Source organism: Macadamia integrifolia, chromosome 3 (genome assembly GCF_013358625.1).
Source record: "Macadamia integrifolia cultivar HAES 741 chromosome 3, SCU_Mint_v3, whole genome shotgun sequence".
NCBI classification, from domain to species: domain Eukaryota; kingdom Viridiplantae; phylum Streptophyta; class Magnoliopsida; order Proteales; family Proteaceae; genus Macadamia; species Macadamia integrifolia.
Genome location: NC_056559.1, coordinates 34,666,250 through 34,737,142, shown reverse-complemented (window position 1 = coordinate 34,737,142; position 70,893 = coordinate 34,666,250). Strand labels below are relative to the sequence as shown.

Genomic DNA, 70,893 nt, shown 5'->3' with positions numbered 1-70,893 from the left:
ATACATATATGTATAACCCACATATTATTAGTAAGGGCCCGTTTGATAACGTTTCTGCCGTTTCTGTTTCAAGAAACGGCAGAAACATAAATTTCCGTTTCTAGAAATAGAAACGGAATTGAAGGTGTTTGATAAGTCATGTTTTTAGAAATCGATAGTAACCAATGAAAGAATGGTCACAAGTCGTTTCTAGAAACAGCGAAACAAGTTCAACTTGTTTCGCCTGGGTCGCTTCTTGAAGCATAAATAAGTAAAAATTTCTATTTCTATTTCTGAAAATAAGTGAAACGAAACAGTTTTATCAAACGCTTTTTACTCCGTTTCTGCTGTTTCTGGAAACAGAAACAGCAGAAACGCGTTTCTTGAAACGTTATCAAACGGACCCTAAAATTATTCTCAATAGGATAATCGATGCACTGTGGTCTAGACATGCTTCTCATCATCACCACGATGGCACTTGGGTCCCTCATTATAGAGCTTTCCATCTTGCTTCTTACCATCATCCCCACCATGATCATGTCCATATCCAGAACCATGTTCATCATCATCATCATCGTTGACACCCTTGTAAGCACATGATCATGGTCACGATCATCCTGATTATCATGCTTACCATGATCGCCCTTTCCATCACCATCTCCCTGACCACATTCATAACCTCCACAGCCACCGTCGTCACCGTTAAGTCCACCGGCCGGAGAGTACCCATTCTGACCTTCATAAGTGAGTTGTTGTGGTTGGTTCTCGTCTTTTGGGCCTAGAATTTTGCGTGGAACGGCACCTTTAGGGTGCCCAAGAGCGGAGCCCTCGCCTGCAGCGTAGCAAGAAGCAAAGGCCACAGCAGAAGCAATGAAGAAGAAGGCTACACGGTTGCTCATGTCGCTCTCTCTCTCTCTCTCTCTCTCTCTCTCTCTCTCTATTTGTGATAAGCAAGTGGTAAGAGACAAAGGTTTATACAGAGTTGCATAGGCTTAGGGGTGTCAAATTCCGGCCTAAAATGGTCAGACCGATCAGAAAACCCAATCGAACCGAATTCCTATCGGTTGGCTCCGGTTTAGACTTTTAGAAAATCGGTAGAAACAAAAACTGAACCGGGTCAACCAAATCTGAAAAAATGATTTTCATTAGTTTTTTATGTAAATATAAATGAACCAGTAACAATCAGATCAGAGCCTGTTAAACCATTAGGCAGTGTTCGGTGACCAAGAGAAGAAAAGAAAAAAAAAAGAATCTAGAAAAGAGAAGAAAAGAAATGAAATTGTAAGAAAATTAATAAATAAAATAAAAAAAAATGTATGCTCGGCTATCATCGAAAGAAAAGAAAAGAAAAGAAATTTTTTTATATTTTCTTGTATTTTGGGTAAGATTTTTTCTTCTTTTTTTTTTCAGCAGAAGAAAACTTCATCATTTCCAAGATAAATTTTGAAATTAGAAAAAAAATATTCTCTTATTTTAGGACATGCAAGCACAACGAGCATTTTTTAATCCAAGAAAAAAGTACATTTTTCTTTATTGACTACTGAACACAACCTCGATGCGATAAAGTAGATTTCAGATTAATAGTTTGTTTGGTCCAATATAAACCCAAAATAGGTTCAATCCGATCAATTGACACCCCTACATGGACTCATGCATACCTCAAATCATTTTAACATCTTTGTCCAATAAGGATGGATTCTTCCAATAAAGTAGATTTTAGGCTTGGTTTGGTAGATAAACACGCCAAACTTACCAATTGTTACTCAAGCCCAAAAAGCAAATTATGGATGATTTTTTTTTTTTTTTGGTAAGGAATTATGGATGCTTAAGAGAGCCTATTTTGCTTGGAAGCTTGTATGAGAAGGATATGGCCATTTAAATGTGCCATTGTTGTTTAACTAGCTCTAGTAAATTGTCTAACCTTGCATTGAAAGGCATGAATAGTTCAGGATAAGGGCCATTACATTAAAGTATATATCATTGGTTGCCTGATTAAACCAGTTGGTCTGGAATGAGACATTGATGGAGTCTAATTCAGCATTTGTCAATTGCTTTAAGCAAAATCAAGTGAGCGCTCCTGAAACATTGCTAGCTCCTCCGATCAATTTCAGTTCTAGCCTATTCTTCAGCAACCAGATCGACCTTAGAAGGAAACCCCAGAGAGAGAGAGAGAGAGAGAGAGAGAGTCATAAGTATGTACCAACAAGCTTGAAAATGAGATAAATCTATGTTGAGATGTTGGATGTTTCAAAGGAATAGTCTCACGTGGGTTATCCAGAGGTTGATTCCTTCAGTTAATTCATGTTTGGATCTACTCACATTAATGCCAAGATTGATTCCCTTCATGCAATGCAAACCTTAAGAACAATTCATTCCTAGCTACCTAGGGAGATCAAATCTATTAGGAAAACATTATATATTTACATATTGTCAGAAAACTAGAGTGGATCAAGCCCTCATACAAGAACCATTCTCGTATAGAATTGATCCACACAAATGGAATCCACCCAAAGAAAAACCCTACCTTGTGATGAATTCCATCTATGTGGATCGATCAGATCATACTATAACCTAATCCACATTATTGGAAAACTAGGGTTTTTTTTTTTTTCTCAACTTGCCCTTTTCTAAACCTAGTGAGCTACTTTTTTCTTCTTTTTATTTATTTATTTATTTATTTTATAACTTCCTTCTTCAACTTCTCCAAGTGAAGAGGGACTGAGGTTATGTTTGCTACATAGGTGAGGGAAAGAAAAGGTTGAATATTGAAGATAACAATAAAAAATGGTGAGTTTAGATGTAGACCAAACTTATAGTCTATGGTCCAATAGAGAAAACCAAATATGGTGAGTTTCACACGACTCGAGCAGAAACACCAAGTTAGTAAAAACTCGGATTGACTTAGACTTGGTCTGATCATTTCTAACACCTAGACGAGACTTCTTGAACAATTCAATTTTCACTTGTGCCAAAGAGCATATAGAACTTCCTCAAATCTTTAACTTTTGACTCAATCGATCCTTTAAATTTTGTTATTGCGCTTACTTTCATGTATGAAAAAAAAATATTTTGAAATGAACCAAAAAATGAATCAAATTGAATTCTTATCGATTTGGTTTCTGTTCGGGCTTTGATAAATTAGTACAAATCAAAACTAAGACGGATTGATCGAAATTGGAAACAAATTGAACCCAAAAAAAAAAGTTGATAAAAATTAGGGGAAATAACTATTAAAACCATTTCTAATCGAAACTGAACCGATAACAGACAGAGTTCATTTAGCCAACCCAACAAAATACCTTTCCGAACTCTTATCATTCTTTTACTTTTATCAAACCGATAAAAATCAAAACTGAAATGAATCGAAAAGAAAAATGAACCAAACCAAAAAATGAAGTGAACCTGAGAGAAAAAATAAAATAAAGGGAAAATTCCCCCCCCCCTCCTGTAGTTTACTGAAATTACAAGTGGATACAAGAGTTTGAACAAATTACATCCCTCTCCCTAATTTTTTTTTTTTGTAGGTATATGAAAATTTGAAACCAAACCGATGACACCCAGATGACAGATTACTAAGAACTTGTCAAGTTCACTCTATAAAAGGCTGAACTGAATTACTAAACCTGACCTAAACCAACAAAATCAAACTTCAGCTTGATGGTTTGGTTTCAGTACGACCCAATAGCAATCCAATTGAAATCAGACCGAACCGATGGATTGACATCCCTACCAGACTCATAATTATTCTTAAACCAACTTACACCTTTATCCAATTAGGCTATAAAGATGGATTATTCCATGGAACTTGTGATTTGGGTTTCTTATCATTATGCATGAAAGAAGATCCAAAAATGTCTGAGTCTGGGTTTTGAGGCTTGTTTTGATAGATAAACAAGGCAAACTTACCAACTGTTTGTTAAATGTGCCATTGCTATTTAACTAGCTATGGTAAATGGTCTAATCTTGCATGGAAAGGCATAAATAGTTTAGGATCAATGCATTACATTGAACTATTTGTCATTGCTTGCCTGATTAATGAGTTGGTTTTGGTGAAAACAGAAACAAGTTGACCTGGAATGAGACACTGATAATGAAGAATAATTTTAACGCATTGGAAACTACTTTGATCAAATTCAGTTGTAGCCTATGCTTCAACAACTGGATAGAACTTAGAAGGAATCATGAGGGATAGTTAGAGAGAGCTATAATCATAATCATGTATCAAAAAGCTTGAAAATGAGATATATGTTGAGATGTTATAAATGTATAATCCCACATTGTTTATCTAGAGGTTGATTCCATTCATCTAATGCCTGTTTGGAGCTACTCACACTTATGCCGAGTTGATTTCCTTCATGCAGTGCATAGCTTAAGATCAATTCACTCCTAACTACCAATTTGGGAGACATTAGATATTTAAACATGGTTGGGAAACCTTTTTTTTTTTTTTAAACCTATGTCGACCTTTTCAAAACCTGGTGAATCAGGCAAGTCAAACCTCTAATTAGAGAAAGTCATGTTTTTTTCTTATTAAAACTACTTAATATCGTCCTTCTTCTCCTTCTCCAAGTGAGGAGGGATTAAGGTTATGTTTGCTTCATAGGCGATAAGAAAAAAAAAAATTATAATATTGAAGACAAAAAACATAAATTTTAGGGTTTGTTTGGTTGTAGACCAAACTTACAGTTTATGAAAGTATGTGGTATTATAAAAGATAATAATAATAAAAACTTGGATTGACTTGGACCTGATCTAGTCAGTTCTTACACCTAGGAGAGTCTTCTTGGTTTCTAGCTAGATTTCATGTTTTTCTTTTCCTCGACTCAGGTGAATCGCTCAAGTCAAAACCTAGTTTTCCAACTATGCAATTGAATTCATGGCACTTGGACCTTGAGCTTAATAAAGACCCTTTTTGCAGTAGTAATAAAGGAAAAAAGAACGCTACCTAGTATTCTCATACACACTCTCATGGATGCCTATGCACATTGTCCCATTGGTTGGGCCATTAATGCAAGCTACAACCTACCAGACAAAGATCCTTAGCCCGTAAGAACAAATAGAAGAAAAGTTTTAGCTTAATACAAGCAAGCATCGAAGGGCATAGTTTAAAATTATGAATTTGCTATAGATTAGTACCATTAACTATTTTGACTTATGTTACATGCTCATATCAAGTTAAATTTGATTAGTTGTAAGGGTATAGAATCATCAATCACAAGGATCCACTCATGTTAGTTGTTGTGGTATCAAAGACACTAATGACAAATCACTAAATTTCACAATTTTTTTTTTTTTTGATAGAAACACAATAATTATCATAATGTAAAAGACAAACATGTATTTATACATTTTTTTCTTTCTTTCTGATTTTAATATTAAACACGTTAATAAACAACACACTTGAATTTGGCGTTATGTATAGTACTTAGTATGTGCATATTTTCACAGTTTGGTTCCACTTCCATGTGTCTAGATGTGTGCAACATTATCAGGTAGCTTTCTTTTTCCCATTCATTATTTAAGAGAAAAATTATAGGGGCCTATTTATGTTTAGTGAAATATAATAATTGCACACCCCCCTCTCAAAAAATATATATATATATATATATATATTCACTAGTTATCACATAGTATGATAGTGATGAAAATTATAAAAGATGTCATTTGTTTTTAAATTTAAGAGAAAGTTTTCTTTCACAAGTGGGACATCCAATGGTAGTATAGGATAAATGAAATTTGGAATCTGATTCACATCCATTCAGGGGTATTCGTATCTAGTCAAAAGGCAACTGAATATGAATTTGGATCATCCAAAACATAATCTATTCAATTTGAATAGATATTAACAGATAAATAACTAATTGAAGATTCGACAGGTCCTAGAGAATGAGAAAAAGAGCCAAGACAATTGAGAGACATGGATTGAGAGTGAATCGTATCCATCGAATGGAGAAAGGTCCGGTTTACATATGGCCTAAGCAAGTGTGCTCTCATGTGTCCATCTCCCCCCTCCACATATAAAAAGACATCTATGCCCCTTTGCCGGTAGGAGGAAAGAGATAGATATAGGTAGGCATTGGTATAGGTCTCTCTCCCAAAGAGAGAATCACTTACCTTAAAGTATGGAAGAAAGAACGCTAGCTACCCACTGGCACAACTACATGCCTAGAGACGGCAGGTGTGGAAAAGACTGTGCTTATCCGCACTGAATATGCTCCCATGCATCTTCCCGTTGGCCCATTGTGCTGGCATGTTCCTGTGCCGGCAGAGTTGCATTCTCTTGCCCTTAAAATATCTATGGGTCAGACCACTGTTAGTTAAAATGCGTTTTAAACGCGGTTGCTTTTTTTTGCCGTTTAAAATGTGTTTTCCCGTATGCTATTATACAATACGAAAAAAAAGGAAACGGCAAAAGATTCTGTTTTAAATGAGTTTTAAACGCATATCCATTTTTTAAGGGTAAAATATGAATTTTATTATAATTAATTAATTTATTAAAAAAAAAACCTATTAGTAAAAGTGAAGAGTAAAGACAATATGGTACTTGGTTTTTTGTTTTTAACTTCCATACTATCTATAGGAAAAAAATCTCGTCTTCTTATAGCCCATTGAATAAGGAGAAGTTAAAGCTGGCAATATCTCATTTTCTTGTAGCCCATTGGGCTATTTTATCTTGGAACTCCCTGAGCTTTTGGAACATTAGATGCATGTATCCAGGTAATAATCTCTCAAATTGCATGAGTATACTATCATTTTTATGGTTTCGTTTTTTTGAAAACTACACGTTTAATACTCATACCATTCGTTTTCGTCAATTTACCGTTCTCTTTTTTTTTTACTTTTTTTGACCGTACCGTTCATTTTTTTATCTGTTTAAAACTCGTACCGTACGTTTCTGTTTTTTGCCGTTCCCATTTTAACTAACAGTGGGTCAGACCAGTGGTCAACCATGATCCAACCGACCCACCCAATTGCATAAACCATGGGGGGCAAAATGGGGAGAAAGAGAAGGATTAGAGGCTTCTTGGCTGTATAAAACCTCGACTAGGGTTTTGAACAGAGGTCGCCGCAGGAGGGCTTACCCCATTTGTTCTGAGGTGAGTCTCTCTCGCTCTCTTTCGATCCTTCTGAGTATCCAGCCGATATACTTCGGTACTCCTTGTTTGTTTGAAGTTATCATCTCCTTCTGGTGTTTCCATTTTCTAGCTTCGTTTTTATTGATCTGCATCTGCCTATCTACCGATTCTGAGACTTCTGATTATTGAAGACTAGGATTAAGGATTTGATTATTGCGTTTACTGTACTTGTGCATGTTAGTCTGAGTAGCTACTCGCTTCGTTTCAATTCCTCAAAAGGATAATTCCTCTCGCTGAACATTTTTTTTTATACACATGATTTGCATTATTGTTGAACATCTAATCTGTTTTTTTTCCTCCAACCCAAATTTTAAATACTCTGGAGCATAACTATATCTCTGGTCGAGCTCTCATCTTTGCTTTGTTATAATTGCATTTGTTTGGATCTCCATTTATCTATAATGGGTACCCACCGATTAGGATTTAGTTCGCTAACCAAATTTATTTGTCGATTTTTTTTTTTTCATTCTTTTAATTGTGGTGGCGATAGAAAGGCTTAATCGTTCTAAATGTTGATTCATCTTTTTATGTAGTTTGCCTCTCAATGCTAGTCTTCTATTCCTTTCTGAAAAGCTTGTGTTGTGTTTAGTTGAATATTGCTTCTCAGTACCGTGAGTTTTATATTTTTTAATTTGTTCCAGGGTGACGGAGCAGGATGTCTCACAGGAAGTTTGAGCACCCTAGGCATGGTTCCCTTGGGTTTCTCCCGAGGAAGCGGGCTTCTCGTCATAGAGGAAAAGGTATTTTTTATTGGTATTATTTTGCAGCTTAAGTGAATATCTCATGTCACAAAATCTGGCAATCTAACATCTAAAACTTCCAGTAACTGCCCTTTCGATATTTTGTCTTGTGATTGTTTATTGTATCACATTTCTCAGTTCTGGACACTCTAGGATTTTGGTTTCCAAAAGGCATAAAAGATGGAAAAGAATAGTAGTCCTTTGTATCAGTCAGTCGATGAATAGTGGACAACAATGAATAGTGGAATAGAATAGTCCCAGTAGTAGTGGAATAGTCCGATTGCCTAGCCCTCAAATGAGAGGAATTTAAATGGTTATAGATGGAAAGCAATCAACGCCCAACACTAGGATATATACACACACACACACACACACACATACATATGTGTGTGTTTGTGTTTGTGTGTTTGAATTTCATATTGGTTTGCGTGATGTTAGAATTTCATGCATGCAACTAAAATCGCCAAACTTCATCTTATAATTTACAGCATGCTATTGTTTGCAATTTTTTCCCCCACTGGTTTTACCAATAGAAGCTGACATTAAAAAAGCCTCATAGAGTTAACGTAATTTAAATTTTTTTATTTGGCCGTGGTAACATACCATGTAATGGATTTTCTTTCTTTGAAGTAATTTTTCCCCCTAAAGTAAACCTTCCATTGTTACTGTAATGTCCTTTGCCACATGCCCTTGAGGCATCAGGATTCTGTACTGTAACAAAGTCAATCTGGGAGAAATAGAATATCAATTTGCAATCATGCATTTACCAACTCCTACTTATCCAAGTTATGGTTGTCACTGTATCGGTTTCTGCTTATTATTTGCTTTTCCCTATGCAATTATGTTTTCACTTCTCTTGTATGTCTATTCGTGTAGGAGGGTCACATATTCTGTTCAATTTTTTTCTTCTTCCAACAGTTGGGAGAAGCTTATCCATCTTCTAGTCTAATCGGGTCATGTGATATCTCATGATTTTTATCCTATTTTTTTTTTCAAGGGTATTATATTATGAGATCTGCATATGCCTTATACATTCTAATATCTTTATTCTGTGTCGTGGACTTCTGCAGTGAAGGCTTTCCCCAAAGATGACCCAAACAAGCCTTGCAAGCTTACTGCTTTCTTGGGTTATAAGGCTGGGATGACGCACATTGTCAGAGAGGTTGAAAAACCTGGGTCAAGTAAGAAACTATTTTATGAATTTCTTCCTCCTGTTTCCTTTGGAGATTTTCCTTTTATTTTTTCCCCGTGGTATAAACCTGTATGTGCTATTTTGCTTATTATTTCTTTCATTTTTACCTAGTTGCTTTGATGAATGTTATTATTGGTAGTATCTCATTTTGCCATTTTTCTTGTAGAGCTTCACAAAAAGGAGACATGTGAGGCTGTGACAGTTATTGAAACACCTCCAATGATTGTTGTTGGGGTAGTTGCTTATGTCAAGACTCCCCGTGGCCTTCGCTCTCTGAATACTGTTTGGGCTCAGCATTTGAGTGAGGAAGTGAAAAGGAGATTTTACAAGAACTGGTGCAAGTCCAAGAAGAAGGCCTTTACAAAGTATTCGAAGAAGTATGAAACTGATGAAGGAAAGAAAGATATTCAGGCACAGCTTGAGAAAATGAAGAAATATGGGTCTGTAATCCGTGTTTTGGCTCACACCCAGGTTCTAATTTTCCTCCTCAGAATTAATGGCAAATTATGTTTTGAAATTTAATCTTTTTGGTTGTTTAGAGTCTCAAGATACTATTGGACTTCACTTTTCCAATCTAGACTTTTCCCCCTTAATAGTAGGCTGATGACTTTTGGACCCCCTGTCAATTTCTTGTGCACATATAGTTCTACACCAATAGTTTCCTATTTATGTATCAAATACTGTACCGATTCTACTGCATGGTATATTTGGATCAGATACAAATTTCTGTCTTTCCACATAATGACTCCTAATGAAGCATGATATGGTGAAAATATATAACTAGATATATGATAAAAAAACATTATATAATCAACACAGTTTCTAGTGTGAGAATATGATAATTTTTTTAGTATTATCTACGTTTAACACACTTGTTGCTTATCTTTTATAATTCAATATCATTTGCTTTTATCCACAAATGGATATTTACATTCACATGCAGGAAAGTATGGAGTTGGCACTAGGTATGATGCTGCTTTCAATTATGTTGTCTGATAGTTTGTCTATGGAAATCACCAAGCAACTTTTAAGTGTTTTCGTTGTCTGGTCTTTTGTGTTTGAGGTAGCAAGTTTAGTTGTCCACGTGAAACTAATAAAACAAATATGATCTTAGTGTGAGTGAGCCTAATTTAATTGAAACTTGTTGAATTTTACTAATTCAGTGGAATATCTAATGTAATTCTGTCTTTTCACTACTCCTTTCCAGGAAACCACTATCTGGTGTTTGCCTACACATTCTTTTTGGCAAAAAAAATACATATGCGCTTGTGCGCATTCATATTATTGATTTTCTTGCACATGCATGCCATTCGATACTTTTGGTACCCTGGTTTTATTCAAATTCATTTTAATCTTAACGTATGGATGTCTTGTAGATAAGGAAGATGAAAGGGTTGAAACAGAAGAAAGCACATCTGATGGAGATCCAGGTGAATGGTGGAACAATTGCACAGAAGGTGGACTATGCATATGGTTTCTTTGAGAAGCAGATTCCTGTGGATGCTGTTTTCCAGAAAGATGAGATGATTGACATAATTGGTGTGACTAAAGGTAAGGGTTATGAAGGTGTTGTCACACGTTGGGGTGTCACCCGCCTGCCTCGTAAGACCCACAGGGGATTGCGTAAAGTGGCTTGTATTGGTGCATGGCACCCTGCCAGGGTCTCCTTCACTGTTGCAAGGGCTGGTCAGAACGGTTACCACCACCGTACTGAAATGAACAAGAAAATCTACAAGCTTGGAAAGACTGGGGATGAGGGTCACAATGCGATGACTGAGTATGACAGGTTTGTAACTGTTCCTTTTAGGCTTGACTTAATTTATAGCAAAATGTTGATTGTTTCTTCGTGTAACAAAATGAAGACTGACTGGTAGTTCTTCCTGATTTTGTTCACAATTATGAAACAGGACTGAGAAGGATATAACACCCATGGGTGGCTTCCCTCACTATGGTATTGTGAAGGATGATTACCTCTTGATCAAGGGTTGCTGTGTTGGGCCCAAGAAGAGGGTTGTCACACTCCGCCAGTCCCTTTTGAAGCAGACATCTCGTTTGGCCCTCGAGGAGATCAAACTCAAGTTCATTGATACATCCTCGAAGTTTGGACATGGTCGCTTCCAAACCACACAGGAGAAGCAGAAATTTTTCGGGAGGCTGAAGGCCTAGGTATGAGAGATTTGATTGGAAATTTTGGCTACTCCAGTTAATGTGCCAAAGGGAAAGTTTTCTCATTTTTGTTTTGGACAGTGCTTTACATTTTTGAGCCAAGTTAATGTGTTTGAAAGTATTGAGAAAACCTGGTGTTATAGTTTTGTTTTCTTGGATAAGAATTTAGGACAGCTCAGTTTGGCTATATCTAGTTAATCTATGTTAATCATTGCACAATGGTTGAAGGTTTTCATTTAAATCTCTGGTTTTCATGTGTTTTGTGAAAGTAGGTTTACATTTGGCTCTATGAAAAGTAGGGGATTTTTTTTTATTATTATTAAAACCTATAAGGGTATGGATTTAGTTCATGGGATTATATTGGCTGAGTTGGCTCGCTGATCTCCCCTCATTGATTGGGTGATTATTGACCAATATTGGCGAGTTAACCCAATATTTGTTCCTAATACTTCTTGATGAATTTTTTTTTATTTTTTGGTGTGTGAGAATTTGAGAAGAGGTTTGGATAGTCAAGGGATGCTAAATAAAAAGTTTTTTGAATTTTAAATGTCGTTTACTTATTATATCGTAGCCTAGTTGCAGAACTACTCTTTTGATTGTCTCTCTCCCCAAACGACCCTTCCTGATCACAAATGAAAAACTAGTGTACTACTGGTGGATTAAGTTTGCCTTTATTCTTGAGAAGAGAGAAATCTCTTTGATGCCATGATCGGACTCTTGGTTAGATTTGGTGGATGAAAGGAGATTCTCTTTTCACCAATGGGTGGAGTGAAACTGTGTCCTCTGTTACATCATCAGTTGAAACCAAATTTCCTTGCATGTAGAGACCAAAAGTGTTGCAAGTGAAAGCCATCGTAGCAACTATCCACATGGTGTGATCCATAAGTCCCTCTCTCTCTCTCTCTCTCTCTCTCTCTCTCTTTCTCATGGCGATGAAAAAAGTTTGAATCGTTTGTTTCTACTGTTCTTATTGTAGTGCTCTGCAAAGCAAGAAAAAGTAGAATAATCCACAACTCTGTCTTCACTTTGCCTGCAAAATGGAGGTCAATGCAGCATTGTGTTCAGTGGGTCATCTATTTTTTATTTTTGCCGGTAGTTTTAATCCTTTTGATTGACCTCTGTTATTCTTCCTAGGTCGGTTACTTTCTGTTGGAATGGTAGCAAAACTGAAGTGGTGTGATAAGCTTATCTCACGAGAATTTTTGGGAGATTAATTTCGTTATTTGGTTATAACTTCTCAAATAAACTTTATCCATAACATTTTGTTATATAACTACACCTATCATAATATGACACTGACATCGAATAATCACTTGTAACCCCATATAACATAGAGGGCCTTTTATAAGGGGACTCAATGCAGCAAGTCAGTTGGGATGCCAAGTAGCATAAGCTTCGACTGACTTAGTTAATTCTTACAAAAAGGGGTAGTGCTTGGTCATGGAACTTTTTTCATATAAAGAGAATGCAGGGTACCCAATGCAAGATGCCTTTGCTTATCACACTTCACAAAGAGGCTGTTTCCTAACTTGCAAACCAATAATCAATAGGTTGAAAGGGAGGAATCTTACTATTGTGTTGAGCTTGCGTTCGAGGGTTTTTCCATTTTGTGTTTGATATTTTCCTGTTTAGTTTCTAAATGTGAGAAGTTAGCATTTATTAAGTTTGAGGATTTTATTGGAAGGATGATTATATGGATGGCTGGTAGACCCAAGTCTGATATGGGAACAGCTCCTCGTCCTCAATTCCCTGACGGTGCTATCTCACTCTTCTTTTTCGTCAAGTACAATAAGAAACAAAAAAATCACAACTGATGTAGAAAGTTCCATGCGATTTGACACCAATATAAAATTAAATACTTTCTATAGAGAGCGCGTGGGGACGGCATAGCTTCTGAAGACGGTCTTAGGCAGAGACCGATCCTAACAATCATTGTGTTCATTGTGGAGCCTCTCCTGGCCACTAACGTATTTTACTTCATTGCCCTTCTGCGGTGGCAGCCTGGTTCGGCGGTCAGATATCCTAAGTTCCCAGCACAGATTTTAGCCTCTCACATAGGATTTCAGCATGGAATACATTTGATGTTCTGGGAAAGAAACAGAAAAGAGAAGTGGAGAGTCTCTGCACCAAACAGCACAACAGGCCTCCATAGAGTTCTCATCAGCCCACAAACCTCCTGAAATGAAGCAAATGTACGGCTACTCGACCCCTGGTTTCTTTTTTACTGAGATGGACCCCCCAACTTCCCCATTTGGTAAGGTCAATTGTGATGCCTCGTGGAGTACCAATCACAACAAATGTTGTCGTAGTGGGATAATGAGGCTTTATCCTTAGGGGTGGACTCGTTCTGGTGGAATCAGATTCAATAGAGGTCATCAAACATTTAAAGCTTCACCATATCCATCCCTCTTGCCATTCAACCTATCATTTCAGACACTTAGCTTCTTCCTTCACGGATTGTAAGTTTTCTTTCTTCACGGATTGTAAGTTCAACTCCATTCTAGAGACTCCAATGGTGTTGCAGACTCCTTAGCTCAGAAAGCCATGTCCCAATCGTGTAAGACAGTTGGCAATGATTAATGGAGAATTGTAATTCCCCAACCATGTGTTCCACACAAAATACTACCTCAAACGATGCATTGTATTGATCGTAGACTACCTTACTACAATGAACTTGAACAGGATTCTGATTCCTGAGGATCTTTGTTCTTTATCTTCTATTTATTCCAATTTTTTTTTTTTTATTTCAAACGGGATAACTAGAATTTGTCGGTTTTGACAGAGCTGGTTGACTCTGTTACTACTACTGCTATATTTATACATCTTAGATTCTCAAACGTCTTCCGCTACGGTTTTGTATATACCATACCGAACCAAGAAAAAATACCATTAGTCTCACCAAAACCCACAGTTGAGCCCTGAAAAACTCAACTTTGAATCTATAATCTGTGCCTCTGAGGAATTTAAAGCTTTTAGTAAGATAACATGGTTTGCGGATTCAGAATCCAATCATAGTGCAACGATGCAACCAATGTATCTTGAGCATACTTTTATGGTCGAAATAAACCTACCATGCCGGTAAAGGACAAATGGCCAGGAGGTCTTGAGATGGAGTCCATTCCTTCACCTTCCCCTGTCTCATCAACACCCCTCACCCAACTAGTCTCCCCCAGTGAATGTAATGAAGTCAATTTCATAAAAGACAATTCAGAAATCAGGTAATGGAGATACTGCAGCGACAACATCAGAGGATCCCTACCAAGTAGAACAGTAATTATACCCATGCAAGTTTCACCCTGTAGAGAACTAGGAATTAAGAATGAAAGAATGTACTGCTCTATTATTCCTAAAAAAAAGAAAAAATAACATTGGAGAAATTGTACAATATTCCCCGGTATATAAAACACCATAATTTCTTGTCAACAACAAATGAGAAAATATTACCCTACCAACCTACCTACAAAAACACAGCTGCCACAAACGAAAAACGCAGTGGCTCACTACTAACAACAACCGGTTGACATCGCCTAAGAAATATATCAGTGAAGTCCATTCTTTTATAAATAACACGATGAGCAGAGCAGGCATCCAGAGTTTTCTTTTTCCACTAACCAAATGTCTTACCTCAACACACAGTCTCGTTTAATTTAAGCTGCTGCCTGGACTGGCCCATCTGATCTATAATCACCACGACCACGACCACGACCCCTTCCCCTGCCACGCCCACGCCCTGCAAGACTCCACATGGCATTAATTACCAAAGTCTGAACAACGCCGATTAATATAAGAATAGTCCTATTATGTAAATTGTGCATGTATGAATTTAGGAATGTACCACGGCCTTGAGGAGGTCCTGCATCAGCACCACTGTAGTCATTGTAACCCCCGGATTCATGTTGCATATCACCACCATAGCCTCCTCTTCCACGCCCACGGAAACCACGACCCCTTCCACGTCCTCTGCCTCTACCACCATACCCACGCACACCATCCCAACCTCCATCTACATTATATTCACCCGGCCCATTGTTAATTCCTGCCATGCAACAGAGCAAGATAAATTGGTTGCTGGATTATTAATAAGCTAGACTCGAATAGAATAACAAAATAAAATAGAACTAAAAGAACATTCCCAGCAAATGAACATGTTCACAGATACAATAGACTTTGACTGGCACAGATATATAAAGAACCCAGAAAAAGGTTTCTTCCACTAATGGAAGTTTCTGCCATATGGAGGCTGACTTCTTATTCTGAACATCAGACAGAAAGAGATCATCTAGATTTCCGTACGACAAATTTAGCAGCCCATGTCAGCCTGTGGCCTACCATAAACTTGACTATTCCCTTGAAAAAAATTCTTATAACTCCATCTTGACATAATCAAAGCCTAATTGAGTTGAAACTTGACACAATTAAAGGTATCGTCAACAACATGTGAACAAATTGAAGAGCAACACCACCAAGTGGCAAAGATAAAAGGCCCACTATACTCTACCACTCTCATAGAAGACACTCAAGGAAATATTCACAAAATAAAAACAAATATATGTCAATGATAAAAGCAAAAACACGATGGGAGAAGTTATGGAACTCCATCTCCCTTAAGAAAAAATATACACTTTTTTTTGAAAAATTTCTACAACAAGCAAATGACACTTCTAAAGCATGATGTCTTTTGAAATCCTGTGTAATCTGAATAAATAGTTTTGCCTAGAAGATATAAAAGCTACTTTAGACCTTCAGCTTTTTGTTTTCTTTTCATTGGGGGGATGGGGGAAAAACTTGTAGGATTCCTGCCACGATAATTAAAATTCTTCAAATGTTCTCCATTTTTCATCATCAATTGATAGCCTTTTTATCAGTGAAGAAAATGAAAGCTACAAGAATTTCAACAACTTTGACAAACTTCAAAATTTCAGAAGTCCACAAGAGTATGGATGTTAGGACTATTATAAAAAAAATAGACAGTACCTCTTCCTCTCCCCCTTCCTCGACCACCACGACCTCTGCCTCGCATGCCAGGAGAGCCCTCTGAATTCCGCAAGACAAGGTAGAAAATTTCATTAGTCCAATCATTAAAATATTACAAATTTTTTTTTGTGCAGGAGGGAAGCGGGAAACTATTCATATTACCTCCATCATACTCGAATTCAGTCCACGGCTTTACTTGATCAGCTGGAATAGGTGATTGGTAACTGCATTGACAGGAAACAGAAAAAATGCAACGCTTACAACCACAATAACAAGGACTGATCATCAAAGATAAAGTGAATGAAACTGAAAAGGAACAGTTACACCATTTCATGTCTCCAAATTCTAGATTTCCAAAATATTAAGGCATACATGGGATAAATGGAAGGATGTCTTCTGAATTCTGAAACATCCAAAAACATACCATAATATCCACATCACGGATCTTAGATGCAAGCAGGCCAAATTATTAAAAAATAATAAGATCTGAGATAAGGAAGCAACTATAGTTAAGGGAAGAAATCTCAATGGGAGGGGAGGGAAAAGAGAGTAGATCAACCTGCTAGGGAGGAAGAAGCGACCAAAAGAGAAGAGAAGAAATCAGGAACAGCATACCGATCCCATGTAATGACTTTACCTCCACATCATGGAAGAGAACAACAGCACCCTTTTTTTTAATACCCAATAAAGTAAATAAACTTAAAATAGAACTTAGAGTATCCTAATCTAACTCAAACACCTACTAATACTGTGTAATAACTTTACTACCACCATATGGGCTTATAAATTAGGCCCATTACACCAATAAACCAAAAAGCACCAATAAACCAAAAAGTTAATAATCCCAAGGCCCATAAAACCACGGGTAAAATAAAATCTTATGAGGCCCAATTGAACACCCTTAACTGCATCCGCAACAACCATGCCCATGTGGCACCCTGAGGATGCCAGGACACAACATGGTTGTGCCAGACACAAGTTCCTCTTCATACAGCAACACAGTGCAGTGCCATCAAATTATCCTGCAAGATAAGTTGCACCACGGCTTTGATCTGCTGCTATAAGTTATCCGCTGCATCGGTAACCCAGCATAATGCCAGGGTGTCCATCACTATAAAGACGCAGTTTGCAGAATTTAACATTGCCAATTATAACCATCATATACGACAGATCAAGATTTAAGTTTTTATCCAGGCAGAAGGGCTCACAAAGCCATTTCTTGATCAGCTCATGCAGTGCATGCAACCGTATACTCCTGCTTGAGAGAGTAATCCAAAGCAATTTTACTGAGAAAAAAGACCGGTGTCATGTGATGTCAAGGAGTTGAGTTATGTAGAGGATTGGCACTGGAACTTTAAAGCGGTTTCCAGCACTTTCTGCCCCTCAAAATTTCTCTCCCTACATGAATATCAGTTTAGAATATCACATCTGCAACTTTACCAGCATTTTTTTTTTTTTTTTGTAAAAATAAATAAGGGGTGCAAAATGAGAACTTCCCAAGAGGTTACCCATCCTACTACTACACCCACTGAAGCATTCAATCTCAATACAGTCCAGAACTTGTCATTTGTCAGAAACATAATTCCTTTTTCAATGTGATAACCCGTAAGCCTCCATTCCTTGAAAGGTGTATGACTTGTGCAGAAATATCTTCATAGTTCACAATGTGAATAGCATTTACCCTCTGTGATACACTAAGTCTGATTATTCTCTAGTGTGATAGAGATACCTCAATCACCAAAATTTTATAGTAAATCTGCTAATTTTTCCTTTTTTATGTGCAAAGAGATATTTGCAGTACTACTTGGGAGAAATTCTCAAGTGGCTATCTTGTGAGATTCCAGTAGCAATGTAGATGGATTTACAGCCTTCTATCCCTTCTTCTACCTTTTTTTCCCATTAATTCCAAGTAATTTCCACCTCTTTTTCTATCCTGCAACACCCGTATATTCAGCGCAATTTCCCGCTTGCTACTCTTATTCATATCTTTCTTGACACTGTTCAGAATTCTTCAAATAGTTGATTGCCTTGAACTTAATACCCTATTCTAGTGATTACTGAGTTGAACCTGAGTTCTATTGGCTAGAATATCAGTTCTATTGTCACTGCTTTGTTTTCCTAATTACAATAGGGAGTAACCTGCTCACCTTTATTTAGTTTCTGGTTTTTAATATCAACAGCTAGTGCAAAACTGCAAATGCACACATTTTCATGAGCAGTTGAGCACAGAGGCACACATGAGGAATGCCAATCAAGGTAAAATCATTACCTAAGAACATAAATTACACCAACAATTATAGAAAAAATAAATTAATTAAAAAACAACGAAACAAGTAGAATCAACAACATTAGCAAGTCATGAGAGATTGACCAAGAAATTTTTAGCATGCTATAATTATCTTGGCCCACGAGTTTTTATAAACAGAATGGTTAAACTACGAAAACCAATTCAATATATGTGGACGTTCAGCACATAAAGGAGAATGACAACTATATATGAAACAATAAGTTCTAACACCCAATCTAACACCATAAATCACCAGAGTATTTTACTCCACAGACCAAATTCATTAAACAGAATTATGGTTAAAGGACCCAAGCATAGAAACTCACACACCTTGTGAATCAGTTCAAGCCAGAGAAATCTGAGGGACCCATGCATTAAAACTCACAACTTGTGAATCAGTTCAAGCCAGAGGAATTTGACTAAGTTCTCGTTGAGGTGGAAAGTGAACAACATATATCCACATTCTGTTGGTTCGCATGATAGCCAGTGAACTTAAATACATAAGAATATCGTAGCGATGCATCTCAAAATGTAGGGGTAATGAGAGAAAGCCAACGTAAATGGATAAACTTCTAAGACCATTGAATCAATAACTTGACGTTAACAAGTTCCCATATATCATCATAGAGTACCAATAGCCAAGAAGTCTACTACAGTGACCATCAAACTTGAAGGAAATAGCATCATTCTTCTAATTTTCAATTCTTGCCCCTTACCCAGTGGAGGATGTATCCAACTCTTTCTTGGACAAGGTGATTGTAATCATTGAAACATGGCGCGTTGTTTCTAGGCTGCAATGGGTGAATATATATTAGTCGACAAGTCAACCAAACCAACAGCATGACTAATGCATAACTTTGGGGAGAACAGAGCTTCCTGTCCTTACGGAAGTAAGCCTTCTTCCAGCGGCTCCCACATGTCTGTAATGTCGGTAGATCCAATCAATGTGTTCTGATGGAGACCAACAATTCTTCTCTGAAAGACAAATTATTTTTCTTATAAGAAAAGGAAGTACTCTTCTGGTTCTATCATTGCATGTCGTATTGAAAATTCAACATAAACAGGATCACCAGTTGTTTCACATCTAACCCACCTTAATTAGTTCAGCAATCATCACAGTCTTGTTGATAGCTCTCCCCATTGCTTTAAGGACAATTTCATTAGAACCCTTCTCCTAGAGAGAAACAAAAACACAAATGATAAAGGACAACTAGAAAGAACACCCTCCATCATGAAGAATACTAGAGCAAGTGGTTCAAATAAATAATGCTTAAAAACAGAAGAAAACTAGGATAGAGATAGGGGAGGGGTGCCATTTCCTCTACCAATCCCGTCTTGTTATGAAGTTTAACTTTCCTTTTCTCAATTTTCCCTTCTCAGTAACCTTTTAGCCCTGTTGAGAACCAATAGAGAAGGCAGGCAAATCTCATTATTACCTTCTTTATTTTTATTTATAGTTTAGCAGACCTCTGCACAACAGTAAGGTTGCTCCATTACGACCAAGTGCATGCGGGTTCAAGTCAAGAAACAGCCTCTCTGCCAAGCAGAGATAAGGCTGCGTACACTATGACCATCCCAAACCCCGCAGTGGTGGGAGCCTCGTTCACTGGGTGTACGCCCTTTTTTTTTTTTTGCTCGAAAATACATACTACGGTAAATGAGAAGTTAAAAAGATGAACCATGGTCACTTGTAGAGAACCACTCACATCAATTATCAATATTCAATTGCATGATAATTGGGTCAAGTAGCATACTTTTAAGCCAATAGGTTCCACATGGAGAAACTGCCATATAAATTTGATAAATGTTACAGTTTGTCAATGTGTCACATCACCGAGATATCATAACTAATGTAACAAACATCGATGAATCCACCTTACAACAGCAGAAAGATGGGAATTTCACGTAATTTCTTGAGATGTTGCTCTGTGAATAAAAGAGCCACCGATGCAGTCAAACCAAATCGTTTAATATATTATGCAGACCAACCCCCACCCCAACAAAAAAAATTATAAAAAATAAAATAAAATAAAGCAGGAAAAGGAGCCGAGAGGTCCAAAGGAAAACATTCAAAGAAAGTACGACCTGGAGAAGAAATAGCAGAAATATCATAGTTCCTCCACACATTCCTCAACAGAAATTATGGTCTCGTAAAAAACAAAATGATATAAATTATCTATGTGCAATAGCCAACAAAAGTAAATATTTTCCTCAAAGTTTAAAGACATGGAAGCACGCATGCAAATCTTAGGCAACATCTTTCAAACCAAAGATTAGAGATTAACTGAGAATGCAAAGCAAAGTAATGAATAAAACAAAAACAGAACAACAGAATACCTGGAGCAGACTTGTAGCATAAGTAATGTAGTTCCTCATCCTCCCCTGAGTGGTTATCCGGATTTCATTTTCGTTAATCGGCGTATCAGGCCTCGGCTTCTCCACCCTCTGGTACCGATCCATCTAATGCACCAAATCAAAATCAAAATAAAATCAAATTAAAACACAAAAACAATTACAAACGGAGAAGGAGAAATTCTAAACAAATCGAAACAAATACACCGAATAAATAGAAAAAAAATTAATAATAACATCGCCAACTCAAAAACTGAAAACCTTAATAATAAAAATAAGAACAGCGAAGTTAAATAACCAGATCTGTTACCAAAAAAAAAAAAAAAAGAGAGAGAGAATCGTTGAAAAGAAGGAAAACGAAGAGAAATTTTGAAGAGATTAGGGTTAAGTGAAGAACACCTCAGTGAATAGTGTGAGGCGAAAAAGATATAACTCTGTAAACCTGCTCGCTCTGTCTTCCTCTTCCTCTTCTCAGAGAGCACCCTACTGCGTTTTTTACCTTCTCAATCCTCTGCTCCAAAGGGCATCGGGTGGCTCCTCTCTATCATTTTATAGTCCCGAAGAGATCGCGCCGAGCGGTTAGTCGGGTAGGGTTACGGTCATGGTCGCGGTCTTGTCGCCCAAGAGACCGGGTAGCTTCTTTCGCTGCTTACTCGGACTGAGTGGTGTGTACTGCACCAACTTCTGTAGGGCCCACTACATTTGATGATAACCATAAGATTCCGATTTCGTGGCTTTTGTATGATTCAAATCGCTAATAATTTTTTGCCAACTGTCCTTACACGTGTCCTTAGCCGGTACTGTACTTTAACCTCCAAAGTAATTAATTATTAATCTATTAATTAAAGGATGATTAGGGTTTTTAAGGGTTTGGTTGTTGACTTTTTTAGGCTTTAAGCTGAGATTGATCGTTTCAACGGCTCTAACTTGGGTGTGACAGTTGTACGGTTTACCTCTCCATTCCTTTAGATATTTTAATGTCACTGTGGTGGTGATATTTGAACATGTCACCGCATGTTTTATGCCTTATATGGGAGGGTGTGAGTGGTCCATGTGATTACAGAATAATATCTTCCTTTTGTCCCATTGTTAAAATTTAAATTTAAACCCTAATGTGGTTGAAAATGAGTTAAAATTTCACAATATTATGAGATTAATATTTAATTGTAATTAAGTTTGTGTTTATTATAATGTGAAAAAAATTACCCCAGGTGCAATTTCAATCTCACATGATTTTTTATTATTTTTCCCTCTTGTTTTGGATTTATGGACTTTATGTGAATAATACCCATTGAAGGACAACTATTAGTATGGCCTCATTGCGTTGTGAGAAACCCTCTCCCTCATTATAAATATCATCTATGTTTGAGATGGAGCCGCTACTTAAAGTAAAATGTGTAATAAATATCATCTTAGTGTGGCACGTCAATGGTGTTGTTACTGTTGTCAACAAAATAAACCTTCTTTTTTTCTTCTTTTTTTTTTTGTCTAAACTATAGTTGAAAGCCATATTTTGACTCATACAAGTTTTATGAGTCAATTCAAAAAAAACACAAAACATGATCAAAGGCTCAAGAGTGATGGAGACTCGCCTAGGTGTAATAGATGACCATATCAAGTTCAAGTCTTTATTGAATTGGTTTTTTTTTTTTTTTTTTTTTTTTGTACTATATATTATTCAAAGACCTTAAGTTTGTTTTGTAGCTAAACAAATCCTTGGACATTTTTGTTTGTTGTCTTAGATATTAGTCCCTTGAGTTTTTTCTTCTTGTAGTGAAGTAATCATAGCCTCAGTCTTTTCTCACTTGGAGAAAGGAGAAAAATGAAGATATGAAAAAAAAAAAAGACTCGCTCATACCAAGTTTTGAATAGGGCAACTTGAACTTCTTACCAAAAAAAATAATGAAAAAAACTTGGTTTTTCAACTATGTTTTGAACATTGAGTTGGCCCCACTAGAGCCAAACAAGGACCCACAATGGTGCAACAAGGGGGCCCATGGGTCACACCCTTATATTACTACCACTAAGAAATGGTTGAGGGTAGGAGGGTCGAAACTCTAGACCGGCTCTAGACTTACTTTACATCCAATTGTCTAGCCACCTCCCACCAAGATAGAAGCTCATCCTATGAATGATTAAATCTAAAAATGCATTATAATATAATATAAATAATATGACTAAAAATCTACTCTTCATGGATCATGCCATGGTAACGCCTTTAATTGTGTTTCTTTCTTTCTTTCTTTCTTTCTTCTGTTATAGTCTTACTTTTAGGTGATTGATCCATTTTCACAATGACCACATCCCATTCTAGGGTGACGCACATTCTATTTTGATTGGCATGTAACTCACCATCATATCTACTCAAAATTAGCTATATCATGGATCAATACATGTCCTTTTCTTTTTAATATCAATACATGTTGATGCCAATGATTTCTTGCATACATTTACCATAATTTGTCAATGTTCATATCAAACGATGGATTTAGGTATCAGTATCGTATTAATCGTATTTGTATTGATGGTGATAAATACTGATCAGTTTGATACAGATCTACAAACAATACAATCAGTCAATATTGTATCGATATCGATATCGAAACAACATTAACCATTAACTAAAACCTTATTTTAAACCATGCCATGGAAGTGTCGTGAATTTGTTATATATCAATCTTGTCTATATACATCTCATATTTGTACAAACTTTACTAGCTAGGTCTAGTAGGGAACTAAATTCATTGAGTCATAGACATCTATAAGTACATCCACTCTTGTGGTTGGGGGGGTGGTGGGAAATGGCATATGGGTGCCAATTTGTTGGGCTTGTTAAACTTTCCTAAGTTTACGTATGTGTGATACATAAATGAAAGTTAGCTTAGTTGGATAGTCTCCTCTAATAAGATAAGGTGCCATGAGTTCAAGCCACTTTTAAAGTAGATGTTTTTTCCAACCCCACCCCCCTCGCCTTGCCTCACAAAAAAACAAAAAAATCTATCGAAGATAATACAACCTGTGCATGGCAGCATATTTATATCAAATATGAGTGGCTACTTGTTCGCCATGTTGAGCCTTCCTAAGTTTACCTATGTGTTTAAACATAAATGAAGCTTAATTTAGTTTAATAGTGTACTCTAATTAGAATAAGATCTCGTGGATTATGAACGTGTTTAGAACTGAAATTTTTTTATTTTATTTTTAGAATAATATTATACATGCATGCAATAGTATGTTACATACATGCTAAATCTGCAATATTTCTTCATGCATAGATACGATATCCATATATAGATTATACATATGCAAATATATACATATATCAAAACATGGGTTATCCAGGGCTCAAGATTCTTTCAAATTGGTCAAAACTCTTTACCCTGTCACATAAATATGATAGTATTTACTTCCCTAATAAAATCTCATTATCAAGTTAGGAGTACTGAGTCGAGGTAGGTAAAGTTGCCTCCATTGTCGCCCCTATCGGGGAATTATACATTGAGGCATGCTCCGGTGGTTTTATCTCATATTGATTTCGGATCTAAGTTGTATCTCTATAGGAGAAACATGATCCCACATGTCTAGGAGGTGCGCTTGTGAGGGTGTATGCTATTTGGAATCTTTTACCTGTGTCTCTTTAGGAATGCATATTTATTTAACTATCTCTGCACAATTATAGCCATCCAAGCCATAGTTAAAACACTTTTTTTTTTTTTTATTGAATTGATCTCAATTATATGGGAAAAACACCCCAAAAAATAAAAAGATGGAAACATTTTTTAAAACGTGGTTGTTCATTTTTCTAGTGAGAAGATTGCACTATTTTCACTTACAAAAAAATAAAGTTAACATTGTATAAACTTATAATCAGTACATGAAATATCAATAGTTATTTAATAAGACATAAGTTTGTCCCACAAATTATTATTATTATTATTATTATTATTTGTTAAATGTTGGCATTCCAATTTGTTCATTTATAGTGTCATTTAAATTTTGAGCCATTTAAACAATAATTTTTTTTTTTTGGTTCGGTAGGAAGCCATTTAAACAATAAATTTGCCGTTCATGTTTTAACTAATTACAATCCATATTGGTAAGCCAAAACGAACACCTTTCTTCTATAAATAAAGGGAAATCTAGGCCATTCCACATACCTTAGTTTTTTTGCAGTTCATACTTTTTTGATCAAATATAAATACGATGTTTCCTAAAGAGGTTTATAATTAAGTGTATGTTATTGGATTGATGTGTGAGACTATTTTATCTTGAAAATCGATCCACATACAATTATCTTAAGGAGAATAGCTCATGACACAACTCAATGTCTCAACCCCACCACTTTTCATATACAAAGAACTCTCTCTCTCTCTCTCTCTCCACTATTATATTCTACAAAATGGAGCAACATAACAGGTATTAAGAGACAACAATGGTCTAATTTTTTTTTTTAATGAAATAAAATAAAACTCTATTAAGGGATAGATAGAGTTTCCAATGTACAGCCATCCGGATTATCTACATACAATTTTGTTTGGGTATTCATGATTTGGTACATATTGGCAAAACAACAACTATCATTGAAAAGTTTAGAACAAAAAATTAGGTGCTACATTTGTTTATGCACATTTTAAAATAAAGAGGCAACACTTAGAGGCCAAGAGGTGGAAGTTAATTCAAAAGTTAGATTTTCAAAAAATCCGAATTATTCCATACTTCTTTCACTGTCCATTCCGGTTGAATTGCCTCTTTTGTCCTTGATAGTAACACCCTCACACTTTATTCATAAATGTCTCATGTCATTAGGTAGTCAGTCATTAGTAAAAGACATTTGCTATTGATTTAATTATCTTGACATACACTAGATAGCTATTTCGGAATGGGCTCACCTCAAAGTATAAAATGCAATAAAACCTTGGCTGAGAATAAGGTTGTCATATTGATATCAATATCGATACCAAAATACCATACTGAAATTGTATTGAAGAAGATTTGATATGGTTTTGGTATGACAAATCGAGATATCTTTCGATTTAATAGGGTATTAGTTTTAAATCAAAACCGTGTATCAAATCATACCGAAATATCAAAACCATATTGATTGACACCCTTACTAAATACTGAATTACCAAGTCACCAACTACAATATATATATATATATATATATGATATATCTCATGAAAGACAAAAACCGACAAAAGTATCGAATATAAATCATATTCATTTAAAATACTATATTTATATCGAATAAAAATCATTTCAAAACTGTACTTAATCAATATAGTTTTGATATCAAAATATAAAGATTTTCTTGATATGGTACGATTTTAATATCTATTCCTGATTTGTTGTTCAAAATGCTCAAAAATGTAGATTATTTGGTTCACTAAAGAGGGCTTTCTTAGGTGTCCAACATGTTAGCGGTTTTATTAGCCTGAAAGATTCTGACTGGTTAAACAGTTTGGCCAAATTCTAATTCATGGTTGTTTTTTAAAGAAAATAAAAAAATACTTATATAGGCTGGGAGGGACTCATAAGTCATCACCCATACCCCTATGTCCTCAGCACAATTTTCAATATTTAATAGTTTCATTGTTAGATGACGTGGAACCGGCACTACCCTATTCATGCCCTAAAGAGAATAATTGATACTCTTTCTCCAGGGAAACAAAATAAATCCATATAGAGAGAGCCTCGCAGTTTTCCGTCTTCCCCTTCCCCTTCTCCATTTTCTCTTCGAGTTCTTCAGTAAACCTCATCAGTAGACGATTTGTGAAACCTAGGACACGAAGCGGTAACATGCGTAACAGTTTGTAGCTGCTACTTCTCTGATTCGAACTCTTAGATCCGACATTGGCGACTTGCTAATCCCGAAGCTTCCATCCAGGTTTCGAGCTGCTTGTTTAATTCTTCGTAGTTTTTTACACTGGTTTTAGATTTCCTCCGTGCATGAATGATGCTTAATTTTATGACAGTGAAGGTTTTCTTCGTTTTATCTTAGGATTTGAGTCTTTAATTTAACCCTTTGAATATATTTAGGGTTTGAAGATGGTGTCAATGGTAGCAATTCAGAGTTACAAAAAGGAAAATTAGTTTATTCTTCTTTTGTTTCCCTCCTTGCCCTTCTTGAAATTATATACAGATTGGGGTTTTAGTTATTTTTAGGGTTTTATTGGTTGATGGACGTTGAAGTTGCATGCTTGCAGCTATAGCTATATTTGCTTATTATTGGATTAAAGGTTGTATCTTTCTTTCTCCATCTTACTGTCGTCGATGTTATTTCTGTCTAGTACTTTCACGCCATGTTGAAACTTGTCATACTCGAATAAACTGCGAGGGAAAATGCCATTTTACTAATTGGGTCAGCACTCTAAGCATTTATATGGTATTCGTTACCATTTACCCCACTTCCCCAGTAGAGAAAAGATAATGAGAACGAGGACGGGATTTTTTACTTTTTTTGTTTTCCCCTTAAATTCTCTAGCCCTGATGCTTAATCAAAAAAAAAATTTTTTTGGTCATTTTATTTATCTGGGAACTGTTTTGGCATTTCTGTATCCCATAAAATTATTCACCAGTTGCTACTATTGCGCCAGGTGTCTACTAAAATGACAGAGCCTTCAAAAGTCATCCACATCCGCAATGTGGGACACGAAATTTCTGAGGTATTTTAAATTTCCTTGAATCATCCTCTGTCTATATCTCTATTGCTTTCTCTATATGTGCATTGGACTTTTGTTTTGCCTTCTATATTTTCAGAACGATCTCCTTCAGTTGGTCCAGCCTTTTGGTGTTGTCGCTAAGCTAGTCATGTTGCGTGCTAAAAATCAGGTTTAATTCTGTCTTTGTTGGGGAGCCTTTTGTAGTTCTTTCTTGGTTGTTGACTTCATAGCTCATTTTTTCTGGATGGCCTACAAATTGTTCTGTATCTGCATTTGTGCAGGCCCTGCTCCAGATGCAGGATGTAGCCTCAGCTGTGAGTGCATTGCAATACTACACAAATGTGCAGCCGAGCGTCAGGTATTATGATATTGGAGTCTTATTCTAGTGTAACCATGTTGATGGGGACATCGTTTCATTATAAATTCCTGTGCTGGATATATGGATCATGTGACCGATATTTCAATAAAACTTTAATGCTTTTTTTTTTTTTTTTTTTTTTTTCAAAATTTTGGCCTTTCTATAATAGGGGGAGAAATGTGTACATTCAATTCTCATCACATCAAGAACTCACTACAATGGATCAAAATGTTCAAGGACGCAAAGGGGACCAGGTTGGTAATCTGATACTTTGGGTGAGGATTGTACAAATGTTGCTCTTAGGTAGCAGGTTTGAAGCAAACTTTGTAATGTTTTATAAGGACAACTCTTTAGAAGTGCACTTTGTAATGCTTTATACACTACACCCATTGTGTACTTGTTCTTATGGGTGTGGAAGCATCAACTTATCTATGTTGTGGACGATGTGCATTTGCTGGGGACAAATACTCAGAACATATTCAATGGCAAGGCTGAAACATATTCTGTTTAATTTTGAAGTATTCAGCTGGTCTTTTGTTTTTTTCAGACTTAACCCTGTAGGTGACCCCTTTAAGTTAGGATAAGGCTTAGTTAAGTTTGATTCATATTGGCTTCATGATATGGTTATATAAGGTGACAAGCATGAATATTTTGTATCTGGTTGTTAGTTTTTTTCTTCCCGCTAAAATTTCAAGTATATTAAAAGAAAGAAAGAAAGATTAGAAGGGAAAAATACAAACTGCTGCCAAGAATCTCATATGCCTAGCCTCACCTTCGGCATTGCCGTCAGCAGGGGTAAGATTAGAGATCACAAAAGAAAAATAAAAAAAAGGAGAATTCTCCCAAATTAACAAAAACGATAGTGAGCTCTTCCCTGAGCATCTATTTGAAGATCATCAAGCATTTTGGATTGCCAAGAGGTTGGGTCCACTGAATTTTCTAACTTTGCTGCGGACTTTGTAAGAAAATCAGCAATAGGATTAGCTTCCCGATAGCAGTGAATGATTTTCCACTGAATACACTATAAGTAGTTTTGCAGAGATGTCCAGTGTTGCCAAACATACCAAGGAACTATACCTTTCGTAACCATAAGTACCACTTCCACTGAATCACTTTCTACCCAAATCTTCGTGAGATTCATATCCTTTGCTTGTTGTAACCCTAGAAGTAAAGCACGGAATTCAGCCACAAAGTTTGTGGTGACACCAAGGTAGATTCCATAAGAACAAACCGCTTGTTAGGTGCCAATCCCTGAAAACACCCCCTGCGCCAGCTTTCCCTGGCTTTCCCAAGGAGCAACCGTTTATTAGTTAACTTGAACTGTGTGTGTTAGTTAACCACTTCTTCATTTTCTGGTGTTTGATGCCACCTCTATGCATATAATAGAGCAAGGTCTGAGTATGGCTGCCCTTTTGTGGATATAGATGTGTTATCTGTATTTTTTGGCACCTTTATGCAAACAATAAAGCAACTCCTGCATGTGGATGCTCTTTTGTGGATATAGATGTGTTCTCCATATTTTTGGGCACTTATTATTATTTTTTATTTTTTAGGTCTTATGGGATGATGAATTTTTTTTTTTTGATATTTTTTTCTCTATTAATGGATTCATTAAGCATATGAAACGGAAAAGAATTTTCTCAAGGATGTGCCTACACATCCATCAATCATGGACACTGGTCCTACAACATGATTTAGCTTCTTATTTCTTCTACATGGCAACTCTTGGTCTCTTTCTCCCGTCTGCTTGTTTCTTTGGTTTCCATTTGAGTTTTAATTTGTTATGGATATTTTATATGGGTATGATCAATCTTGGCGTGTGTGACTGGAAACTGGTTCGGAACACGGTTGCAATGATTGTTTGGGGCCTAATTTAGCCATTTGGGCCTCAAAACCACCAGTCAAAACTTGCAGCCGATACTTACCAGGTTTTGGTCTAAATTTTGGTTTCACAAAATGTTTTGGTTTCGAGGCAGGTTACAAACTGAAACATTGAACCTTTTCTGGAACATGATCATCCAACCTATTTCTGCTCTCTGTTGTTGGCACTTATATCTTTTCTGGTATTATCTTTGTATTCCTTAGCTAGCTTGCTAGTTTACTTGGATTCCAGTTTAGTCTAATGGTTGGGTAATAATTTCATATTTATTAAGTATAAAACAGCTAATGATGTTTCACCAGTTTTTCAAAATCTTTCAATGCAATGCTAATATGGAAAGTAATAAAATGTCATTTTATTGAGTGCCTTATTTATCACTGGTTTTCTCAATCACATTTAGTTGTTTTTCTAGAGAGAATAAAGGCAGGCAGTTCTATGGACTAATAGGTATGAATAAACATATATTGAACATGAAGATAATTACGAGGACTTTGAGAACTTATGGAAAATTGATAGAGACACTGTTAGGTTGACAATGCACTGAGGCATGAACAAAATTGTATAACTATTAGATTCTTTCCGATAGCAGTATGAATTCAGGACGAGAAGGAATAGAATAGTGCTTGCTGTGCTGTAATCATGCTGCCATCATAGTTACTGCTCCAGTGTTTTGCTTGCTTATGTGTTGTTTGGATAAATATAAACACAAAATAATATAATGTTTTATGTTGATAAAGTGTTCTGTATTGGGCATCGTATTAGAATATATTCCTGATACTAATACTAATACTAATACTAATACTAATACTAATGCTAATACTAAACTATAGCATCATAATTGGTGAATATTTTTTCTTAATATATGCTTATGAATAAATCGGTTAAGATAATTATTTCTTTCTGTTTCTTTTTTTATCTTTCTTTCTTTCTCACAATCCTTTCTGCTTGAAAGTCGAATGCTTTATCGTTTGTTTGTATGAACTTTTGATGTCATGTAATCTCCTATTTGTTTGAAGTTCTTTCTCCTTCTTTCCTCTATTTATTCTTCTCTATTCATTCTTCTCTCTCTCTCTCTGCTGTCTCTATGCCGGTCTGCTGTCGGGCACTCTCAGGATTCACAACCCAACCGAATTCTCTTAGTTACAATCCAGCACCTGCTCTATCCTATAACGGTGGAAGTGCTGCATCAAGTATTTTCTCCTCATGGGTTTGTGGAAAAGATCGTGACATTTCAGAAGTCTGCTGGTTAGATTCTTGAAAGTCTTCTCTTTCTCTCGCTTAATTTTTATCTCTATATAACGCTTAAGAGGTTTGGTCGGATAGAATTTGCATTAATTTTGATGAATGTTTCTGAACTATTCTTCATTTTGTGAAATATTGTTTCTTGTGTTTCTGATAAGACGTTTTCAGGATTTGACATGCTCCCCTTTGTCTTTTGAGCTGTAGGAACTCATGCTACCACCTTTTTAGTTATGCAAGGAGTGATACTAAATAGAATGTACAAAAACTTTTTTTTTTTTTTTTTTTTACTTCTTTTCATTTTCTTTTTGTGAAAATGTGCAGGTTCTCAAGCTCTTATCCAGTATCAGTCACGCCTGAGTGCGGTTTCAGCAAGAAATGCTCTCCAAGTATGTAGTTTTGTTCCATTTTGAGAAGTTACTTGGGGTAGCTTCTTGTTTGAGTTCAACATATTTGTCCAAGAATGGGTTTTAATGGCTAGCAACTTATTACAGGGTCGTAATATTTATGATGGTTGCTGTACGCTGGATATTCAATTTTCAAAGTAAGTTTTTCATTCTGGTAGTGTTTTCTTTACTGTTGTGCTTGTACTTTTCTGGTGTTGAAAAACTCTCTCATCTATTCATTCTTTCTCAACATGCAGCCTAAGTGAGTTACAAGTGAACTACAATAATGAACGGTCAAGGTATGCTGATGTTCATATCCTTAATTTGAATATTTAAAGGATAGTCAATAAACTATAACTAAAAGATATTCAAATAAACTAACCTTCATGTTTCACTTTTGTAATGCTTCGGGGTGCCTGTCATTGTGCAGGGATTTCACAAACCCATCTTTGCCTTCAGAACAGAAAGGCAGATCCTCACAAGTATGTTTTCATGGTTATTTTTATTTTTCTTGAAGGTTTACACTTTTTGGCTCATCACCAATTTATTTTCAGGCTCTTTCTACTTTACTTGTTTGTGGATTCAGAGTCTTAAGGATTCACATGTAATATCTCTATGTTCTACTTTTCAGCAGCCTGGATATGGTGATGCGGGGGGCATGTATGCCCTTCAACCTGGAGCTGGGGCAGGTGTGTATTTTTTACTTATTTATTTATTTTTTAAATTTCTTGAGAATTACGATTCCTATGTTTATCAGTTGTGCAACCAATTGTTGATGCACATATTGTATTTTCTCTGTTTCAGTTGCATTTCCACAGGTGGGTGTAGCTTAGACCTTGCTCTGTGCTCTTCCAGGTGGTCTTATTCTCAGCTGCAGAGTTTACTATCTTCTGCTTAAGGAATACTTCAGATGGCTGCAGAGTGGACCTCTTCCCCTCCTTTGCTTGTGGTGGATGCACTACCTCGGGTCTTCCACTCCATGGGTCCCAGTTCAAAGATCTCCTTAGCCTAAACTTGGCTGGATACAGTTCTTGAATTATTGTCCATCATTTGGATGGTCAGGGTGGTTTGGATGCTAATTTTGGCAAGATAATACTTTGTGAACCATGGAATGGTACCTGAGGTGCTGCTATTTGCTCAAAGGATCTGTTCTGTGGTAGTGAGGGTAGAAGTTAGGACCTCTGTTTGAAGTATTCCTTGATATATATTTTTGTTGCTTGCTGTTTCCACTTTATTTTCTATCCAACAAATATTTCAAATATGCACATGAATGGAACTTTTTTTATTTCTCCCCTTCTTTGTTTCATTTTAGATGGGCAATGCTGCAGCAATAGCAGCTGCATTTGGTGGGGGGTTGCCTCCTGGAATAAGTGGTACTAATGATAGGTGCACAATCCTGGTCTCTAATCTAAATACTGATGTAAGCGTCTTTATCCTTGTTTCCTATTAATAGTTTCATCTCTTTTTCTTCTCTGCCATTTCATGCTTGGTGACTTTTTCTTCATCCCAGAGAATCGATGAAGATAAACTCTTCAACCTTTTCTCCATCTACGGGAACATTGTGAGAATTAAATTTCTCCGCAACAAACCGGATCATGCACTTGTTCAGATGGGTGATGGGTTCCAGGCTGAATTGGCTGTACACTTCTTGAAGGTTTGATAAATTTAACTCTTAGAACTTCATGCTTAAGTTATATTTTTTGTCACTAGAGTCTCAATAAGGCACCGGTCGACTTCTCTGCCATGGAGAAAGTATGGTTGCGAAGATTTGTGATGGAAAAATTTCATGACTAAAAAATTTATATTGAGTTTGTTTGTCAGACAAAAGAGGATATTGAATGTGGGGTCCCACAACAAAATAATTATCCTTTTGAGCCAGGTGCTTGAGTAATAGAGCGCACAGACCTTTTGACCTAGGTCCATGTAATTTGATTAGGTGAAAATAATGAACTTGTATGGTAAAAATTGTGTAGAAACAAATTCATCCGTACTATAATTTATCTGGATCAATTTTACAGGGAAAAAAGTAGGGCCTACATGATTCTGGTGAGATAAGTGGTGCAATTTGGGCTGGCTGTGAGAAATTTGGTCATAAATTTGACGATATCATCTCACAGCTCCATGAATGGGCTCATCTTTATTCGGTTTATCAACAATTGTATAACCCGGCCTGGCTGGCCTGAAATGAAACCCTTATGGGGAGATATTACAATAGAACTCTCTTTTTGATGTTGAATGGGCATGCCCTGAGGCATACATTGCACCAGCCAGTGGTCTGGTTGACTAGAAATGCCTATTTATTTGTTATGAGCAGTATAATTTCTGTTTTCTTCTGAGGCCAAACTCTGCTATTAAAAAATTGTTCTCAAGTTTGCATTATTGCGAGATTTGCATGGGTGGGGGGGCATGGTATTTGGAATTTATTCCGGTAATATACTATTTCAGTGATTTTGTTATATTTCACATTCATACTTGCCGTGTGGTGTGTGCTCTGCATGGTTTAAAGTAGAAAAATGTGAAGGGAATTCCAGGGTCAGCTATCTGGAGAGACCACAAATTATATTTGGTCTCATCAAATAAACAATTCCTTGGAAGGAGGCAATACGGGATACATTAAGGGCCAATTTAATTTGGGCCATTCCCATACAAAAATGATTGAAGCAGTCAATTTATTTCATGTCACTGAATTATGTGTAGGGTACATCTCCTTGTAAGTAAACCAAAAGTTGAACCCCTCTTTTTACTGACTGGGTTGAAGTTTCTACTCATGTGCCTTGACTATTTTTCATAATGTTTGTTTTTAATCTACTTTCTTTTCTTGGATCTCCAGGGAGCCATGCTGTTTGGAAAGAGATTGGAGGTGAACTTCTCGAAGCATGCAAACATTACGTCAGCCCCTGACACTCACGAATATGTGAACTCAAACCTCAATCGCTTCAACAGAAATGCTGCAAAGAACTACCGCTACTGCTGCTCTCCCACCAAGATGATCCACTTGTCCACTATTCCCCAGGACATTACGGAGGATGAGATCATTTCTCACCTAGAGGAGCATGGAAACATTGTAAACACCAAACTGTTCGAGGGGAATGGAAAGAAGCAGGCCCTTGTTCTGTTTGAGACAGAGGAGCAAGCTACAGAGGCGCTTGTATGTAAGCACGCCAGCACCATTGATGGGTCGGTCATCCGGATCTCCTTCTCCCAGTTGCAAACAATCTAAGAAAGGAAGACGGGTGATATGATATATTTTGCAAAGATGGTATGGTTTGGGAACTGGTCATCTCTTTAATTATTCCCTTCTTTTCTTGTACTGCTGGTTGTAAGTTGTAACCTTTTGCAGGAGTCATGAAGTGATATTTGCTTAATGTTCTCATTTCCCTTTTCATTTCTTTCCACTCTCAGTTTCTATTCAATAGGTTTCTTAAATATTGGGGGGGATTTTCTGTTCTGTACTTGTAGGTCTTGGAAGATGAGTTGCCAAGGGTTTTATTTTTGCTTTATTTTTTATTGGTTACCCAGGCTTTACCATCTTATCCAATTGTAGTATATTTACATTGCATTGTGAAGTATGCCGTCATTTAGATCCCATTTGCTACACTTTAGTGCAACAGGTTGAAAAATGGTTCCCCACCATTTGCAGTTGCGATTTCTTCCTATCCATTTAATGCAGGGATTCAAATTATGGGATCGGGATCTGGTTCTTTTCCGGCTAATTCTGATCTGGATTGGCCCCCCATTGGCTCCCCATTGGCAAAATCATAAATTTTTACCCCCGAGCTAAAGGTAAATGCTTTCTAGGCCTCCTCAATAGAGTGAAAAATAAATTATCAACTCTAATATGTTATCTTCTGCAGGTCTCACTGTTCTCCTATGATCTACTCTTGCTTCTATTTCATCCTTCCTCATGTCTTCCTTGTTGGTGTATGGTGTCTTGTATTCTGTCGCAGTTTAATCCAGGGAGTACTGGTGCAGCACCTAGACAGGCAGGACGACGGTCCTGATAGTCGCTTAGCCGACCGTTGAGGGCAATTGTGTACTTTCTGGATTAAGGTTTTTTCACTATATATTTGTAGCGAGAGTTTTTTTCTCTATAATACAAGCAATACTGAGAGGTGTGAGGACGGGCGTTGTAATCCTATTCTCCATTGATAGTGAAGTAGGATCTCATCTCACCGGGGACGTAGACAACCTTGTTGAACCTCGTAAAATTCTTGTGCATTGTTTGTTTTGTTTTTTTATTATCTTTTGCATCGTTTTAGGGTTGCGTTTCTACAAATTGGTATCAAAGCTCTAGGTTTTCGTTTTCTAGGGTTTACTATCACGTTGACAGAGAAGGGATTGAATGTGAAGTATGACATCGAAAGGTTTAATGGGAAGAACAATTTCACCCTCTGGCGTCAAAGGATGAATGATCTTCTGATACAATAGGGTTTGGCGAAAAAGTTGTTCGGGAAGTCGAAGAAACTTGCAAAAATTATTGATAAAGATTGGGAAGAGATGGAGGAAAAGGCGGTAAGTGTTATTCGATTAAATCTTTCTGATGATGTCCTACAATATGTTGTGGGTATCGAATCTGCACCGCAGTTATGGGCGAAATTTGAAAGCATCTACATAACGAAATCCTTAACGAATAAGTTGTTTGTGAAGAAGCAATTGTATTCTCTACAGATGGAGAAAGGTACGGATCTATTAGAGCATCTTAGCATATTCAATCAGATCGTAAGTAAACTTGCAAACCTGGAGGTTAAGATCGAGGATGAAGACAAGGCGTTACTATTACTGTCGTTGCTCCCAGAATCATATGATCACCTAGTAACGACTCTCTTGTACTAGAAGGAGACCCTTGAGATGGATGAAGTCGTAGTTGTCCTCATGTCCAATTATACAAGGAAGAAGGTCAGCAGTACGAAATCTTAAGGAGAAGGTTTTTTCGGAGGTGACAAGGAGCAGGAAAGAGGGAAATCAAATCAGAAGGGATATGGGAAGAGTCGATCGAAATCAAAAGGGGCAAAGACAAAGGTCTCTTGTTACTATTGCAAGAAGGAAGGTCATCTGAAGAGAGAGTGCTTGAAGAGGAAGGCGGACTTAAAGAAGAAAGGTGTAGATAAGGCATCTGAGGAAGCTAGCGTGGCTGGCAGTTCAGATGAAGATGATGGAGATGTACTCTCTATATCATTAGGTAAGAATCAACCTTCTGATTCTTGGATTTTAGATTTTGGATGTTCATATCACATGTGTCCACATAATGATTGGTTTGATACATATCAACCATATAATGGTGGGTCTGTCCTAATGGGGAATGATGCCGTATGCAAAACCATTGGGATAGGCACTATCAAAATCAAGATGTTTGATGGGATAGTAAGAACCTTAGTAGATGTGAAACATGTACTAGAATTAATGAAAAATTTAATATCTTAGGGGGTACTTGACTCAAATGGCTACAAGTACATAGCGGAAGGTGGAGTTCTCAAAGTTATTAAGGGTGTAATGGTTGTCATGAACGGACAGCTAGCAGGAAACCTATACAGACTCATAGGGAGCACAGTTATAGGTGGAGCATCTGTGACTACAGATGCAGTATTTGATACAGATGATACCTATCTGTGGCATATGCGGTTAGGGCATATGGGAGAAAGAGGATTGATAGAGCTTCATAAAAGGAAAATGTTGAAGGGAGTAAAGACTTGTAAACAGAACTTCTGCAAGTATTATGTGTTTGGAAAGCAGTGCAAGGTCAGTTTCAAAACTACAAAACATAAGAGTAAATGGGTGCTTGATTATGTACACAACGATATATGGGGTCCTTCAACAACAAAATCTAAAGGTGGGGCAGAATACTGCATGACCTTTGTTGATGATTACTCAAGGAAAGTATGGATCTACTTCATGAAGCATAAAAGTGAGGTGTTCACTAAATTTAAGGAATGGAAGGCTGAGGTAGAAAGGAAGATAGAAAAGAAAATTAAACACTTGAGAATAGATAATGGAGGAGAGTACACATACAAGCCGTTTCTAGAATTGTGCAAAGCTGAAGGGATTACACGTCACTTCACGGTTCCAAAGACACCACAACAAAATGATGTAACTGAAAGGATGAACAGAACACTTCTAGAAAGAGCTCGGAGTATGAGGCTGAATGCAGGGTTGAGCAAGAGATTTTGGGCAGAAGCAGTGAACATGGCATGTTTCCTCATCAATAGGTCTCCATCAAAGGCAATTGATTGTAAAATTCCTGAAGAGGTATGGACAGGAAAATGAGTAGATTATTCTATCCTAAAAATATTTGGTTGTCCAGCCTATGCGCATGTTGAGAGTGAGCAGCGTTCCAAGTTAGACTCAAAGTCTAAGCAATGTATCTTTCTTGGCTTTAAGAAAGGTGTAAATGGATTCAAGTTGCGGGATCTAAGTTCACAGAAAGTTGTGGTTAGCAGAGACGTGTTTGATGAGTCTCATATAGTGAAATCAAATTACAATTCACAAGCAGTTGATGAAAATAAAGAATGTTCTACTATGCGGGTGGAGTTAGGTGAGTTAGAAACAATAAGAGAGAATGAGTCATCAAGTGACTTACCAGGACAACAGGAAGCAATAGAAGTTCCCTATACTGTGGCAAAGGGTAAAGGGAAGCGTACTCACAAAACACCTATGAGATACGGGTTTGAGGACATGGTTGCCTATGCCCTCACTATAGGTACAGGTGATCCATCTTCCTACCATGATGTTTTGAGTGATGCACATCATGATAAATAGATAACAGCTATGATGGAGGAAATAGAATCTCTACAGAAGAACAAGACTTGGGAGATTGTGGAAAAACCCAAGGGAAGAAAAATCATTGGGTGTAAATGGGTCTTTCGTAAGAAAGAGGTAGCATATGAGAAGGAGCGTGAAAGGTATAAGGCCAGACTTGTAGCCAAGGGCTATGCACAGAAGGAGGGGATAGACTACAATGAAATATTTTCTCCGGTGATGAAACACACTTCGATCAGGGTACTACTTGCTTTGGTGGCCATGTATGATTTAGAGCTTGAACAACTTGATGTGAAAACTGCATTTCTTCATGGTGACTTGGAGGAACAGATTTACATGGAGCAGCCTGAAGGTTTCAAGGTGCAGGGAAAGGAAGACCATGTTTGTCTACTTAAGAGGTTGCTTTATGGCCTTAAGCAATCTCCTAGGCAGTGGTACAAGCGCTTTGATTCCCACATAATGAAGATTGGCTACACAAGAAGTGAGTATGATAGTTGTGTTTATTATAAAGTGTCAAGTGATAATTCCATTATTTTGTTGATGTTTTATGTTGATGACATGCTTATTGCTGCAAAGAACAAACATGATATAGTATCTTTGAAGTCTTTGTTGAGTGCTGAATTTGAGATGAAGGATCTTGATGCTGCTAAGAAGATCCTTGGCATGGAAATCTTTAGAGATAGAAATGCAGGTAAACTTTGGGTAACTCAAAAGAGGTATATTGAAAAGGTGCTAGAGCGTTTCATTATGAAAAAGGCTAAGCCGGTCAGCATTCCGTTAGTTGGCCACTTCAAGTTATCTGAAAGGGAATGCCCTACAACACATGAGGAGGTGGAGCAGATGTCTCAAGTCCCTTATGCTAGCACAGTTGGGAGTCTCATGTATGCTATGGTTTGTAGCAGGTCGGATTTGTCTCATGCAGTTAGTGTTAGCAAATACATGAGTAATCCAGGGAATGAGCATTGGAATGCAATTAAGTGGATCTTCAAATATTTGAGCAAGACTAAAGATATAGGTGTTATGTTCAGTGGCAAGGGAAGTTCTACAGAATTGGCAGGTTATGTTGATTATGACTATGCTGGTGATTTAGACAAGAGGATGTCTACTACAGGGTATGTGTTTACATTGGCTGGTGGACCTATATCATGGAGGGCGATGCTTCAGTCTACAATTGCATTGTCCACTACAGAGGCAGAGTACATGGCAGCAGTTGAGGCTGTCAAGGAAGGAGTCTGGTTGGCTGGACTAGTTTGTGAGTTGGGGTTGGAGCAAGGAGGTACAGTGTTACATTGTGACAGTCAGAGTGCCATACATCTTGCAAAGAATCAGGTGTTTCATGCAAGGACAAAGCATATTGATGTGAGATTTTATAAGATCAGAGAGCTTGAGTCAGAAGGTAGTATTCACTTGAGAAAAATTCATATAGATCTCAATTCTGCAGATATGTTTATAAAGCTAGTTACTACAGAGAAGCTCGAGTCCTGTTTGGACTTGATTAATTACTCATTGTTGAAGATGAGGGACGCACCAAACAGGTGCGGGTTTGTACCTCTAATGAGGTACAATGATGAAGACGTCTACAAGTTATCTTTACAGGAGGCTCGACAGAGTTCAAGCCAAGGTGGAGATTGTTGGTATATGGTGTCTTGTATTCTGTCGCAGTTTAATCCAGGGAGTACTGGTGCAGCACCTAGACAGGCAGGACGGCGATCCCGCTAACCGGTTAGTGGGCCGTGGGGGTTGTAAGGGGGGCAGGAGGCCCCCTTGCATACCCGCTCGAATTTTTTATTTAAGGGCAATTGTGTACTTTCTGGATTAGGGTTTTTTCGCTACATATTTGTAGCGAGAGTTTTTCTCTGTAATGCAAGCAATACTGAGAGGTGTTAGGACGAGCGCTGTAACCCTATTCTCCATTGATAGTGAAGCAGGATCTCATCTCACCGGGGACGTAGGCAACCTTGCCGAACCTCGTAAAATCCGTGTGTATTGTTTGTTTTGTTTTTTCATTATCTTCTTCATCGTTTTAGGGTTACGTTTCTACATTCCTTTCTAGTGTCTTAAGGGAATTTGTAATAATTTAGACTCAATCTACCTGAGATTTTGGAATGGTGATCATTAGGGGAAGAAAAAGGCCTTGTCAACCAAAGTGTCTTGGGGGACTAGGGGTCCAAACTTCTGAAATCCATGACAGGCTCTGTTACTAAAATTGGGATGGAGACAGAAAACTGAACCACAATCGATTTGGGCCCGTATCGTAACCTCCAATTGCTTTCCATCTAGATCCATCTTCCATCCTTCCACATTAAACAAGAGGGGCTATTGGTGTTGGAACAGCATAGCCAGCATAATCCCTACTCTTTCCAACATGGTCCGTAGAATCATTGGGGATGGTTGTAGCACTGATATTTGGTGGGATTCATGGATACCTTCACTTTCCAAACCTTTGAGCGAGTCCTACACATCCATACCTTCACACTTGGAGAACAATAAGTTCTCCAATTTGATGAATGGTAATGTCTGGAATACTAGTCTCCTTCTATCTTTTCTCCCTTTGAATGATGTTAATTCCATTTTAAATATTAATATTGGATCTCAGCAGGATAGATGGTGGTGTACCATCTCAAAATCAGAAAGCCTAACCACTAAACTAGCTGTTCAATTTTTGAGTTTTGATACACATACTAACATCAGTGGATCATCCAATAGGTGTTCATGCTTGTCTCCATGTTCATATTGGTGGCGCTTCTTCTTAAAACTCTGACTCCATCCAAAATTTAAGATTTTATTTTGGAGAGTTTTCCATGGAGGAATCCCGACCCTGGATGTCTTAGCTAAATGGATGCCTATGGAGAATATTTATATCTTGTGCAATTCTCAACATGAAACCCTATGGCACATTATCCTTTCATGTGTGGATTTACCAAATGAATCTGGGCTGCTAACCCCTTTGGTCTTCTTACGGCCACCCTTCGAGCTGCTTCTTTTCAGCAAGTTATTATGTACTTCTTTAACTTTAATACTATTCCACATAATAATTTTAAATATTTTTTCTCCATTTTTATAATTCTATGCTATTATATTTTTGTCTTGTAAAAAATGGATCCATTCAACTGACAAATACTCATTTCCACCCCCATTTACCAGTCCTTTATCAACATTGGTCAGTTGGGCCGTCGAAATTTTACACAATGGGTTAAGTAACCAACTAACAACAGTCTATCTATTGACAGGAAATGTTACAAGTATCCCTCAACTGCTAATATGTGCACCCACCTAGGGGTGTTGTAATCATTCCTCTTCTTAATATATTTCTGTTTCCAATAAAAAAAAAAAAAAAAATGAAATAAAATTTTCATGTTCACAAAAGTAAAAAAGGAATTAACAATTTCGCTAGAGGAAGGGTTTGAACCTTCGACCTTGTGGTTAACAGCCACATGCTCTGACCAACTGAGCTACTCAAGCAAAAAGATGTTAGTGGTAAATATTAATTATAAATAATATAATATGATCTAATTCTCCTTACATTTCCACCTTCCGTTTCTTTTAAGATATGAGATCAATGGTGTTTTTTTTTTCAAACTCCCCTCAGTGTTGCTGGTACTACGTCCTAATTTCCATTAACTTTCTTTGTACTCATTTAAATGACAGTGCGCGGACATTTGTTGCACGATCCAAGGGTCTGAGATCCCATCTCCCCCCTCCCCCCAATCAAGTGGCCCTAAGGGCACATGGTAAACAGGAATACGGATTCCCATTGACCGGGGATAAGGAAACCCGGTCCTTTAAAGAAAATCTAACATCAATCTTTCAAACCTGGGTAATAGCATCAGATGATTCCAGCCTACACAATGGTGTGGAATGAGAACCATTATCTGTAAACTTATCAGTTCACATCCATGTTCTAAACACTTCAGGTCGGGTTTGGTATATATTCTTGGAATAGATTTTGAGTATAGAACACATTCTTAAGTAAGAAAATACAAAATAATCAAGTTTCAGAATGCATTCTAGACCCAGAATACAACAGTTGGCTTTGGGCAGTTCCGCCAATTTCTAGTGTAATATTAAGGTAAGGTGTTTTAAGCACAGTAAATCAAAACCTTACCCTACAAGGCTTAAAAGGCCGGATGAGAGGCCCAACAAATAGGGGGCAGGGCAGAGTGGATGTCGCTTTTGGCCCACATTCCTACCTCTCAACAATTTCTACAAGAGCCTTTCCAATATCCAAACACATCCAAGACATCATCAAAAGTCCAGCTTCAACCTCCCATTTCTTACTTGAGGGATTAAACAAACAAAATACATTGAGAATTTCCTTGCATTCTTAAAATGTCTTCAATGCCTCCGAATGCAAACCTCTGTCAATTTGCCTCGGACGTTTCATTAGAATTGAGAAAGAAACAATTTGACTTCTGCCATTGTTCACCTTGTTGCAATGTCATCTCAAGTGATTGATGGAACTTGAATTAAAGCATAACACAGCACCAAAAGAACTGAAGAACTATGTATATTGCTAGTTAACAATGAAACTATCCAAATATGTACACAGCCATTAGTATGGAGCAGTCAAAGTCTCAACTCAATGATTCCAAAACGAGGACACAACATTGGAATCCAAAACTAAACAATAAGCATCATACATGAAGGTCTAATACTACGGAATTGGTGAACCCAGCATCAGAATGTGAACATGATCAGCAAACTAATGATGACCCCTTGCATTGTCTTTCTCTTAACACTGCAAAGACGTTCACAACCATCAATGAATATAGATGCACTGATCATTCAATACGATGGACAGACCATTACACACCACTCTACATGATTGCAACTACAAAACTGAAGCTGATTCAGTAATTCTCTGTTCCTGCTGAAGTGACAAAGCAACTCGCTGTATCATCAAGGAGCTAATTGTGAAGGGGTAAAGTTTCATATACCTAAACCAACTAACATGCATACAGTAATTATGGAGTTACCTGACCTACCTTCATAGTCCGTGCTACTACATTAATCTATTGAGAGGGATCCGATCCTTGGGATGAGGAATACTTTGTAAAGGAGTTATCAGTTGTGGCATTGTCATACCTCCAGAAACAATGATCTCTGAATCATCAACAAAAATCAGAACAAAGTTATTTAAGCAAAACATCCACTATTCATATAAATCATAAAAGGAAATCGAACGCAGAATTTCTAAACCAGTCACTAAGACACCAAAATTTGCAGGGCATGCAACAGGGTAGCTATAATAGTCCAATGTTTCGATCTTGTGGCAAGCTAAGGTGGCAATTATAATCAAGCAGTCGTCCATTATTTGATAAACCCATCCTCTGAAAAAATTATCACAGTGGTTGTTTGGTCTAAGCTAATGCGCTTCTAGTTTTGCTTGTCATGCATAGAATATTGACAAGTCACTTGAAACTCACAAGAGAGCACCACGACCAAATAGTATGAGATGTTATCCACCATCACGGAAGAATATAGCACAGTGTCAATGAACCCTTTGGTGCATCAGCCTCTGCTCTGTCTCCTAAAAGGGGATATTCAGGTTCAAGTCTTGTCTGCAACACTGCGAGTAGGCTGTGGTATCCCAAACTAATGCTTACATATCCTACTGAACCAAAAAAATATTTGGACCTGGCTCGTCTCGGTCTAGGGTTCCAAACGAGTTCATGCCAGTCAAACTTCCAAGAAAGTGTTACTGCATCAAATATTAAAAGTGATAGTTTGGTTTTGCACCAGATTTTACTAGTATATACTATATAGCATAGTGTTGTCTCTTTTGGGAATTTACCTCTTTCTTGACGTTTCAACCCAATTGCCTTATTGAATTTTTTTTTTTCATGGGATCTTACGTGAGTTTGAGAGATGTCACAATCTCCACATAAGTTCTTGAACACAAATGTAGCATTATATCAACTTTGACTCGAAATTTGGTATTTTATATGAATAAATGTAACATTTCAATCACTTTGACAAATTGTTGTATCCTTTGTATTGTTTCATGTGATTTTGTTTTGAGGTCTAGAGAAACCGAAATATTAAGCCAAATTTCAACTATTTTGATCAATATTTCGAACATTAAAATAAGTCCCATGTGGCAAATCTGGCCTCCCTATTTTATGTCATACACAACATGCTATTTTCATAATATGGGGCTGGTAAGCTTACCCAGTTCCTGTAAAGGGTCCGCAACCAATTTTCACCCCAGCTGCCCATTTCATACTTATCTTACTGTCCTAGCTTCAAACAAAAGCCGAAGAAAAACCAACTTTTTTTTTCTATGTTTTATGTCTTATCTTTTTAGGGTGGGTGTCAACACTCAAGCTTACAAGTAATCAAGTAACAATGGTTAGAAGGATGACCACTGCGACAAGATAATAGATAGAGCAAGGGAAAGAAGAAACAAACCTATGCCTTCTCGGATAGAAAGATTTGGTCTTATTATCTCCTCAGAGTTAACAAGAAAAATATCACCAATATATAGATGGTTTGTAGGAACATAAACACTACATAACTCTTCATCCATATTTTCTCTCTGCAATCAAGGAAACAATAATTACAATAACAACAACAATAAAAAAAAAATAATAAGAATAATAATAATAAGCTCCAAGCATACTTGGTAATGACAATAAACCAAATATTCACATGTGAATAGAAACATCATATTCATATCATGTCCACCAATTAAGCCAACACCAAGGAGGAAACTGTAGCATGTTTGTTCAAAGGGGAAATTGCAAATGATTCTCAAATGAGAAAATTTTTAAATCCATCTCGGGCTCAAACAGCAAGAGACTTTGAAAAAATTGGTTTGAGAGATGACAAAAATACATATTTGATGTCTATAAATTAATTAAAATAAGAAAGAAAGGTTACCTGAAGGACAACTGATGATGTTATGAAACCAAATGCATATTCACCAACACGTGGATGACGAATAATTGCGACCTCTTTGAAAGCAGTTGTATTTTGGTCTGTGAAGATGATACATAATGTTAGCTAAAACCATAACTCAGAAAATTAGGCGTCATCCAAGACGAAAAGGAATTATGGACATACTACAGCCAAGGTACTGAGTTTTCATTTCAGTCATGATCTGAGCCATGGTAGAAGCCAAAATATTTCAGCGATTTTAATTGTGGCGCTTTTATCTGGCTTCAATCACTCTGAAATGATTCCAGTTTAGTTGACTTTTTTTTTTTTTGTTAATACCGAATTGCTTAATATCAGAACATTCCTCAACCTACAACCCACAAACTCGAAGCCAGGATCTCCCTGAGAGTTGATAATTCCTGACTGCTGAAGCAACACCCAAGATCTGGAGAAGTTTCACTTCATGATGCCTGACACAACTTATGTTGCAACAAAAAAAAAAAAGCACAAGAACGCACAAGTATGAGTTGCTCTAGAGTAGAGACAACAATTACTTGTCAAACATCAGCCCATTGACACTCATTTCAATAGGATCAAATCAAGTTCCCTCCCATGCACATATATATTAAAGCAAAACCTTAGATCGCAAGCATCAAGTTGACTGTACTTAACTTTCATTCAACACAGAAAGTTTAAATATTGAAAAGTAGAACTCTAAAGCTCTGAAAAATGATGGAACTCTGAGTGCAACAATTGAAAAAATAAATAAATAAATAAACCATGTAAGAACCCTAAATCAACTAAAAATGAAATAGGAAGTCAGATACAGCTAGGAAAAATGGAAATAATTGAAGGACTGGTGTAGTACCTGGAGCAATAGCAGCACTAATTTGTTTAGATGCCGAGTATATATGCTTCATTAGCGGCATTTTCTTTATCAACCATTCTCCAAGCCAAAAAATAGTGGCACCCATCCATGATGAAACAAATATACCAATGAGGAATACAAAAAGTAAAGATGTCACAAATCCAAGCCCTGCATTGTAGAAACAAAAGCCTTAAGACTTCTAATTACTACCACCAATACCTCCAGATAAGCGAAGATCTATTTACAAGCAACAGAGAAATTAACTAAAAGGCAACATGACCGATCAAGCGCTAAGTAGAAAATCCAAAAAGCATCAAAGTTGCCTTGTCCTAATTTTGCTAACAATCTAGATGCTTCATTATTTTTCATTAGTTAATTGCTAAAAACAACAAACCCATACGAGGTATAATTGAAGAGCTACCAAAAATGTCATGATGAAAGAAGAAGAATAAGCAGACCACTGCACTGTAGAGTGTGACATTTTCCAGTATATGTTGTAAAGCTCCAGTGATAGACGGCACAAAGATAAATAGGATAACAGTAAAGATTCAGTGGTGTGGATAGATTTGACAACTATATCATCCCATAGGGAATGGGCCCAAGAAATGTAAGAAAATAAAGACGGGCAGAGTATAGGACTTATCTGAATTATGTTGTAGCAGTATATCACAAGATGTATTTGTACCGGATGAAGTAGGAATTCACAGCATTGCAGATTCCGAATCAGGAACACAAGAGTTTGGAGTCCAGTCGTATCCAAATGTTAATATCATTAAGGTTTTTAAACACCTCTAATTGTGCATACCAGGTTGACAATGTTTTTATGCCTCCAAGATAAAACAACTCCCAAATCACATAAGATGCACCTCTAAATGTGATTACATAGGAAAGTCCGAAGGTTATACTCATTACTTAGACATTCAGAATACTAAATACACAATGAATCATAAGAACAAAAGCACCCTCTAGTTGTTTTGTTAATGCCTTAACAATAATTTTCAAACCATTTACAAAATATATTGACAACGTACCTATACAAGTTTGGGTGTGTCTGTTTATATACAGATGTGTCTGTACATGTAAGCGTCCATGTACACATAATGTGTCTGTACACCCATATATAGAAATAAATCCAACAAGAAATAATCTTGGAGGGAAAGAAAACAAGAAGACAAAAATAAGGGTATAAGATAGGGTCAAAAGGAAGCAATATCAAATCCAATTTTGTGTAAGAATATATGAACTGGGTGACAGGTTAATGTTTGGTTATTCCAATCAATTGAAAGGGGAGTAACATATTTCTTTATAGAGAAACCAATTTTTATTAAGCATTCATAGACTCCCTAGTGCAGAATTCCAGCAGGAAGAGATGAAGAAGAGCATGCGGTTTTGAGTTTTGCGGTCGGTTCAGTTTTCTGAGTCAAACTGAACCTGCAGTTCAAAATCAGTTAAAGTTAGACTCAATTTTAGGTCCCCAATGGATTACATGGGTCACTAATTGAGTATTTTTGGGTTTTCTATCGCTAAGGGCCCATTCCATAAGCCAAATATTAGGGAGGTGGAAGTATATTAGTCTTCTAAGTCTTCCATTACCACAAGGACAGAAGAGTCTTCTGGTACTTGCGATATTGTACTGATGTTATAATTTAATAGCTATGTATACAATGGGAGGGGGCTGCCGCTGGACTGTGGACTCTCTCTTTCATGCAGCAGTCTACTCTCTTCTCCTACTTTGTTAGTTCTGGTTCTCCTTTTCTGGTGTTGTTTCAACTTATTTTATCTATAAAGAATAATATTATGTATTATTCATAAATGATCAATAATTAAAGCAATTGAACATCGACAAACAAAACATTTCTGGAGTAAGACTTCATAATTACAAGAGTCTTCTTTCTTCTTCCGATTGATAAAGTTAATTTGAATAAGATTTCACAAGTGCAGGACAGACATTGTTATAAGAGGGATCATATACTCAAGTGACCCAAAACAAAACCAGATGTTTGCTACTCCTCTCGAAGCCTACTTAGTTTTCAATGCAACTAACTGCATTTGTGTTTCTTTGTCCCTTGATTAAACTGTACAAATTAGACCAAGATTTAAGAAAGTGACAGTGGACCATCTATCGTTGAATTGCGCTAAAAGTAAGGAATCAATAGTCACTTATCACTTGTGAACTTATGGAAGTGTAGCATACAAAAAAAAAAAATCACAGAGAATTCTTTAGAGACTTACCAAAAATGTCAATTCCAAGTCTTTCATATATTGGACTGAAGAAACCATCCACAAATTGAACAAACCACCATGTAATGAAAAAGGTAACCGCAACAGGAAAAAGGACCACACTGCAATTGCAAGAATGAACTTCTTTAGCTTGGCAAAATTGAAGAACCAGGGTCATGCTTAACAAACTCCAACTCATGAAGTAATGACTTATTACCATCCAGTCATGAATTTTTTGGAGATCCAACTCTGGAAAACAACAAAACAAGCCTGACAAGCGTGGGAAACAAAAAATGTCAGGCATGAAAATGACTGAGTAATCTATATAAGCATGATTCGTAAGTAAGAACAATTTCCAAATAGAAACTATGTTACCAGGGTTCAAGAACAAGGATTGGGTACGGGTACATGTCGAGTCGTCAGATGCATGTGTCCCAAACTAAGGATACTGGAATATGTGTCCAAAAATGAGTATGGGCACAGGGACTTGATCAAAATTGTGTCAAAAAGATTTGGGGGTGTTAATCTTCTTGTTTTTCAAAAGCCATGTTCAGGAATCTAGATTTTGGGTGTGCATCAGAGACATAACAAATATCTATACCCATGACATGTCATGATGGCACGGATGAGTAAGTGAATTGCCCAGGTAATAGAGGAAGTAGATAGCTTCTTTGTCCATAAACAGTCCCACCATATCATGCACACATCCACCCCAGTTTGTGCAGGCATGTACTCATTCATGAACACAAACAAATTATACAACATGAAAACACCTGTGGTGTTAATCTTTTGTGTGAGACTAAGCACACACACACACACACACAAATCAGAATACCCTTCCTTCCCTCCTCAGAATACCATTGATACAAATTTCGTTAGCTCACAATCATTTAAAAACTCTAGTAAGTTGGACCAGGGGGTGGTGAGTATAAATTTGAGTCAAACAAGGTGCTGGCCTGCTGAGCCTATTCGAAATTCATCGAACGCTAGGCCCAGTTGCAACTCATGAGCAGCCATCTAGGTGCATTAGGATCCCTAGAAATCCCTTCAATATGCTCTAGTAATCCAATCTCCAAAGCTCATAAGAAGGAGAGAAACCTTATGAATTGAAACAAAACACCCTTCGCTAATTAAGACAACTTCAGAACTAACAGATTTTCAACCCTTTAAAAGCATTGCTACCTAGGGACTGACATACTTCTCTCAGTAAGAACCATAGGACCTTGAAATGCTGCAAGAATTTAGTTCTCAGAGAATAACTATCACAATTGAGCTTCAATGTCCGCTTATGGTGGCTCCTTACAGTGGTGCCTAGGTGACCAGATGTTTTCCTAGGACAAGGAGACACAGACATAGCAAGGTGTAAATACGTGTCCACTAGGCACCTTGGTGTACAGGAGGTGACAAGGCATGCGGCTCAAGTGATTATTTTTGGCTAAGTAATCACCAAGTCAAGAATTTGTATCTACTCTGTGCTATATGCCTATATTACCTATCATAAATGAGTGTTTCTTCGTATCATTTTATTCTGTAAATTGAGAAGAAAAACATGTTTATGTTCGTATGCTCTTTTTCACTCCTTTTAATTGTGGCTGTACATTTTACTGCATACATGTGTAAAACATGTGGTATAAATTCAAACATGCTCTAGTAGTTTGGTTATGACTGCCAAGAAGCCAATTCATATACTTCAATAAATTTTAATCTTTTATTTTTCTTCTATTATGTTTAACATCGAGGGTGCTAGGAAGGGAACTGGACTGAGAGAAGTTTGGCACATTGAAGTATTGGGGCTCGGCAACCACCTAGGCTAGAAGCCACCTGTTGCCTAGGTGTTTTGATAACAATATTGTTCTTCAAGCAAATGAATAGGGAGGAGATTAATAAGAGTGCCACCACCTTTGCTTCCTTCGTTCAGAATCATTTGATAAATAAAATGCTTCACAATATATTACTATTGCTCCTCTCTGCATAATTGTTTCCCCAATGTCCTTGTAATGTAGCCTTAGCTTATTATGCACATTGGTCATTCTACAAGTTTGTCCATTATTAAAAATCTGTTCTCTGTTATTGGGATCCAGAACTTGAGGATGTAACATTATCACTCAAAGCACATTCAATGGAGTTTCTGTGCATGCTTCCACCCGTTTCACTTTTTTCCCCTGATTTTCTTTTAAGAATCAAACGAGAATTATCTGCATTCACCATTTGATTTGATCCACTGGATATAACAAATGAAAATTCATCAATAAACAGAATCTTTCACACGCTATACTAACAGCAGCCAGCCAGCCAGCCAGCCAGCAACCCAAAAATCCCCAAATCTACAGTATCTAGCCATCAAAATATATACCAACAAATTAACATTCGCTATCATAAGACTGGTTTAAAATTATGAACTTTCGGTAACCAAAGTTTGGAATACCAATCAGATCCGTAAATCCAGAAGATAAAACCAAGAAATGAATGTAATTCAAGAGATTAAATAGCGGGCGAGAAATGCTAGTGAGTATGTAGGTGGTGGGAGAGTATAAATATATGATCTAACCGACCTTACGAGTGGAGGAATTAGAGGAGTTAGGTGGAGACTTTGCGGGATCTTCGCCATCTCCATCGCCACCTTGACTCAAAGGAACCGACGTGGATTCCTTTTCTTCAGCCATTTTCGGTTGCAGAATACCTAGTCAAATAAGAGTTCTCTCTCTCTCTCTCTCTCTCTCTCTCTCTCTCTCTCCTAAGATAAATTGGGATCTGAGAAAGGGAAATAGAGAGAGAAAGAGAGGTTTGGGTCGAAACCTAATGAGGTGAACTGCAACTAAGAGTGGTGTAGGAAGTATGAAGATGAAGGATTATGATTTGTGATAAAGGTTTGTCGGCATTGGAAAACTTGAAGCAGTTCTAAGTAGGAGTGGACTGTGTAGTAAATCTTAAGCTGCAAAACCGGCCGGGCGGGCGGGCGGGGCTCTGCAATTGATGGTTTTGGTCGTTTGGATTTGTCCAATGGGAATATGGGAGTTGGTATTTGAAAACTAAAAGTTATTATTGGAACAGGTTGGCGCCTTTGCAATCGTGTTGGCAGTTGGCAACACCTGCCATGTGGTTGTTCTTTTGTCTCAATCTTCAATTTAATTTAAGAGAGAAAGAGAGAGAGAGAGTGGGAGATTTTTTTAATTTTTATTTTATTTTTTGAGAAGAGAGAGAGAGAGGGGGATTACAAACGAGAAACACATATGGAAGGCATATTAATAGAAGTACCTCTTCTTTGAAGTGGTGGATTATTGTGCTAATCTTTCCAAAAGATCAGTTGATGGTGAAATGACGCTGAATTTATTGCATTGATTTTTATTATAAATATATTATTTTTTCAAGTTTTGGGGAAATGTTTTGAGTGATAAAATCTTCTGCTCGCATGTAAAGTTTTCTTTAAATCTAACAGGAATTTTACAAATCAAAACACAAAAAAATAACAAACTAGCAAATGGAATACCATGAGAGAGTACTCAGTACATAATAATAAGAAGAAGGATGCTTGTAAATTTATGTGAGGGTATCTGATAAGGAAAAAAAGATTCCTGACAAGTTGCGTGGTGCTTGTGCCTAAACACGACAAGGCAAATGAACAACCTACACCCGTGAAATGAAAAATCGTGGGCCCCACATGCACATTTATTAGAATTGTGATTTGTGATGGAACCACTTGAGAAGTAGTGGAAGATGCCAAATTGAACCCTCAACCTCTGCCCAACAAGGTGCAGGGTGCAATGATTACCTACACTAAGATACCCCTTCAAATGACCACTCTCTAAATATTGAATAATCGAGATTATTGGATTTTCATCCAAGTAGCTAAAATGTATAATCTGCTGATGGATTCATTTCTTAATTGCGTGGTTAGATAGGATTTCATGCAATTTTCTCACGTACGAGTGCTCCTTCTACTTACAGATAGGATAAAATATAATAATAATAATAATAAAATATTTAATCGAATTTTAAGTGGAAAATTCATATATTAATATAATGGAGACAATAAAAATAATAACAATTTATGAATTCCATTAAAAAATCAACGAAAGCTTATGTAAACACTAGACACAATGTCAGACATCTGGGCACATGATGGGTCTATGGTTGAGTTTGAATTTCAAATTTGATAGATTAGCAATCCATACAATCCTTTAGTAATCTCATAGTTAGGAGAAAATAATACATTACAATCGTGCATTCTTATGCCACGTACGAGTAGCGAAATGATTACCCTACCTCTTATTGGATGTTTAGACTCATGAACCCATGGGATCCGTACGTGGCACAAGACCACATGACCAGGTAACATTCTCTTCCCCATATAATTAACATCATTCAAAGTTTTTTTAAATATATAAGAAAGAGAGAAGGTTGCTAGGATATGTAACGTATGCACCAGACATAGAATTGGCGATATCATCACCGACCCTCGTGAAAGGAAAAATCTCACTCCTAAAACAGCAAAAGTCACCATTAAATCTGTACCCCATAATTATGAAAATCTAAAATATCTTTTCTCAATCTAATCTAAATGTCCTTGGGAGATAATGTGTTTTCTTTTTCAAATGGACATGTCAAAGCCGATCCAAAAAAACTCATGGATGAAGGGTATATTGCATCGTGACAAAACAAAACATCACAACTAATGGTTGTGTTTATGTGTTACCAATCTATAAATGAAGGTAAGCTCTCTCAAAAGGTAGGATACTAGGTACCCATCGTGGGATTTTTAGGATAATAACACGAGATGGTGGTGTATCAATCAATTCAAGTTTTTCCCACCAATTTTAAATTTGGTAGACCATATGTCCATAACAAAGTAGTAAAGTTCATGAGATTTAAATTGGCGTGGGTCCTTTTGGCTTAGTTTGGTGGTCTATAAATGAATTGAAATGAAGATTTTTTTTTTTTTTTAAAGGGAGGGTTAAAGACATTAGTTAATCATTGTAATATGATGATATTTTCATTGAATTAGGTTATTCTCTGCTTGGCGTAGGAGGAATTATCATCGTTTAAGGTTTGCTCCTTATTTTCTTAGCTCGTTTGATTAAAAATTTTGAAAAATATATAACAGAATAAGTTCATTGTTATCCTTGTTGGGATGATCCAATTTTCAATAGGTAACAGTTCTAACTTCTATTTGACAGGTTTTAATTCCATTTGATTGTCTGTTTTGTGGTAGATTTGGAAGACCATAAATAATGCAATCTTTAATCATGTAGAACCTAATCTTCTTAATGTTTCAGCAATTTCAACCTTCATTCGGGAAGGGAATATTTGTATTGGAGTTGCTTGTAAAGGGCTTCCCCCTTCCTTTGATTGGGGTAGCTTATTGAAGTCAAAGACATTTTAATATGCTTAGAGACGTTTAGTTTTGTTATTTTCAGATTGTTGCCTTGCGCTAACAATAGAGAGGCACATTGTTTAGCTCAGGGAGCTACTAGATTTGATCTTTTTAAGTCTTGGTGGTTTAAACTACCTCTTTGTCTTGCAAATCTAATTTCTATGGAAAGGAGCTTCACCTTGTGTGATTTTTCTTAATAAAGTGTTTATTTTTTATTAAAAAATAAAAAGTTCTAACTTCTACGGGTAATGTTTTATTCCTATTGTTTTTCTATTTGTTTATTCCTCTAGGTGGCATAATTTTCTTGTAATTTTTTTCTTCTCTCCTTTGAGTTAAATATATCTATTTATTAATTTAAAACAAAAAAAGATTCAGTTAGGTATTGGTCATGTATTGGTTTTGGTGCAAACACGGATGCGGATCAATAAATATGATACCGATTCTTAAAACCTAGATTCATGGCGAATCCAAGAGAAAAGAAGAATTATAAAAAATAAGGTGTATTCAGAATCGAGTCAAACCGATTCCAATTGGAATAGAGCCATTTAGATCTGATTTTGAAACATGACCCAATGGCCAAGGCCTTTCATGTAAGGGCCCGTTTGATAATGTTTCTGTAATTTTCTGTTTCAATAAACGACAGAAACATAAATTCCCATTTTTAGAAATAAAAACGAAATTGAAGGTGTTTGATAAGTCATGTTTCTAGAAGTCGATAGTAACTAGCTAAAGAATGGCCACGAGTCATTTTCAGAAACGGAAAAACAAGTTTTACTTGTTTCGCCTGAATCATTTATTGAAAACTTGTTTTGTCTGGATCATTTATTGAACCATAAATAGGTAGAAATTTCAATTTCTATTTTTGAAAACAAGTAAAATGAAAATAGTTTTATCAGATGTTTTTTGTTCCGTTTCTATCGTTTTTTGACTCACAAACGGTAGAAACGCGTTTCTTGAACCGTTATCAAACGATCCAGAAACACCGTTTCGTGTTAAAAACGAAAATTTTTTGAAAATAGTTTGGTATCGTTTATGTTCCAGAAACACCGTTTCGTGTCAAAAACGAAAATTTCAGTTTCTGTGTCAAAACGTAGTTTTTAAAAGAAAAAATTGTGTTTCAAAATTTCAGATTTTTATCGGATTTTTTTTTTTGTTGTAAAATGGAATGAAACTGTAAAATTTCAGATTTTTGGAGTTCCGTCCAATCTCATTTTTTTAGTTTTTTTTTTTTCACTTTTTGTTCTAAAAAAATAGAAACAGACCATAAATGTACCAAACAGAAGATTTCATTTTTTTGTTCTAATAGAACGAAGGCCCAGTATTTATACTTTAAAGAACGGCAAGAAGAAGTGGTGAGAGTGGTCCCCGCGGCATTCACGCAGAGCCACCGCATTCCACCAACGACCGAACAAACATGAGCAGGAGGCAGGCTGGCGCGCGCGCGCCACACCTACATGAAAAAGAAAGGTCGCTCTTTCGATGTAATTGATTCCATTTCTTATATCGTTGGCGGGAAATTTTCCAAAAAACAAGCCAGAGAAGAGAGGGAAACCTTCAAACCTTCAAATGTGGAGAGAAATTTTCAAAATCCCCTTTGCTTCTCGCGTACACTTCTTCTCAATCTCTATATATAAATCCGAAATCTCGTTCCATCGTTATATCCAATTCTGATTCTGTCTGTCAGTCACCTGTTCGACAGAATTCCTCACTGAAGAGGTTCCTTATCCGTTACTGATTTTGATTTTGATCTGGGTTCTGAGAGTCTGTTTAAGACGCTAGGGTGCGAAAATGTATGTGGTGAAGAGAGACGGCCGTCAGGAGTCGGTGCATTTCGATAAGATCACTGCTCGGTTGAAGAAGCTGAGTTATGGGCTCAGTATTGAGCACTGTGACCCGGTGCTTGTGGCTCAGAAGGTCTGTGCTGGGGTCTACAAGGGCGTCACTACCAGTCAGCTTGATGAATTGGCAGCCGAGACCGCTGCTGCCATGACTGCCAATCACCCTGATTATGCATCGGTTAGTATTCTTATATGTTTCTTGCTTTCTGGGTATGCTGGATTTCAGACTGTATCTCCCTTTGGTTGTTCTAAGTTATAATTGGACTACTCTTAGTGTTTGGCTATTACCCTTTTTCTCCCCCCATCCTGGATTCTTTCGGATTTTATCTTATAATGACATCGATGCGTTATGGGATTTAGCTTGATTTGTTTATTTTTATTTGTGGCTGTAGTTGGCTGCTCGGATTGTTGCTTCAAATCTGCATAAGAATACAAAGAAATCATTTTCTGAGACGTAAGTAGTCCCATAGTTCTGGTCTATTTTTGTACTTTTATTTCCAGATGGTACTAGTCTGTTGTTTTTTTTTTTTTTTTCTCCTTCTCCAAAATGGAAATCTGAATTGGGGCTTTCCATGACTTGATGCAGGATCAAAATTATGTACAATCATGTCAACGAGGGGTCTGGACTGAAGTCCCCCCTTGTTGCTGACGATGTTTATGAAATCATCATGAAGGTAGTATAGAGTATCTCCATCCTGTAGGATTTATAAGTTTATGTTAGTTCCATTACAGAGTCTGAATTCCTTTTACTTGTAGACCCTAGAATTGGATGCTGTGTTGTATTTGTGTTTTTTGTCATAAAAAACAAAAACAAAAGCTACTCAAAAACAAGTTCAATTTAATATGAATGAGCCTTTGTGGGTGTGACTACATTTGTTTCTTGCTTGTTGATGATAGCACCCACTTAATTCAACACGAGTCCATTTTAAATTCTAGCAGTTGTATGGGTGGCGAGACAATTTTGTGTACTAATTGCTCTTGCTTAGATGTTTGGGGTTTCAATTTGCAATGCCTTTTTGCTTTCTGATTTAATCTATAAGTGTGTCTGAGTATGATATTTATTATACATGATTTATACCTGTTTCAGAATGCTGTCCTCCTAGACAGTGAGATCATTTACGACAGAGACTTTGATTATGATTACTTCGGCTTCAAAACCCTTGATAGGTCCTACCTCTTGAAAGTTCAAGGAAAGGTGGTGGAAAGGCCACAACACATGCTCATGAGAGTTGCTGTTGGGATCCACAAGGATGATATTGACTCTGTGCTCAAGACATATCATCTTATGTCCCAACGTTGGTTCACCCATGCATCTCCAACTCTCTTCAATTCAGGGACACCAAGGCCCCAAGTATGTTCTGGACACCTATTCTCTCTCAGTTTCTGATATATATCACATTGTCTTCTCCACTTAACTTTATTTGATGGTTTTTGGCAGTTGAGTAGCTGCTTCCTTGTGTGCATGAAAGAGGACAGCATTGAGGGGATATATAGTACTTTGAAAGAGTGTGCTGTGATAAGCAAATCAGCTGGAGGAATTGGTGTTTCTGTTCATAATATTCGTGCTACTGGTAGTTATATACGTGGCACAAATGGGACATCTAATGGCATTGTTCCTATGCTTCGAGTATTCAATGACACTGCACGCTATGTTGATCAAGGGGGAGGCAAGAGGAAAGGTAGGCATTCATGAAGGCATTTATATGCATTTTGTATTTGTGCTTAGATATGTATGGCTGTTTACTTGCAATCATTAATGTGGTTGTATGCATGTGTTAGCTTGTTGGTTAGACATGTATAGTTGCATATGTGGTTGTATGCATGTGTTTTATTTTGATTCAACAATCTGTTGGAAGAACTGTTCTCATGCAATAATGTCACTGTGTATGCTGCCTGTAGGTGCATTTGCTGTATATTTGGAGCCATGGCATGCTGATATCTCTGAGTATCTGGATCTCAGAAAGAACCATGGAAAGGTATCTAATAATGATTTCTTTGATGCAATGTCATTAAAGACATTGCTGTACATGAAAGTGTCTGTATATTAGTTTTAGGGTCTTGGCAGATTTGTGTTGTTTGTGCGTGATTATTTTTTTCCAAAATAATTTTTAGTATCAGGCTAGCAACTAGGATGATTTTTTAATGTCTGGCACTGTAACAGGAAGAGCACCGAGCCCGGGATCTATTTTATGCTCTCTGGATTCCTGATCTGTTTATGGAAAGGGTCCAGGGTAATGGTCAGTGGTCCCTGTTTTGCCCCAATGAGGCTCCAGGTCTGGCTGATTGTTGGGGAGTAGAATTTGAGAAACGGTACACCCAATATGAGAGAGAGGTAAGCCCATCAACGCATTGTTGCTGAATTTTTGTCTTGAGCTGAAATAATGATCAATTCCTACATTTCTGAACTCAGGGCAAAGCAAAGAAAGTTGTGTCAGCACACAGCCTCTGGTTTGAGATTCTGAAATCCCAGATAGAAACTGGGACCCCTTACATGCTTTTCAAGGTATACTATGCATAAAGGTTCAAATTCTGTGTATTGTTTAAATTCTTTGGATTTGTTCTTGATTTTGTTTTGCTTCTTCAGGATTCTTGCAACAGAAAAAGTAACCAGCAGAACCTGGGAACTATCAAGTCTTCAAACTTATGCACAGAGATCATTGAGTACACAAGTCCAACTGAAACTGCTGTTTGTAATTTGGCATCCATTGCTCTACCGCGATATGTGAGAGAAAGGGTGAGTTCTGTGCACCAGTCAAGGTGATTTAAAAGTTTTACTGTCTGGTTGACTCTGATGCTCAATTGTTGTGTTTGTTGTAGGGGGTTCCAATTGAGTCACACCCATCTAAGTTGGTGGGAAGTAGAGGATCTAAGAACCGGTATTTTGACTTTGACAAGCTTGCTGAGGTCTGTTTTCTTGAATCTTATGTGATACTATATCTGATCAATATTCACCCCCCCCCCCCAAACAAAAAAATTGTCTTCTCAACATGCATTTGAGACGAGTTTTGCTCCTGTTCATAGTATATATGTGTGTGTGTGTGTGTGTGTGTGTGTGTGTGTGTGTGTGTGTGTGTGTGATTACATCTGTGGTTTTTCCCCATACCTGCCTATAATTACTGACCTGATTTTCTACTATATGTTTCCCACTGCATGTTGATTTGAAATTATGTATTGATTTTGATTTTATAAAATGGGTTTCTAATATGGTTTCTGCATGCTTCTGTGACAGGTTACAGCACTAGTTACTTCAAATCTCAACAAAATTATTGATATTAATTACTATCCTGTTGAAACTGCAAAGAGATCAAATTTGCGGCATAGGCCGATTGGGATTGGAGTCCAGGGTCTTGCTGATACCTTCATCCTGCTTGGCATGCCTTTTGAATCACCAGAGGTATCGTTGATGCTGAAGATAAAATTGAAGTGGCATCTTTTGAGGCTAGTTTATTTGCTTTTAGTGATTGTTTGCTCTGTGGATATTGCAGGCTCAACAACTGAACAAGGACATCTTTGAAACTATATACTACCATGCTCTCAAAGCTTCTTCTGAACTTGCAGCAAAACATGGCCCTTATGAAACATATCATGGCTGCCCAGTGAGCAAGGTTAGTGACTTTGAGTTGAGCTTGATATGCTGATGGGTTTGTTACCTTTGGATGCTAACAATTACTCATCTATGCCTTCTACAAAACATCCTATTGCCTATATCTCAGGCAATACTTACCATCCTTCTCATGCGAGCCTTAGGTGCCATTAGATGGCACAAATGATTGGGCCTGAATTGTATCCTGTCATCTTTGTTGTGTTGAAGTCACCTGGAATATTTCCATGGGAGCTGATTGTGCTGTATGTTACATGAAGTCACACATCTCCTCTTCTATCCTGAACTCAACCATTATCTGAGGAGCTTCTAGACATAAGCTTGTAGTTACTGTTTTATTTTTTGCATGATGCATGCATAACACAGATTGCATGCACTAAGAACATATTTACATGCTAAGTTAGGAGCTTAAAAGGTCATGCATATGTGCAGGGAATTCTTCAACCAGATATGTGGAGTGTTACACCATCAGACCAGTGGGATTGGTCTGCTCTTAGGGAAATGATCTCCAACAATGGTGTAAGAAATTCTCTTCTTGTAGCACCAATGCCCACTGCTTCAACCAGTCAGATTCTTGGCAACAATGAGTGTTTTGAGCCATATACCTCTAATATCTACAGCCGCAGAGTTCTGAGGTTTGTTTTTGGCTTTTGCTTGCATTTAGACTTTGTGGAGGCAATTATCTATTGTTTTGCATGTAGTGTCCTAATTCCTGGTTATTTTTCTAGTGGGGAGTTTGTAGTCGTGAACAAGCATCTTCTTCATGACTTGACTGAACTGGGTCATTGGTCTCCTGCTCTCAAGAACAAGATAATTTATGAAAATGGTTCAGTCCAGAAAATCCCAGAAATTCCTGATGATCTCAAGGCTATTTACAAGTATGATATCTCTATTTCCTGACAACTGGTATTATCTCTTAAAATGGATTTTTATGGATATCAATGTAATACTAAATTGATCTGTTGTAATGATATCAGGACAGTCTGGGAGATTAAGCAAAAAACACTGGTTGACATGGCTGTTGATCGTGGATGTTACATAGATCAGAGTCAGAGCTTGAATATACACATGGAACAACCTAATTTTGGGAAGCTAACATCTCTGCACTTCTATGCTTGGTCCAAGGTATTTACTATCACATAGTGCTGATATAGTCTGGAATTTTGTCATGCATTCTGCTGGAATCATAGCAGTTTTAAATATTCTTGCTGCATATGCTAGGGTTTAAAAACTGGGATGTACTATCTACGTTCGCGTGCAGCAGCTGATGCCATCAAGTTCACTGTTGATACTTCTGTTCTTTATGTAAGTTTTTCTATTTATTCTTGTAATCCTGTTTTGAATGATCCCTTTTGGTTTTTTATATAATTGATTTTGAATTAATCTTCTGATTTGGTCATAGGAAACGGCTGCCAAAGTTACCGATGTCAATACTAACATGGCTCAAATGGTCTGTTCTCTGGAGAACAGAGAAGAGTGTATGGCTTGTGGAAGCTAAGTTTTTCTGTAGAGAATGCCTGCAATTTGTTGACACAGGGTGAGAATGCCATATCGCTACATTGAGAAGATTAAATTTTGCTAGCTGAGAAGTTTGGTCTCAGAAGAATAGGAGGAGAATGTGAGGGCTGAACAGAACGCTGGGTGTGGTTGAAATCTGCAAATGTGGTAAAAGGAAAGTGCCGATTAATTTTGTCAACTGTCATTGTATATATGCTCTATGAGAGATTTGGAAGGGAACATATCATTTTTCCCCTCTTGAATTTGCTTGTGCTTATCAAAGTTATTTGGGTGTTCATATCATCTGATATCAAAGACCCTAACTCTGGTGAAATGGAAATGCTATGATATTTTCCCAATCCCTTCAAGTCTCTGCTTAATTTTGTCTCCAACTTGTCTCCAAGCTGTAGTAGCTCATTGATAGAACTTTAAATAAGCTGAGCCAGTCTCAATCCCCTATGAGTGTTTGCTTAATTTTGTCTCCAAGTTGCATCTATGATTCTGGAATAGATTATTGGCAGAGCTTTGATTAAGCTGAACCTTCCCTAGCTCAGTTCAGACTGATCTGTAGATCAGCTAACTTGAGTGTTATTGACAGGATGTTTGGTCACAGAATGTGGGATTAAAAAGGAATGGTGGGAATGGACTGCCCAATTTGCCTAGAGAATTAGATGAGGTAGCCAGAGAAAATTTAGTTTTTGTCTTCTGAATTTGCAAGGAAGTGAGGGTTATGTGAACAGATTAAAGTATGTTTAATCCAGCATAATAATAATGAACTTGTAACTCTTTTCTCTGATTTTTTATGTACAGGAAAGTCTTAAGGTTCTTATCTTGTTTGGTCACATTTCTGTTATGCAACGAAGTGGCATGATTACATGGTCCTGACTCCTGAGGTTGAATGACCATCAGAAATTCAATTGTGATCCATTTTCTATTAGGCATTCAAGTATGATTTTTAGTATTTGAGACCATGGCACCCACAAAGCTGGACACTAGGGGCTGCCATGGGCCTTGCACTTTGGAATTCTGGATGAACCCTGACTGATTACTAGCCTCATAAAAACATAATTCAGGCTTCATGGGCTGGTTGATATTTTATTTTTAAGTTGTTAAATCAAATTTGAAACTCAACAAAGAATAGGGTGATGGGTATACAAGAGAATATACAAAAAGAAAGGCCACAAAGAAGCCCTAGTCCCCATTAGAATAGATCATATTAGGAACTCAACTCCAACAGCATTCATCCCTGTTTATCAAGAAGACAATAATTAATCACATCTGAAAAATTCTGAAATTCCTCTCCATCCACAAGCAGCACAGAAGGATACCTTGCCAATGCTGCCAATGCTGCCAATGCTGCCAATATAGTCTCCTCAGAACTCCTTAGTAACCCACTCAGCTTCTAACATAACATCAAAACTTGGATTTCTAGCAGAACGGAGCCGGGTAATGTCGCTCCAAAATTATCTAGTGAAACTCTGTCTCAGGAAACGAGGTCTCATGATCAAACATTCGTCACTACACCTAACTTCTTGGGGTCACCGCACAAGAGTTTCCATCTCGGACTGACCCGGTCCTGTGTAAATGGTATCACAGTGACCCCAGAGACTAGTCGGATCAAAGATCCAGACACCCTGGTATCAAAAAAAACAAAAAAAAAAAAAAAAAAAAAAAATAATAATAATAATAAAAACTTGCATTCAATTCTGGCTGGTTCTTGACTGATTCAAACCGACGATTGGGATTGATTTGGATCCCAATTCTGTTCTTCGAAACTCTGACTTCAATCTGCTCTCAATAAAAGTAATAACCGAGGCAGAAGTGTATTACCTCAAGGTAGGACTTTGCATTTCTTCTTGGTTTGTCTCAGTATTGATTTCTCAAAGTCACATAGCCTCCTCATTTGTCAACTTGAAATCTTATTTTATATGATTTGTTAAGTGGACTTTGTATAGGTTGAATGATGAATAATACAGGCCAAAAGGAAGAAATAATGTAACATAAGCTTAAAAGATTGATTAATTACAGGGTCTTTTGAATCTCAGGAGTCCACAAGTTTATAATTTTCTAATGGTTTCATTCTCTGTAAGATCTTGAGGTCCTCATTTGGAACCATTTGTTCACCTCCTGTCCCTATTAAATAGAAACATCTGTAGTTGTAAAGGAGTGGCCAAGCTTCCAGAGGTCCCTTAGCTATGCTGGCCATTTTCATAGTTTGAAAAAAGATGAGGGAAAGTAGACTATTGCATTGGAAGCCTTTTTTTCCCATGTGGGTATTGGGGGATTCATCTCAACCAACTGACTTTTTAAGTGCGTTAGCTATTGGACAAAGTCAAACAATTGAGGAAAGGGTCAATACTTTGATATCCGTGTAAATGAGCAGAATCCTTCATGGTTAGTGAGTAGGGATCAAAGGGAGCTTTAGGAGTTTGGATTGATTTTGTAAGGAAAAAGTCAATATTTTCTTCTCACTGGGATTCTTTATTATTTTTCTTTCTTTTGTTCCAAGTTTCTAACCATATGGTCCATATAGATGATATAGTTCCCAGCACCACCATTAGTGTGGTTGCAGATTTCTTGCAACATTGTCATTGTGGGGATTGAAAAGGGTTTGCTGAGTAAACGGTATATAGGAGTGTACCAATGAGATGCGATGATAAAATGGTATCGTATATCAAAGGGCAACGATGACATTTCATGAAAAAATGAGGGAGATGACAAAACAATATTGGTGGATGTTGCCTTGACAGATAGAGAACTAGGGGTGTTAATTCCAAACCCGCATTGACAGGCCCTACCGAAACCCATCGGTGAAGCCCGAAATCTCATGATTGTAGACCACCCTCCGTTTGCTGGGCTGCTAAGCTGAAGAATTCCCAATAGGATATACAAGCCCTCTTAAGCCATCATTCGATCATTTGCTAGTTGAGAAGAGGTTCAGAGCCTTCCAATGAGGTAACATAGACTTGGCCAGTTTAATAAATGTGTCAGGTTCAAGCCCGACATGAATATAAAAAAGTTAGTCACAATGCAAGGACACAACCCAACAGGCACTCAATGATTAATAGCCCGACTCAGCCGACAATTTAAAGCTTATTTACAGATGAATGTCTCATTAGTTCGTTTAAGGGCCACGTAACTCAACTATTGATAGATCAATTAAAGACTAGTAATTGACTGACCGTTTATAAATTGGACCATGCCTATCCTATGAGGCCCAATTACTTAAACATGTCTATCATAATGTGAAATTGAGAAAATTCAATTAAGCCCGATCAAAACTAACCTAGTCCGACTGATTGATATCCCTAAGAGAACCTTTTCCCCGTGATTATTCTCAAAGATAGCCACTTACTTTCTAGGAGTGGTCATCCTTATCTTTCTGTAATGGCATGCACACGCTTTGACCTTCCCAAAAAAGCCATCTTCGTAGTTGTTAGTATGAGATTTGGACTATTGCTTTTGGAGCTCTGACCTTTGACTCATGACTTTCCTTATTTTGGCCATTTAAGAAAATGTATAAGGTTTGGATATGAAATGATTCTTTATTGGGATATTCTTCTTCTCTGTAAAAGTTTGTCTTTGGACAATCTTTGTAAGCTCATATGTTTTATGAAGCTTAATTGAGTTTTAAGTATCCATTCCTATCTTTAAAGTTTATCACTCAAATCCATTATTGTCTTATCTTGCAAGTTGCAGAAACCCTAGTTTCTTGCAAGTTGCAACTTTGAGTTGACGTTTACTTCATCCGGTGAAGTGGATTAGACCACATTTTTGGCACTGTATGTTCATAGATTTGATTTAGGCCAAAGTCCTTTACAAGGAGAGATTTTTTTCATTTCCACTTGTAGGGTTGGTGAGACTTCGATCATGATTCATATAAATAAACCCAATTGGTAGAATTTTTTTTTTGGGGGGGAGGGTGGGGGGAGCAGATTTTTTTGTGGTTGTGGTGGTGCTGCTGTGGAGGTGGTGGTGGGGTGGTTGGGGTGGGGAAAGTTTGGGAATAGGGTTTTAGGTGTCGGTATCAGTGCCCACATTAATTATCGATATCAATGTCGATTGGTTAATATCACCTCAATATCAGATGTAAATTCAAAAGTAAAACAGTTTTTGATCGATACTGTCAATCTTTATCGATATTATATTGATATCAGGTACTAATAATATCAATATGTATACCTAAATCCATGATTGGGAGAGGTATGGTTTCAAGAATAAGATTGAAATTGATAGAGTGACACCAATTCTGATTGGTGCACCAGTTTAGAACCTTAAGGTATCGGCCTGAAGGATGATGTAAGGATATCCAACCGGATTGGGTATCTAAAAACTAGATTTTTGTGGAAGTTTAGACCAAAATTTGGTTCACCTGTGAACAAAATGAACTGGGCTCCACTTAATTGGTTCACAATTTATCATTTCTCCAACCTAAGCTTGGCCTGATTGCACCCATTTTTTCAACCTTTTTATATATGGTGTTTAACATTTTGCTTTGTCATTGCCTTTTATTTGCTTTTGAATAGATGATTTCTTTGGTCTGTTTACTATTTGCTTCAGGATTCTGTTATCTAAATCCTTGTTATGTGAGGAAAATTTTAATGTTTCACAAGTGTTGGTGTAGTTACAAATTAGGTTGCGGGAAATGAAAAAAAATGGTAGAGAAAGGGATTCGTAAGTTTTTATTTTTTATTTTTTATCAGTTCATATCAGGTGTAGGCAGTTTTCCAACCAATTTCTATTCAGTTACAACGGATTTTGAATCAAACAAAATCGAAAAGAGAACCTATGAAATCAAAAGAACATCATTTCTTTGTGGTCCGATTCAATTTGATCTAATTATAAACTGACATCTCCATTTCCAATATTCAATTTCGGTTCCATTTTGACATTGTTACTTCTACCATTGTATGGTAGATTAGGTGTCATGATACGATTCAAAACCTTGGAAATAAATTAAAGAATAATCTCTTTTCAATATTAGGTTCTGTTTGGTTGTAAAGGAAATTAAAGGAAAGCAAAAGTGAAATTTTAAAACTTAAAAATAAAATTTTTGTAATCATTTTTTATTATCCCTCAGATTCCTCTTTGTAGATGAACTCGATCCATGTGATTATTGTACTCACTTCAAATCACTTTATATTTGATTATAATTTTTTTTTTTTTTTGCATCTAAATTCTTTGAATTTGAAAATTAAAATAAAATATATATCTAAAAAAACGTATAAAAATAAATATGATAAGAAATTTAAAAATTTTATATAATGATATTAGATAATTAATTATGAAATTCTTAAAAAAAAAAAAATCACTTCCATTGCAACAGACAAGCATCAGATTTTTTTAGACAAAAAAAAAAAAAGGAAAACAAATTCCTCCATTCATGATGAATCATGAATCTTCATCCACTTTTGACTGTCATAATTACTACCCCGCTGTATACAATTGTTCAAAGAGTCATTATTTCACCTTACGAAAGCTTCATCTAATTACCAAAGTGTTGGGTAAATTATTTATTTTTGTTGTTCCCAGGAAACTGGGTTATTGAAAAAAATATTTCACATGGAAAATCAACCACAATAGTAAAACAAGGGTTGGAAAAACCTTTTTTTTTTTTTTTTTTTTTAATTACAACATCAATTATTCAACTCACTGGATGATCAAGTTATTTTCCTTAGAAAAAGGATTTTCAAGTTTTGTTAGAGCACGAGAATTTATATGCTTCAATATATCAATTAGAACATGGGAGATAAGGTTACGAGCTAGGTAGCGCATGACATCTCTTTTCGTATAAAGGTGACAAGGGTATTAAGTTAGCCACACAACCCAATAGGCCAGAGCCATGGGGCTAGATTAATTGTAGATCCGAATTAATAAAATTTTGCTATTATCTGAATTATGAAAACTTTTCAATTATCCAAGTTTACAACCAAAGAAATGAAATGAAAAGAGAAAGTGGATTAATATTCCATTTCTTTATAACAGCAAAACTTTCTCTATTTCAAACCCTCTACTTTTCTTGTGGGTCATCTTTAGCCAGATAACAAGTAAATCCATAGGGCCATTTGGCTCACATGTCGTTTTCAAATAAATAAGCACATTAATCACACGTTAACCTAATCCAATCATATTTCTTTATTCTGTTCTTTATGGGCCCATCTGGATTTTAGCCTGCTTTAAGATTTAAAAGAAAGAGAAAATCTTTAACAGAAAGAAAAGAACAAAGAGAAAATTTTGGCCGGCAAAATGGCATTACTTAGCCCACGTGAAGCTCGAACTGGGAAAAGAAAACCTTAATATTTGATAAAGGGAATACGAAATAAACGTGAATGAAATATGAAGACAATTCCTTTGCGGTAGCCACTTTTATAATACGGCCACGGCCACGGCCACATATCAACAATTCCCTGACCCCGAAATAATTCCAAGAGAGAGAGAGAGAGAGAGAGACCTTTCGTGAAGTACCGTCGATGAGAGATTAGTCCATCCCCCCTAGGAAAGGACCGTAAGGTTATAGGTCCTTATCCCAAAAAAAGATTATAGGCTTCTAGTGGGTCCCACCTCAAGAAATTATCTTTAAACATGCTTGAGGCTTGTTTGCCACGTTTGTGCAATGGTTGTTGTACTAGGGATTTTACTTGGGATTTATTTATTTTTCTCATGAGTATGTTAATAAAGTATCTCTTCACTAATTGTTATTTAAAATTATGATTAAACAGTAAATATTACCTAGTATTGATTATGCTTATGCCGAGTCTTCAAAGGGGTGAGTTTTGAATCAATTCTAAGCTTTTGAATTTTTATGCACAAAATGGCCATTCTCAAGACTCGATCGCACTACTCTAAGTAGTTTCATTTTTGAAAGAGTGAATGTCATCATTAATTAATTACACAAAAAAACAAAAATATTGTCATTAATTTTATACCCTGTCGTTAAATGTCTGAATTCTGAAATACCCTTTTAGAGTTCAATAGAAGCTCAAATCCTATGGATTAAGAGATTCTTTTTTACTATGGGTCAAGAAAAACTGGGTTTCTCCTTTCAAGTCTTAAATATTGTTGTTATGCCCTTCATTTTCTGCCTTTTTTCACCATTTTTCGAATTAGTTTCAATTATACGATGAAAAACACCCAAAAAATAGAAAACATTTTATACTCATTTTTTTTTTCAAAAATGAATTTTTGACAAAAAAAATTTGTTATCATATAAAATTATAATTACTATATCAAATATGAATATTTAATTAATAAGACATGGGATGGTCCCCTTTTTATGCTTTTTTTTTTTTTTTCTTCATTAGTTTTCATATCTAAAGTTCTAATTTTTTTAAACCCATATCAAAAATTTTTTTTTTTGGATAGTTTTCAAAATAGTTGATCATATTTTTTATCATCACATTCAAATTCAAAAACGTTTTAAACATGCTATAACTTATAAATTTTTTCTTTTGTTTCCATTTTAACCATGGTCTTAATAAATTTAAGTCAAGGGAAAAAGGCTACAAACACTGTCATGGTGTACATTTCTCTCACGGTCTCTCTTCTTCTATGAAACTCTTTTATTACCTCAACATGTTGGTTGCTTGTTGATCCATTGCCCTAAATCCAGATGTCTAAGAGATGAGATTGAACCATTTAGGGATCTAATTCCGGTCACTTTTGAGTTGAACCGTATTATTCGATTAAAAAAAAAAAAAAAAAAAGGATATAATCAGAAAATCAAGAACCTTTTTGGTGGATAGTTTTGTCTAACCCAATTTGGTGAGACTAATGATGTAACCAAAGTACTCAATTAAATCAAACGAGGCCCACTTACCATGGACTCTAATACGGTTTTGCCGACTTCCTCAATTACTAAGTTAACTTTTTTTTTTTTTAAATATAAAAATTTCGTCCTGAGCCTCAAAATACGATTCCATATGTCTCCATTATCTATATCTTAGTGCTACACTTAGATTCCTAAGAGCCCATGAGACCGCGTGGTTGAAATGTTTCATAATTAAAATGATGTATCCTATTAAATTGTTTATGTTTATTCTAAATTTGGGTATAGGACACGTAATCTTATATGTTATGAGAAAGAGGAATGTCCACATCATTTTATTTTTTGCATTTGTTAAAATAAAAATTTCAAAACAAACATGATTATGAAAAATTTTAAACATTCGACTAAAAGTTTAAGAGAAAACTATTAGTCAATGGTCAAAATTTAAAAAGTTTAAAACTAGATTAAAAAAGCAAACATGATATGAAAAATAATAAATATTCGTCAAAAGTAGGGCATATTAAGAGAATTATCTATTAGTTAGTGGTCAAAATTTCTAAATTTTTCTCGGACATGCCAAAAAAAATTTAAGAAGTATCCTTTATCCAATAAGAAAATTGGGTATAATAAAGATATGATCCAAACAGAATCATAGAAAAAAAAAATTAGAGCATTGATGTCTTTCGCTAGCCAAACTTTATGATCTAGGGAAACAATTGTATAATGAGATTTTTCTTTGTTTTTTTATTTTTTATGAGGGAGCTATTTATTGACAGGAATATTGAATGGGAACATACAAATGAATTGTTCCAGAATCCATAGCTACTTATACATGTGGAAAAAAAAATAAAAAACAAGACTCATGTACCTCTTTCTAGTAGTAAACAACCAAGAAGATTCCTCTTAGAGGAGGTAGCTTGTAGCTACTCTGGAATCAATGGATTGAGAGTAAGGGATCACTCAACAAATGGCCAACCACCAAGTAGCTGGGAGGAGAGATGGACGCAGAAACCAAGCTTTCATTGAAGTGGTGGTTCGAATCTTCTTTGAATTGCAAGAATAACCCAGTGAATCATACCAAAAGGGTGCATTTTTCTCATGGGATGGGGCCAAGTAGAGCTTCAATTGGCTTGGTTGAGATAGATTTTTTTTAAAACCCCAGCTCAACGTTAAGTCCCCTTAATTCAACCTAGGGCCAACCCAAATCGATGTCAAGTTGAGATATCGCAGTCCAAGCCAGCCTTATCAAGCTCAATTCAATCTAACTTAACCCTCATTGATTATAACTGGCCAGGTTGGACGTTTTTTACCTTGGCTGTACCAATTCAGGGCTAGGCAAGGTTGAGTTAGCAATTAAAAAAAATCAAATTTATGATATTATTATCTATAATTATATTATACATATAGCGATATATATATATAGACCAGGCCCGACCTGGATTCAACATGAGGCTTGACCCCGCTCTACCCTAGGCTTAAAAATCTCAACCCTAGCTTAACCCTAGGCTGAACAACCCTACTTAGGCCCTATTGGACTTTGGACAGGCTTGGGCTTGCTCGTGCTTATCAGGTCAAACGTGCACTCTTAGGTCAAGCCTATAATGTCTAGGTGATAGAGCAACCATAGTACATAGTGATATACACAAGTGCACCAGTGCACCAGTGTCAAGCATATAGAATGATATGGTGACTTTAACCATCGGATTCAAGAGAATAGTGTGTAATTAAATTGATCACATGTAAAATTTCAATCAAAAAATTTAATCCGATGGTCTCCCATATAACGACATATACTATTAAATATATGTGCAACTTTCAATCAAAAAATTTAATCACATGGTCTCCCATTATATAATAGCATATACTATTATCTCTATGTATGCCCAAGCACCCTATTTAGAAATTTTCAACATTTGACCAACTCTGAACTAAGTTGAAACCACCTAACATACCCTTCCCAAGGAAATTAGTGCCTCTCCATGAAGTCCAAGAAAAACACTTCCCAAAGTTCTTAAAAAATAGTTCAATTAGGGTTTTGCTCCATGTCCGTACATATGACAAATGTTGATCCATGGGATTGTCATTTTCAATATGAAACTCCGTCTCACATTCTTGTATTTTTGTTATAAAAAAAAAAATCTTATATTTTAATATTTTTTCTCTCTAATAAAATGAATAAAAATGGATCATTTTAGGTGTCACCATGCCCAGTGAAGTAGAATACTTCACTATTTGTAATTTTACAATACATTGATTATCATTCTATGTGATAAGGGATCACACATACATTTCAATGGCCAAATTTTTATCCAACATTATGTAAGGAACATTATTTAACAAATGGAAATGAATAAACAGGTTAAAAAAAACTCCCTGGTCAGAAAGCGGTGAATCTTCACATACATGAATGTACGTGAACATCCCTGGTCCGGTGGATATAGCATCTATTAAATGAGGAGAGAGAATGTACATTCACATACATGAAGATTCACCAGACTCCCCTGGTCATGCAATCCTACATGAATGTAGGGATGTCAACCCCAAGCCTGCACTGGTTAGACTAATTGGACCCGAACATTTAAAGAATGACTTGACCTACACCGATTATTAAATGTGATGGGCTCAAGTCCAGCTCATTTATAAATAGTCAGTACACAGTACAAAGGGTAAGCCCGACGGCGCTTGACAGTTTACAAGCCCGACTCGACTCGACACATTTAGCCCGACCATTTATATGTATATTTAAAATTT

General features: G+C 36.7%; 5 protein-coding genes and 1 non-coding gene across 13 annotated transcripts; 3 read left to right on the top strand and 3 right to left on the bottom strand.

The window, feature by feature from the left end:
• The first annotated feature begins 6,949 nt into the window (after window positions 1-6,949).
• On the top strand, window positions 6,950-11,454 carry LOC122074091 (60S ribosomal protein L3-like). 2 transcript variants are annotated; one of them, XM_042638918.1, is made up of 6 exons: window positions 6,950-7,076; window positions 7,757-7,855; window positions 8,926-9,036; window positions 9,214-9,518; window positions 10,424-10,833; window positions 10,955-11,454. In XM_042638918.1, the coding sequence occupies exons 2-6, from the start codon at window positions 7,771-7,773 to the stop codon at window positions 11,211-11,213; spliced, it is 1,170 nt and encodes a 389-aa protein (XP_042494852.1). In that variant the 5' UTR covers window positions 6,950-7,076; window positions 7,757-7,770; the 3' UTR covers window positions 11,214-11,454. The 2 variants fall into 2 exon arrangements, with proteins under 2 accessions (XP_042494852.1, XP_042494854.1); XM_042638920.1 differs by having other exon boundaries at window positions 7,043-7,131.
• A 3,079-nt stretch (window positions 11,455-14,533) lies between these two features.
• LOC122074807 (probable H/ACA ribonucleoprotein complex subunit 1) lies at window positions 14,534-21,386 on the bottom strand. The gene is made up of 9 exons (XM_042639777.1): window positions 21,226-21,386; window positions 20,812-20,934; window positions 19,568-19,648; window positions 19,361-19,449; window positions 19,191-19,265; window positions 16,350-16,411; window positions 16,188-16,247; window positions 15,049-15,249; window positions 14,534-14,943 (listed from the first exon to the last, which is right to left on the bottom strand). Exons 2-9 carry the CDS (start codon window positions 20,932-20,934, stop codon window positions 14,861-14,863), a joined length of 774 nt encoding a protein of 257 aa, XP_042495711.1. The 5' UTR covers window positions 21,226-21,386; the 3' UTR covers window positions 14,534-14,860.
• A 5,059-nt stretch (window positions 21,387-26,445) lies between these two features.
• On the top strand, window positions 26,446-34,936 carry LOC122074036 (polypyrimidine tract-binding protein homolog 3-like). 2 transcript variants are annotated; one of them, XM_042638823.1, is made up of 15 exons: window positions 26,446-26,713; window positions 27,423-27,491; window positions 27,586-27,657; window positions 27,770-27,846; window positions 28,016-28,100; window positions 30,838-30,970; window positions 31,289-31,353; window positions 31,459-31,508; window positions 31,608-31,649; window positions 31,781-31,832; window positions 31,985-32,039; window positions 32,155-32,168; window positions 32,663-32,770; window positions 32,861-33,004; window positions 34,181-34,936. In XM_042638823.1, exons 2-15 carry the CDS (start codon window positions 27,435-27,437, stop codon window positions 34,568-34,570), a joined length of 1,344 nt encoding a protein of 447 aa, XP_042494757.1. In that variant the 5' UTR covers window positions 26,446-26,713; window positions 27,423-27,434; the 3' UTR covers window positions 34,571-34,936. The 2 variants fall into 2 exon arrangements, with proteins under 2 accessions (XP_042494757.1, XP_042494756.1); XM_042638822.1 differs by having other exon boundaries at window positions 26,448-26,713; window positions 31,982-32,039.
• A 6,555-nt stretch (window positions 34,937-41,491) lies between these two features.
• TRNAN-GUU lies at window positions 41,492-41,565 on the bottom strand. The gene has a single exon. It is a non-coding gene; the product is annotated as a tRNA-Asn (tRNA).
• Window positions 41,566-42,593: 1,028 nt separating this feature from the next.
• Window positions 42,594-51,006, bottom strand: LOC122074119 (protein LIKE COV 2-like). 6 transcript variants are annotated; one of them, XM_042638972.1, is made up of 8 exons: window positions 50,623-51,006; window positions 48,288-48,340; window positions 48,083-48,192; window positions 45,851-46,018; window positions 44,986-45,083; window positions 44,515-44,641; window positions 43,089-43,206; window positions 42,594-42,973 (listed from the first exon to the last, which is right to left on the bottom strand). In XM_042638972.1, exons 1-7 carry the CDS (start codon window positions 50,731-50,733, stop codon window positions 43,106-43,108), a joined length of 768 nt encoding a protein of 255 aa, XP_042494906.1. In that variant the 5' UTR covers window positions 50,734-51,006; the 3' UTR covers window positions 42,594-42,973; window positions 43,089-43,105. The 6 variants fall into 6 exon arrangements, with proteins under 6 accessions (XP_042494906.1, XP_042494909.1, XP_042494905.1 ...); XM_042638975.1 differs by having other exon boundaries at window positions 42,594-42,970; XM_042638971.1 differs by having other exon boundaries at window positions 43,080-43,206; window positions 50,623-51,005.
• Window positions 51,007-54,821: 3,815 nt separating this feature from the next.
• On the top strand, window positions 54,822-60,738 carry LOC122074597 (ribonucleoside-diphosphate reductase large subunit). The gene is made up of 17 exons (XM_042639490.1): window positions 54,822-55,457; window positions 55,672-55,733; window positions 55,866-55,953; window positions 56,367-56,630; window positions 56,718-56,958; window positions 57,179-57,255; window positions 57,441-57,611; window positions 57,690-57,782; window positions 57,864-58,013; window positions 58,097-58,183; window positions 58,509-58,673; window positions 58,765-58,884; window positions 59,313-59,515; window positions 59,609-59,758; window positions 59,858-60,005; window positions 60,102-60,185; window positions 60,283-60,738. The coding sequence occupies exons 1-17, from the start codon at window positions 55,230-55,232 to the stop codon at window positions 60,376-60,378; spliced, it is 2,427 nt and encodes an 808-aa protein (XP_042495424.1). The 5' UTR covers window positions 54,822-55,229; the 3' UTR covers window positions 60,379-60,738.
• Window positions 60,739-70,893: the final 10,155 nt, after the last annotated feature.

Coding starts and splice junctions, on each gene's coding strand:
- LOC122074597 (XM_042639490.1), top strand. CDS start 55,230: ATGTATGTGGTGAAGAGAGACGGCCGTCAGGAGTCGGTGCATTTCGAT. Junction 56,959..57,178: donor AGGGGGAGGCAAGAGGAAAG/GTAGGCATTCAT, acceptor TGCTGCCTGTAG/GTGCATTTGCTGTATATTTG. Junction 58,674..58,764: donor TGCCTTTTGAATCACCAGAG/GTATCGTTGATG, acceptor TGGATATTGCAG/GCTCAACAACTGAACAAGGA.
- LOC122074807 (XM_042639777.1), bottom strand. CDS start 20,934: ATGGATCGGTACCAGAGGGTGGAGAAGCCGAGGCCTGATACGCCGATT. Junction 19,450..19,567: donor TGATTGCTGAACTAATTAAG/GTGGGTTAGATG, acceptor TTTGTCTTTCAG/AGAAGAATTGTTGGTCTCCA. Junction 14,944..15,048: donor AGGACCTCCTCAAGGCCGTG/GTACATTCCTAA, acceptor GGAGTCTTGCAG/GGCGTGGGCGTGGCAGGGGA.
- LOC122074091 (XM_042638918.1), top strand. CDS start 7,771: ATGTCTCACAGGAAGTTTGAGCACCCTAGGCATGGTTCCCTTGGGTTT. Junction 9,519..10,423: donor GTGTTTTGGCTCACACCCAG/GTTCTAATTTTC, acceptor GATGTCTTGTAG/ATAAGGAAGATGAAAGGGTT. Junction 10,834..10,954: donor GCGATGACTGAGTATGACAG/GTTTGTAACTGT, acceptor ATTATGAAACAG/GACTGAGAAGGATATAACAC.
- LOC122074119 (XM_042638972.1), bottom strand. CDS start 50,733: ATGGCTGAAGAAAAGGAATCCACGTCGGTTCCTTTGAGTCAAGGTGGC. Junction 48,193..48,287: donor AAAAAATTCATGACTGGATG/GTAATAAGTCAT, acceptor TTGCAATTGCAG/TGTGGTCCTTTTTCCTGTTG. Junction 46,019..48,082: donor ACTTGGAATTGACATTTTTG/GTAAGTCTCTAA, acceptor TCTACAATGCAG/GGCTTGGATTTGTGACATCT.
- LOC122074036 (XM_042638822.1), top strand. CDS start 27,435: ATGACAGAGCCTTCAAAAGTCATCCACATCCGCAATGTGGGACACGAA. Junction 31,354..31,458: donor CAGCAAGAAATGCTCTCCAA/GTATGTAGTTTT, acceptor AACTTATTACAG/GGTCGTAATATTTATGATGG. Junction 31,509..31,607: donor CTGGATATTCAATTTTCAAA/GTAAGTTTTTCA, acceptor CTCAACATGCAG/CCTAAGTGAGTTACAAGTGA.